Genomic DNA, 72,089 nt, shown 5'->3' with positions numbered 1-72,089 from the left:
TTTTTCCTTCATTTAAATATTTTTTTGCTTGGTTGCGGATTATTGCATTAAAAATAACATTATCTGAATGATGATTAGAAGATGTTTTTGTTGACAGTTTCAAATTTTGAAACATTGCTTCTTCTTTTTCCACATTAGACGTACGACCTGCAAACAATCTATACTGTAGTGGAGCATGGGATGTGATTGAGTGATAGTATGCACCAAAGAATTTTCGCTTGATATTTTTTAAATTTGCTTCTAAATGTTCTTTTATAATTATTGCATGTACAAATGTGGTATTTATTAAACGAAGAATACTGTGTGTTGATCTAGATTCTTCTGGCATATAAAGGATGTTTTGTATTTCGCACAGAGTTAGTAAAAATTTAAAAACAAAGTGATCAACCTTGTAATGTTCTAGGAACCAGTTAGTAACTATTAATAAACTTTTTCGATAGTTGGCAGCATTTTTTGCTTCAATACCATTGAAAGAGCTTTTAATTATATTTTCTACAATTTTTTTATCTTTTTTTTCTACTAAATATGGCAATTCATCAAATATATTTTTAATATGGTTTGAAATATCATGCATTGGTTCATTATTTAAAATTTCATAGTGTAAAAGATTTAGTTGCGTTAAAGAAAAACCTGGTTTTTTAAAAAGAAGGGCAGGCAATCCTTGCACTCCATGCATTTCATTTGCCAATAGCTCCTTTAATTTTTTGACAGATGTATTTAATGGAAATTGAATATTTCTTTCATAAAGCTCTTGTTCAGTCTGATCTTTTTTTAGAAATGAATATAATTTGGTTTTTCCTTGGTTTACTGCCAGCTGTGAGGTGTTACTTGCATTTATATGGTCTATACGATTTTGTAAGGAAGTGTATGGGAAGCTTAGTGATATAGATATATTATTAGAAAGATCTGCATGCATGTTGCATGCCCAACAAAAATAATTACCACCCTTCTGATGACCAGCTTCCAGTTGTGCTGCTGGATTGTCACCTTTGAATATTCGTGCAACATCTAAAATAGGTGTTCCCTTGAATTCTAAGGGATTGCTCAATTGCAAAATGTCATTAATCCTGTCATCGCTATACAAAAGTTGCTGGTCATTGGAAGGACATCTACCAAGTATGTATAAATAAGGCTTTTCGACCTCTGATTGAACATTTATGTCCTCTCCATACTTTTGTTTATATTCAAAGCTACTTAAAAATATGGCTGTATCATACATTACGCTAACAGTAACAAGAAAGTGAGTGTGATTAGATATACTGGAGCAATCATGCCAAAACATTAAATTCCTTGTTCTTTCATAAGTTTTAAGTATATTTATCAGCTCTTTTTTAGTTAAGGTGTCATATTCATCTTTATATTCCTTAATATTATCAAGAGCATCAACAATTTGCCTTTGAGAAAGTGCTTCTAGTTCATTATCGTTTTGAACTTTCATAAAAATCTCATGGTCTTTGAACATATTTAGTCTTATATCTTTCAAGGAAATTTTTCTGCCTTCAATATGAACCTCTTTTTTTGTAATTGTTTGCTTTTCAGATGATATAAATATTTTTTCATATCTTTGGGGTACAATCTTTTCCCCTGAATTATATGTTCCATCGTCTATTTTTTTTTTGAGTTGCTGCTTTATTTTTTTATTAGTTGGCTTGCATGGCAAAGATATATCTCTGATGTATGGCATGTTTAACCTATAAATGAGTTTAAACATGAATGATTAATAAAATTTGAAAAGTTTAACTTGTTAATGATAAGTGAAGGAAAGGTAATAAATACCTCCGTTTTTTTCTTCTATACTGTATATTATTAATATTAGTGCCATCAAAGTATGTATTATCTGACATTTTTCTTTTTAGATTTAGTCTTTTTAGATCGCAGTTCATAGATTCTAAAAGTCTTTTCAGTACTTGGCCTCCGTTTGCGGGTGTAATACCTAAAAATTATTTTGTTTAAAATTCTTGTTTTTTATTGGTACTTAAAATGGTTAAACTAATTTATTAGCATAATACATTTATTATTAGTTTATTATTTTTGTAAATATACTATATCGCAGACATTTAAAACTATTACCTTTTTTGTTTGTCACAGAAAATTTGCGTCCTAGTTCAGAAAAGTTTATTTTAAAACCATTAGGGTAGGATGAAATTTCATCCAAACACTCAACTTGTTTCCAAGAATATTTCTCAATAGAACCGACAGGGTTTTTTGCTTTTTTCTCTCCCTAAATTAGTGGTAGAAAAAAAAAACTTTGTATAAGCCTCACTATATGCACCTTTCAATCCTTAATCCTTCTCTGTAGTATGCTAGAAGGTATATAACATAACTACATAAGGAATGGCTAGTACTTCTCTGTACTTAGAACACATTTGTCATATGGATTGTTAAACGAGCCCTGTGAGTGTTTCCACATCTCGTAGGTTCCTTCTAGATGTGAATAGAGTTTTAAAGTATGTGTGTATGAATATATATATATATATATATATATATATATATATTTATATATATATATATTTATATATATATATATATATATATATATATATATATATATAAATATATATATATATATATTTATATATATATATATATATATATATATATATATAGTATTATTATAATATAATTAGTGTATATTGTCCAAATTATAAAAAATGCAAACATCATTTATAATTAATGATCGTTTGAGCTGGTAAGAACTATAATGGTGTAAGTTAAATTTTCCTCTATTTGATATTTATTAGGTTTTATTAGATTCTTTATTTGGTTTATGTAGAAAAATCCCTACATACTACTTCACCCAGGGGTCACTGGATGAACTAATGACTTATGCCAGTCCTAAATTTAACATAATGACGCATTGTAATTATAAATATTGACTTAACTCAAATCTGTTTTGAAGATAAACTATTCTTATTTTAACCAACTCATTTGTTTGCACTTGACTTACATTTTTTATAGCTGATAGTTTTAATATTCTTATTTTTTTCGCATTTTTTTGTGTTTCAAAACTATGGGTTAGGCGGAGCTTATCTCTATTGCTTAATGATACAGGAACACCAAATGCCCTAAAAAAGTTAATTTTTTATTATACTTTGTGTTATATACATATATTATATATGTAAAACAAAGTGAGAGAGAGAGAGTACATTCTCCCTCTCTCTCTCTCTAGCGCAGCAAGCACACACACACTTGTGTAGTATATACAGTATGTACAAACAATATTTAGTATGTATAGATCTAAATACTCAGGTGTTTATAAATACTTATCTGCTGAGCTTTCGTATATAAATACCTATCTGTTGAGGTTTCTTTCCATTGATTTTCAGTATCATTTTTTATTTTATTTGCATCATATCTTAGTTTTTTTATTTTATTTTGTGGATTAGGTATATTGATTTTCATAGCCTTTGTGAATGTGGTGGAAAATGTTTTATTAAAATGCTGATCTAGTTTGTTCAGTGCTTTATGAGTTGCGATTGAAAGTTTTTTCTGCCTATACATTCCTCTTTTTTCTGCTTTATATTTGAACCTTTTACATTTGACAGGAAATTTTTCTAACACTAATTTTAATCTTTTGTTAGCTATGCATCCTTGACAGTTAAAAAGGCTATGAAGCATTTTTGAGCTTCCTAAATTAATAAATCTTTCTTTGGAAAAGGTAAGCAAAACATCTTTCAAAGACAATTTTGACCTGGTCTTCCCTAAGTTTTTTAAATGTTTAACAATAACCGGGCCTTTTTTTTTTATTTGTTCATAACTAAAGTGAAATGTAGGATTTTTTTCAATATAAATTTTGTATTGATGATTTAGCACTCTTGATCTAAAAACTTTATAATTTTCATTTACTAAATGTTTGATTCTATGTTTTTCAGTTAAAGCTATATATACTGCAACTTTAGAGAAACCGCAAGTTAAAGGATCAGCAATAGACAGCTCTGACATAACAAAAAATTGAGTTAATTTTATTATAAATCTGTTGTTTACTTGTATTCTAAATTTGGTTAAGTAAATTTATATTCTGCCCGCTATTTTACATGTTTACATTAATCTAAGGTAATTTAAAGACCGGAATTTTAGTAAAATAGTTTTATGGCATTATAAAATAGGGGTGGTTCATATCACAGTAATGTTTAAATTTTGAGCTTAGACTTTTAAATAAACATTAAGAGGTTTAACTTTAAAAGTCTAACTGGTCGTATGTCAATTTGTGTGTTCTTCACACTCAAATTAATAAAAACTTTCATATAAAATGGAAAAAACAGATTTTAAACTTGAAATAACTAATTTTTTTCGACCTTTAATATGTTTGCAGACATATGACTGGTTAGAAATTAAACATATAACTTAAAACTTGTTTGAAAAAGTTGTTTTCTAAATTTAATGTTTTATCTTCATTGAGAGCAGCACCATTTTATACCAAAATATGGTTCATCAACTATAAAGCAAAATTTTATATCTAAACTTTAGTAATTTAAAAAAAAGTTAACTTTATTTGATTTTAGACAAATTAAAGCGCTCGGGGAAAAAAAAAAAATTAAAAAAAATTAATTATTTGGGCTAAAAAAATGCAGTCAAACATAACCTTTTTATAAAAACGCAAAATTCGTGTATTTTCCAGAACATGCATTAACGGCGTTGAGAACGAGTTTTGAAATGTAAAAGTTTTGAAAAAAATCGAAACGCATTTCCGAAAAACTTAGTTACAACTCGTATAAATGATATCCAAAATTTTAATCCAACATCAATTTACGAATGTCAGCCAACAAATCTTTTACTTTTTCTTTTTTTAATTAAAAGAAGATTCAATTAATTTAATTAAATGAGAACATTTTTTACATAAATACCTAATACATTCACCATCTTTTAAATAAAGCTTTCACAAACTGTTCCATTAAAACAAATTTTTTTTTTAATTTTATTTAGGTGCCCCAAGAAGTCCTTACGGTCTTATTACAGAGCACCGCGGATGAGCATTTAATTGGGAGTTTACGCCTCCTTCCAAACCAATGTCGCAAAACTTTCCCAGAGGTGGGGTTTGAACCTCGGATCCTCTGAAATTCCTGGACCATATCTGATCGGTCGAATGGCTGAAAGAAGATAATACATTTCTATTCTTTGAGTTATATCTATAAGAATGATTTCATTGTCCTCATTATCCAATTCCAAAAGATTTTTCTCTTTAACCTTTTTTAAGGTCTTTACCAAGATTTTTCTTGATCGCTAAGATTTATTTCATAATATGAGAAGTAAACTTTTTAACAAACTTTGTAATGATGTTTTTTTATTTACAAATTTAACTCATATATTGCAAAAATTGTAAAAAAGTATGCAGCGCCTGGTTTAGTTAAATAGGCAAAATGGAGATTCTAGAAAAAGACTGGAATCTGGTTAACGACAAGAAATTTAATCACGATATTCTTTGATTTTGCTAAAGCCTTTGACGTAACTTTAGCTTCTTCTTATTAAATTAACAATATAACTTTCATAATAGCTTATTTTCTAGTCTTCATCAAACTTGCAATCTTAGCTTAGTTTATACTAACAGATCAACAACAGGTTGGCAACCTGTGGAACCCTATTTATTTGAGGCGTTGTGCTTGGGTTTGTCCTCTTCATTATATTATAATTTATTTCCGGTATTTTACTTTAAAAGAGTTAAATCTGGGATGCAACTAGAAAGGCTTGGAGAAAAACTTTTAGGGATTGTGCACCATTATTTTGTTCAAAATTAAAAAGTAGTCTACCTGCTGCTACGCCATTAGTAAAAACAAAGCTTAGATCGCAAGTTTAATTAAGACCAGGAAATATTCCATTTGGAAAGTTGTATAGTCAAATTGATAAAGAAAATCTAACCCAAGCGCAATGCCTCGGAGGAATTGAGTCCCACAAGTTGCCAATTTGTTGTTATTCTATTAGTATAATTTAAATAAAATATCAGAAAAGCAATATTTTTATTACTATGAAATTATGTAGCATACTGATTGATCATTTCATTTTAAAGTTATTGAAAATTTTTTCTTGAATTCAAAATAAACATTTATAAAACATAAAACTAAATAATGCATAATATTATTTAAGTATATAGATTAAAAAGGGGAGGGAGTGCATGATATAACTAAGTATGTAGATCAAAAAAGGAAGAAGTAGGTGCATAATGTAATTAAAGTCCATAAATTTGAAAAGTAAAATAACATGTTTGTCCAGATATAAAAATAGATATAGAGCTGGAAAAACCGAGCATTGCTCAAAAAAGGTTTGATAAAACCAAAAATTTACAGGTAGCATGTATGGATCATATAAGCAACGTCTTTTGTATTCTAATTAGAAATCTCAATGTTTGGCGTAAAATACGTGTTAGACTAATCAAGTCTCTTCGTCTAATATCCGTAAAATCAGTTTTGAAATGCACATGGCTGGGAGCATTAGATACAGACGCTTTGACATTCAATTTTAAAACTTTCTTATTTAAAAGACTGAAAATTTAATATAATTTTTCATTTATCGCTTTTTTAAATTTGGTAGACTCGAAGTTTTTTACATCGGTTAAAACTTAATATTGCTCATACCAACCCAAGACGGTTAAAAATTAAATAATAATTTAATATTAAAAAAAATCTGGATTAAAATACTCTACCAAAAAATCTTAAAATTAGTAATAATAAAATCGTAAATAAATAATTAGTTGCAGAAGCACTAAGTAACTTTTTTATTAATTTAGGTTCAAATTTAGCATTTAAATTGGGAAATCTCAGAAGGGACGGGGGCCATCTCAGAAGAACTTTCATTCAAACCTTAGTACTTAGGACCATCTTAGAAAAACTTTCATTCATACTTTATACCTAATAAAACTGTTATGCTAAAACATGAACTAACAGAAGATGAGTTATTAAATTCAGTCTCTTTGCTAAAACTTAATAAAAATTCAGGTATTGATGATGTTACTAGTAATGTCATTATTAAATCAATAAGTTATTTAAAAGTACCACTTTTTTATGTATAAAACATGGAGTTTTTCCTGAAAACTTAAAAGTTGCAATAGTTACAACAATTTTTTAAACAGGTGATCCTTCTGATGTTTTAAATTACAGACCAATCTCAGCTTTCACTTATTTTTCCAAGATTTTGGAGCGTGTCATGTATAATAGAATATTCTTTCTAAAACATCAATAATGTTCTTTACAATAAACAATTTGGGTTTAAATCTGGTCATTTAATTTTAGGTCATTCAAACGATCATGCAATCACTCCTCTAGTCAATGAAATGTTTAAAGCCATTGATGATAAAAAATTTACCTAAGGCGTTTTTGTTGATCTAAGTAAAGCTTTTGACACGGTAGATTATAATATATTTCTATATAAACTTAAAAATTATGGTATTAAAAGTTTTAATTTAGTTTGGCTTAAAAGTTATTTAACAAACAGGAAACAGTACATCTCATTTTAATAATGGAAAAACGGATTTAGCGTCAATTACCTGTGGCGTCCCGTTGGGATCAATCCCATCCAATCCTCTCTTATTTCTCATTTATATGAAAAATAAGAGAGGTCCTAAATTTTACTTAAGTCAATTAAATGACTTAAGTTAATTTTTCAAATATCAATCCTTATCAATACTTATTTTATTCTAATAAAGAAATTAATATTTCATTTGAAACAGTAAACAAAGAGTTTACAAAATTAAATGAATGATATATAGCGAATAAAGGGACTTGGCAATAAGACCAAATTTGTCTTCTTCTTGCCCCAGCCACCTATTTATAAACTTGTATTGTTTAATTCTTGTAACTTTTTTTCTTTTTATTGGCTAAATAAATAATTAAAAAATAATTAAAATATTTCTTTTAAATGTTTTTAATTTTACAATTTACAATTTGTTTTTATTTTAACATTAATAAACATGTATAATAAAAAAAAAGTAATAATTTCTTAATCTGATTGTGTATATTATCGAACTTCTTATTGGGACTATATCATTACTAATAACATTTTTAATGATTTAATAATTGGATGATTGATAAAACTAAGACACAAAGATCCTGGTAAACTTTATTAAGGATAAATATTACACCACTCAAAGTATCGTTACTAGAACGGCCAAACATACCTTCATCCAATAACATACAATATACTTTTTTGTTCAGTGTGTTCCGTTTTTTGCCCAGTGAAAATTATTCCGTTTAATCATAACTGTAGAGATTTCGTTTGTAGAAAAAGTTTCACAATTTTACTTTTTGGAAAGCTTATGAAATTTTTTAGATCAATCCTTATTATGGCTGTGGTGGGGGAGCTCAACTTTTAATTCTATTTCTCTTTGCTTTTGTTTTGTTCTTTGATGCAACTTTTTGTTTTGTTGTGACAATTGTTATATATCTTCATTTACATTTTCAATAATGCAAAACTGGTAGTTTTTGTCGCACAAATCTTTTTGTAACTTCTAAAATTCAATACTAAACTTGGAAAAATAAAACAAAAGAAGAGAATTAGTCTGTTGCATTATTTATGCAATTTACATTTTTTAAATTTTCTGTTGTCAAAAGTGTATATATATTTGTATAAATGAACTATGCGTTTAAACTTAAAGGTGACTTTAAAAAAGCTAAATAATGAAAAAACGCTAAAGCTGAACAAGATAGTAAAACCAAGTAGACTTTTCAAAAAAATAGATAAGGTAGTCTTGAAAATAATCAAGAGCACAACTATGGAAAGGATTAACAAAGTGAACAAATGCTTCGAGCGGTTGAATTTGGTTTGATTGCTGTGAATAAACGGTATAGTTCTCTGTTTTGACAAATTTGAAAAAGAAGCTATACAAATATAACAAGTACTCTGACCAGAGACTAAGAAGAGCGCGCAAATATTAAAATGATGAACTGACCTTTATTGAGGCTTCAGACAACTGGGAGAGGTAAACAATAGTTGAGATCAATGTCATCATGTATCTATTTTTTGCTAAGCTTGAAAAACGAAGACAGACTTATGCTCTTGTTTTGGATTCTTGGTCCGTTTTTCACATATGAATAAAAAAACAGTTTATCTACTTAATAAGTTATTATATAGCCTAGATCAAAACAAAGCGTTCTTTATAAATGTCGTGCAGCCGTGGCGAAGTGGTTAGGGTTCTGGTTCAGAAAAAAGAGATCCAAGTTTTGATGCCGGCTCTAGCCCAATAAGGGTTATTTGTAAGGTAGAAGGCGTAAGCTTCTTAGTTAATTTTCTTCCACGTTGCTCTGTGATAGGACCGTAATGATTTCTGGGAGCAACCTAACAACCATGAGAAAAGGTGGGAGGAGGAATTGAGGGAAAGGCCAAAACTGTTTTTTTGCTGGGGGACCTCAGAGACTAAACACGGACCTGATCCTGATTTTCGATCAAAAGATTAATCATTGAAGTGATTAAAGTTGGATAAAACAGGGATTATTCACCAAACTCAACGGAATAAAGTAGAAGCATCCTATAAATTTTATAAAATAGCACAGAAAAAAAATCTCATACACTTGCTGAAGAAGTCTACTTCCATGTACTAAAAATTTTGTTAGATCATTATAATATTAATCTACCGATTTCTTTAGCAGATGGAAATACAACTTCCTGACCAATGTGTGAGATTTTTTTTCTGTATATAAAACCTTATAAGATGCTTCTACTATATCCCGTTGAGTTTAGTGAATATTCCTTTAGATTACTAAGGATTTAAAATCCTTAATCTTTTCTTTAATTTCTTCTATAATCTTCTTCTTTAATCTAATCTTTAAAGCTTCTGTTGTATTTTGTAAGGATAATCACAATGACAAATTCAATGAAGATTTTCGTTCTTTCTTTCCTTAAAACAGTAACAAAAGCAGCTGGTAACATTGAAATTTTCAAACAGTTTTTCAATGATAATTTTTTTTTTTTTAGGTGCCCCAAGAAGTCCTAGCGGTCTTATCACAGAGCACCGCGGAAGAGCATTTAATAGGAAGATCACGCCTCCTTCCTAACCGATGTTGCATTACTTGCCCAGAGGTGGGGTTTGATCCACGAATCTTATGTTTCTGAGGCAAGTGCGCTACCACTGCGCCACGGCTGCTATAGTTAATTACAATAGAAACATTTTTTAGTAAAAACTACTGAATACTGATGCTCCTGCCATGATGTTTTGTAAGCAGATTAGGGTGAAAAAAAGTTGCGCAAAATGTAATTTTAATGTGTATACTGTTTTATTCATAGACTGGCTTTTGCAACGAAAGCTTTATCAGGTTGTTTAAAAACTGTATTTAAGCAATTACTTAAATTGGTCTTAATAAATGGGAGGGTCGGAATTTTAAAAATGCTAAAAAAAACTCTAAAAACATGAAAACACTTGAAGAAAATCATTGAACTCAGAAGAACAGCCTAATTTTTTTTGAAAAAAAAATAATCCAAAACTGTACAATTTTGGTACTGAGATGTCAATTTTAAAACTTGTTAAACTTTCAACCAGCATCCTCATCATACCATTACGAGTAGGTCAGAGCCGACGACAACGGGGAGCACTTTAACCTCCTACTTATTTTCTTATGTATCTTTTCTTTTTTTTTTTGGTTGAGGAACTTTTGTCGGATCAGCAGTCAATTGTTCGATCATAAGCCTCTGTTCAAGCTCGCAAAATTTTTTTCAATGTCTTTTGTACCTTTGGCATTATGTGAACACTATAGTCATCCAGAGCATAAATACAGTAGTTCTTAGTCGTATAAAAATGGTGTCAAGTCGATTCAATGGCAAAGTTATTAATAAAAATTTTTCTAACAATCCATACATTTTAATATACTCGTAAATGCGCTCTTTCCTGTTTTCTTGTTTGATTTGAAATCGCTTTTTTGGTTTTCTTAAACTTACTTTGTATTCTTGCATCCAATGATTGATCCATTTATTCGACGTTGCTATACATACATGTATTTATCTGTAGAAGCGTTATATACTACTTCACATTTGTGCAAAATTTCGACTCTTAATCTTTAGTAACAAAAATAATAATGATTTTTGATCCAAAACAAACTTTTTTGGTCACAGTGCAGTGGTCACAGTGACCATTAAAAATTTGCGTTATTAAAGTTTTAAATGACATCTTTAAAGAGTTTACTAGATATATATTAGTTTATTGAGTAGAGATACGAGCGTATCTATACTACTTAGCAATATTTAATTTTAAAATCATTTGCTAATAAAAAGTTTAAGTATTTAAAAAAAAATTTTTTATATAAGTTAACGTTGTTAAAATTAAAATTTTATTATTTAAGTCGGTTATAAACTTGCTTGGGGTATTTTAGGGCAATAAATTTCTCGGCGTTACATTTCTATCTCATTAGTTCAGAACGTCATAACGTCAATACAATGAAAGTAACGGAAACAATATAAAAAAGCATTACTTTCGTTTAAGAAGTTACCCGTTCACGCTATTTTTGCATTTATACAACAGTTAAAAAATCAGCTTAAAGCGTCTTATATTAACTCAAGTAAACGATAGCTATTTATTGATTTGTTTGTTTGCTTTTTTGTGTTTTGTTTATGCTTCTTACTTTATTAAATAAGTTATTTACCTTTACTGGGGAAAAAAGTATATAATAATATCTTTACATATGCATATTTATGTTGTTTTACATATTTTTTTGTTGTTGTTACTTTTGTTTTGTAAAAACTTATGGTATGATTTTAAATTATTTTTTAATTTTATTTTGTTAAGAAGTTATTTAATAAATTATTAGGATATAAGTTTCTCGAGTTTTGACGAGAACCCCAAACCTTTGGACTGCTTGTTTCATCAATGGGACAGTTACAGAAAATTGAAACAGATAGCCTTGACAACAACTTTTGAGGAAAACTTGTCAGTTAGTTTATGTAGATATTTAAACAACTAAGTTAGCGAATTATGTATGTTTGGTTCAGCAATTCTAGTTACTTTAAATTTGATACATAGCAAGTAATATCTTTTAAAAGTGTTTTTTATTTGTTACTTACTTAGATACGTTTATTGGGTCAGTGTTTGTCAAAGGGGAGAAATATGCTATTGGCAATAACTGTGTCAAAATATAAATAGTGCGTTTTTGAGTTAACTAATTTTTGTAATTTTGTAAATTAAATATAGGGATCGTTTAAACGATCACTTTATTTAATCTTACTCTTCATGTACACCGTTCATAAATTTAGTAAATTTTAAAATTTATTAAAAATAAATTCGGTGTTTATTATAAAATGAAAGTAAATAACTTTATAGTTAAGACTTATAATACATGTTTGATTTTCTTTTGATGGTGTTCGGTTTTTTATTTTACTGTTCGGCGGAGGGAGGAAAAGTTCCTCAATAATCTTTAGATCATTAAGAGTGTAATTTATGACCTATTAAAGATCTAGTAAAAAAGATTTTTATTTATAATGTCGTTTTTTTGTGTGATTTAATGTAAATTTATATACTTAACTTTTAAATAAATTTATAAATACATTTTTATAAATTTATTTAAAACTCGAAGTATAATTCCCGATAACTCGAACCTTCAAGGAACCAAGGAAAATGGTTCGACTTAACGAATGTTTGACTTTAGCGGATTCCCGTTATGTCAAACTTTGGCTAATATGAGATATTAGTTCGAGTTAAGGCGATTTTTCTTTATTCAATGCTAAAGTATATACATTAAATTTACATCATTATACTAATGTTTCCAGCCCTGGCTGTAAGAAGGGGAGGTGTAGGATCATAAGAGGGAGGGGGGGGGGGACTTTGGCATTTATTTAGTTGGCAAATTTGATCCTTTCAGACAAGTTAGTCGGCAAATGTAGTTTTTTTTTTGAGAGGGAAAAAATGGTAATGACATTTAATGACAACATGGCATGTAATGACAACAAAAATTATAATGTATAGTCAAAAGATAACTTTCAAAAAAGTTTAGCGACTCAATAACTTTTTGTTTTGTAATAAAGTTACGTCTTTATTTTGAAATTCAGTAAAATACAAAAACTTTTTTTCTTTTTTTTTTACGGTTTTATAATAATTCATCTTTAAGCAATTTTATTATAGCATTATTTTACGTCTGACAATAATCTATTTTATTTAAACCTAAATGCAATAAAAAAATAAATAAATTATTGGGCCACAGTTATTTATATTTTATATGGAATGACTTCTTGTAAGCAAAAAATCTTAGTTCTAATACAAAAAGTTCGAGTTATTGAAAGAAATCTGCTGAAAGGGGACGAAAAAATGGTTCGGCGTAAAGAAGTTCGAGTTATCCGAGGTTCGACTTAAGCAGAGAATTTTAATATTAAATGGTGAGACTATTTCAAGGGACCGCATGAAATAATTCGACATAATAAAAGTTACAGTTTAACCAGTGTTCGGCTTAACGGGAGATAACTGTAATAGTAAAAAATTATCTTTGTTTTCTTATTTTAAATAACTTGTGTTTGCAAACAAGTAAATGACATAATAACATTAAATGTATATATATATATTTTTTTTTAGGTTACATTTGTTGTCGTAGTAAATAAATTACTTTCACAAATACAAACAAGGTTTCTGAAATAAGATCGTACTGATCTTATCATCAGAACCTTTTACAAACATGTGTATATAAACTACATCAAAACATAATCAACAAAATAAAACGTAATTAACAATAAAAGTTATAAAGAAAATATAAAATTACAATTAAAAAAACCTGACTGTGTCATCCGTTAAGATGATTAAAATTTTAAGTTTATATTTGAAAATGGGAAAAGTAAAATGTATGTCGAAATTGGACAAAACAATTTTATTCCAAAGATACGGTGCACGATATGCAATACAAAACTGATTAAACTTGGTTCGAAAAAAGGGCTCATGTATAAAATTATTGTTTTTAAGTATATATTTAATTATTGGATTCAAACAAAAGAGATCTTTAAAAACGGGTAAAGATATGTCATTTTCCCACATATACATAAAACACAAAACATTAAAAACATTAAGCTCATAAATATTGAGAACTTTCATTTCAATAAAAAGTGGTTTAGAATGCGTATATCGATCCGCAAAGTTTATTAAACGGATCGCATATTTCTGACGGCGATAAAGGCATTTTAACTTTTTTCAGTGCTTCCCCATGCAACATTAGCATGATTTAAATAACTATGAATTAAAGAGTAGTAAAGTTGAGTTAGACTTTTTTTACATAAATATGTTCTGGTTTTATATAAAATTCCAATATTTTTAAAAATTTTTGTGCTAATATAGTCGATATGCGTTTTCCATGTGATATTTTTATCAACAAAAATACCTAAGAACTTTGTTACATTATGTCTTTTTATTTCAACATCATCAATAAAAATTTTAGGCAAACTTTGGGGTAATAAATAAACTTTGGGGTATATGTTTATGTTGAACAATATTTACTCAAAATATTTATAACACTACCACAATATCAAAACTGAGCGACAAAGTTCAAATGCCAACCGTAAAATTTATTTTGATCGACATAGCTCCACTCATCTGCCAAATCGTCCAACAATATACAGGCACTCATAAGCCATCGCAACGCCAACCATGTTGCTTCGTTGGGCTAATGTAATTTTTACAGTTTAATACTAATTGTGTGCCAGTGCAGCGCCAACTAGTAAAACTTATATGATGCCAACGTTGGGTTGATGAGCAATTGCATCGTTGGTTTGATAAGAAGAAACTTTAACGTCTAAAACTTTACACCAACAGTGCGCCAATGTAAGGTAAACCTGGTTTAAAATGTGTTGTACAAACGCCTTTCCAACTGTAGCGCTTGGTTGGGCCAATTTTGCATCTAAAATTAAATACCAAGAGTATGCCAACGCATTGGCAATAACGTTGAGTATATACAATGCCAACGTAGGCTGGAAGGGCAGCCGACCATATGCTAATATGACGCCAACCGTAGCATTCGTTACGCCAACCTAGCACCTACAACCAACGTTGCGACAATGTAAGGTCAACCTGTTATAAAATGAGTTATACAAACGCTATGCTAACTACAGCACTTGATTTTGCCAACGTTGCACCTACAATTTTAGACCAAAGGCGGGCCAACGTATTACCAACAAAGCTAAGTATATATGATGATAACGTAGGCAAGATAGGCAGTCGATCATAATCCAACTCGACGCCAACTTACGACCTACTAGCACGCTTCATTGGATCAAAAATCACAACTACGTTGGGCCTATGTAAGGCCTACTAAGTTAGGCTGCTCGGGTATTAGGGCCTACCACATTTTTTTTTTTTTAAGGTGGTAAAAAAGGTTAGCGCAATTTTTACACATAACTTTATTTTCATTTGCTTTACATTTTCAGTATTTAATGTATAATATTCGATTAATTTTTAAAGACTACCGCCAGCGGTTTGTAAATCAAGACAATTTAATAATTTTAATTTTGAATTTTAGTTTAACTATAGGGAAATTAGTGTTGTCATAGAAATGTCACAGAAGGTTTTAAAAAAGGATTGAAGCTATGTTTGTATCATTAGAATAGTTAGCAAAGCTCCAATCAATTAGAGTTAATTGCTGTTTAAATTCAAGGTTATTATTTGAAAAAAATACTATTTTAAAAAATTCTTTTTTTTATTAGGTAATAATTTTTTTATCCATTCTTACAGAAGAAAAAAAAAAGAAAATGATCAGATATGTCATTTTTATTAACGCTCTTTTTAAAGGATTCGTTCAAAACATCAGTTGTTATTATACTATCAATTAAAGAGGCACTTCATTAAGTAATTTTTGTTGATTTGCTAATCGAGGAACCGCACCATGTTCAAATATCCCGTTATAAAACTTTTTAATGTTGTTGTTGACGTGGTATAGAAAACAATCTAAACTCATGTCACCTTATATAAGGTAAATTCAAATCATCTTAAATAAAATAAATTTATCTACTTATAAATAAGTAGATGAACTTATTTTCGTGGCTAATTTTTTTTTTTAATAACATCATTGTATAATAATGAATCAACATTTTTAATTTCTCCTGAAGGTGGGTGATAGCAACAACCTAAAGTTTTTAATTTCTCCTGAAGGTGGTGAAGGTGGGCGATAACAACACCTTAAAAAACTATTTTAACTACTATATACTAAAACTAAACACTAAAAAAATGTAACTGTAAAATATAAATAATAAATAAATATAAGTAATAAAAAAAATAATTAAAAAAATTTAGTATTTAAAAATAAGTTTACAAACGGATAGAAAAACTATGAGCATACGTTTTATTATTGAATGTTTTTTACAACATTATTTCTCATTCATTTATTGTTTATTTATTCATTTATTACAGATAAATGTCGTATATTAAGTATGTTATAACAAATCTATTGTACTAATAGATAAGATTCTCTGATCACTGAAAATAGAGTATTATATATTTGTCGCTTTTAGCAATCTAGACTCAATCTCGCCCATATTAAAGCTAATCGCCTTTTGCAATCTAGACTTAATCTTGCACATCCTAAAGCAATTGAATTGAGTTGCAAGTCTTAATGAATTGGTTTAGGTTTGAATTGCACATTCTAATGTAACTAGATTGGACTTGAAATGTACCAAATAATGTAGCTAAAATAGGCTTAGACTTAATCTTGGATATCCTTAATCTTAATCCTTTAGCTATAAATTTTTATTACTGTTTAGCTTTAAGGAAACTAATGGTCATTCATTTATAGACGCATGATCAATCAAAAGCGTAAGTTTTTGGAGTTTATTTATTGGGATGCTGAACGTTATTTTTATTCTAAGTATGATGATACTTGTCAAACACAACGTTTATAATGTTTTTAATTTCAACATATGCATTGCCAACAGAACCTAGTAAAGCAATTATAATTATTATAACAAAAAGAATTTCATTCCATAGCGGTAGTTTTCCATGAATCCGGGCATAAAACACTACTGGTAATATAATTCCAAGCAGAGCTGCGAAAGATCCACCTACAAATGACAAAACAGGTCCAAATGCGGGCACTACTACTGCTGTTGTCAAAATAGCGAACATCCAGAGTGTTCGGCTCAAAACACGTTGCCAGCAAAATGCTGTAAGAACAAATTTAAAACAATTCTAAAACCTAAAATAAAAAGTTGAATAAAAGTGATTAAATATTAAACTAAAAAGCGTACTTGTTGGTATCCCTATAACTCCTTCAAATTGTTGGTAAATAGGATTTATGTTCAAAACAAAAGCACATAATACGTGACCACATATGCAAGCCTGGGCAGCCATACAAAATGTCCTGAATAAATGTCTTGTATAAAATAAGTCTAAGTAAGTGAACGTTGTAAGAAGGTCTTCTTTAATTAAATCCCCGAGAACTATATATGCAGCTAGAGGAGTCCCAATGTATATAAAAGAGATTATTGAATAGCCAATTGTAATAGAATATACAAAGTTTTCTGGTTTTTTCATATCGTTTTGGATTGTTGGAAATATAGAAACTCCTCCAAAACCAAACAATACGGTACCAAAAGAATGAAGAAACCCATCTCCTGTTATTTTTATATTTTTGTCATTTTCCACAGGGAAACCAGAAATATAACCTAACATAAGACAAATAAGTAGTACAGCGATACCGCTTGTAACCATAGCAAGAAAGCCAATACCTTGGAAATCTTTAGGTGTACCTAGAAACGTAAACGGAAGCAAAAAAAACCCGCATGAACAAAACCAAATGCGCAATTGTGATCGGTACGACATATGATCCCAAGGTGAAGAAGGAAATAGTTCCAACAGAATCTCTCCTGCCAATAAAATAAAAACAATGCAGGTTAAAACTTGGTTAATTGCAAGTGAGACTGTGGTAATACCTTTACCAACATTGCCACTTGCTTCGTAACCCAAGCGAGGATAAGGATCTCTAAGTTGAGTGCGATCAATGTTTTTCATAATTTTTGAACAAGACTTAGCTAAAAGGATACCACAGTAGCACATAAGTGCTGAACAGAGCATAAACATTGGTACGCCATAATATCCTACTAACTTTAACGCATATGGTAAAGCAACCACACCTGCACCGACTACATCTCCAACAACAAAAAATGTAGACGTTACTGTTGACAGTCCTTCCTTTGAGTGTCCAGAGGCATGGCTTTCCTTGTCCTCCTCGTAATTAAGAGTATCGTATTTATCACAAATCTCTTTACCATGTTCTAAATGAGAAATAAGTATTTATCATTAGCATTTGTTACAAATCTCTTTAAATAATATGAGAAATAAGTATTTATCATTAGCATTTGTTACAAATCTCTTTATCATATTTTAAAAGATATAAGAAATAATGTAAATAACTATATTATAATAAACAATTATATGAAATTAGTTTTATTATTTGGATTTACAGGTTATTATTGTTATGTATGAAGAAAAACTTATAAACATGAAACTTATAACTTAAAACTTATAACCATGAAGAAAAACTTATAAAATTAGTTATTAAAAAGTGTAAATACATGGCTGTGGCAAGAAGAAGACAAATTCTGTCTTATCACCAAAATAACGTTACATTAAATTTTTTAATGAGGTAAAATTTGTTAAATAAAAATGAAATTCGATTACCTTTTTCACTATCCATCTTTATATTTAGTGCTCATACCTTTTTTATTGCAGGATATTCCTTGCTCTTTTAATGCGGTCAGCAGTTGGTACGCTTTCAACAATACGCGCCAACTTCCAACCTCACGCTTCATTACATTTCGTAAATACCAATGAATAATTAATAAGAAAAAAAACTAATTTAATGCCTATCTTCTTTATTATAATTTTTTTTTTTTTTTTTTTTTGAATATGTTATATTAGATATACTTCAATTTATAAATATTTGTATTATTATTGGATTGTTAAAAACATTCTTTACGGTGAAGCCAATTTAAAATTTAATATCAATAAAACTTAAAATATTTGCGTAAATATTAGCTTGCTAAATCTTTTTAAGACATTCTTTGATGGAGAAGCATTTCCTTTTTTTTTTTTTTTTTTTTAAATTTTAAAAAAAAATAATATGGTAAGGATTATAGATAAATTTCAAAATATTTGCTAAATTTTTGGGCGGAACATTTTTTGCAAACCGTGTTTTTTTTATTTATTTGTGATACTTTTAAATAGAATCGTTGGTTGAATGGTTTCTAAAGTTTTAGGAAGTTGGAGACAGAAAACATAAACATAAGTCATCTTCTCCCGATCATTTGACCAGATGACATATTTATGAACTTTACCTTTTTTATTTTTATTACATTTCTTTTCTAGTTGCAAACTGAAAACTTTTGCAGTCATTCAATGATTATGATAATACAAACGTACTGACATAAATATTATTGCTTAATGACTGACAGTTTTGTAAAAATTCAGAATTTTTAAAACATTCCTAACTTGACCCGTCATTTAATTACATATTTGGAATGAGATCAAATAGATAGATGGTAAAAACAATTATCTTCAAATGGTTCCACAAAAAAACTTTTGAATAATAGTAGACTAGTAAATAATGAGACAATAGCAGCTAGTCTTTCTGAATGTAATCTTTAATTTCAATTTTGCTCAATCCAGCAAAGTTTGCTTCTTATTTAAAAACTTTTAGAAATAGCTATAGGATTTAGTAAAATTAAAAAATTATAATATAATAGGAGATAAGGGGTAAACAGATTTTATCTGTTTTATTTAAGGGGTAAACCAATTTTATCTATTTTATTTAAGGGGTAAACAGATTTTGTCTGTTGACCAGCCTCGCACCCCTTCTTCATCAATTAGGCTGGTGCAGATGTATTTTTAATACATTGTTTCCAAATTAGGATGTTGAATGCTGCGTCTTCTTGACTCAATGCATTGGTTTTACGTGTGCCTCTGTTTTTATGACTAGGCAACTCATTCTATTATCGTCTAATGAGGGTACAGCTCTAAAAATCAGTTTTATGGTGCTGAGGCCGGATGGTAGTCAGGTTTCCCAAACTCTGTGGTAGCTCTCAGAGAGGCTGATTCCATCAACAGCTAAAAAATATCAAAGTATTAATAATTAAGTATTAAGTATGGATGGTGTCTCTGTTAGTACTTTTGGTGTGCATTGCGGAGGCCACACCTGGAGTCCTTTGTTACGGCTTAGGGTCTATTAATAGTTATGAGGCAATTGCTTGGGCTATTAAGCAGTGTTCTGAGGACTATCTATGCTTTGAGTTTGAATAAAGTACCAAAAACTATAAAACACAAAAAACCAAGTTTTTCAAATCACCAAGTTCTCCAAACCTATCATTCACTAATATTCTTGGTCTTCAAAGTAACTTTTCTTCAGTTGAGTCTTATCTTTTGCAAAGTTCACCAGACCTACTTGCTCTTTGTGAGACTAATTTGAGTTCAGCTGTCTCATCTTGCAATCTTAGTGTTGATGGTTATCTTCCTTTAATTCGTAAAGACTCTAATTGTCACATGCTTGGCCTGGGCATTTACATTCGTAAGAATTCAGCTATTTGTCGTGAAATTAGGTTTGAATCCATAGACTATTACTTTATATGCTTTCTTTTAGCACCACTTCACTCTATCGCCTTTCTCTTTGTTCTATATCTCTCTCGTTCATCTCAAAACTGCATTCTTTTTGATGTTATTTCTGATTATATTGACCAAGCCCTCTCTCTTTATCCATCAGCTAATATAGTTGTTGTCGGTGACTTTAATGCTCATTACTCTAAATTGCTTGGCTCTAGTGTCATTGATTCTGCAAGCATTAAAGCCCACAACTTTGCCTTTCTTGATCCCTAACTCAAATAGTCAACTTTCCTACTCGCTTTCCAGACAACCCGAATCATTTACCAGCTCTACTCGACTTAAGTCTTGTTTCTGATCCTAGTCAGTGCTCAGTTTCTCCACATTCACCCTTAGGTGCTTCTGATCATAGTTTGATCTCTCTAAAACTAATATCTCATTCTTCTTTATCAACTGAATCCCCCTATTATCGCACCTTTTACAACTACCTTAAAGCTGACTGGGATTCTTTCTGTGATTTTCTTCGTGATGGCCCTTGGGTAGAAATCTTTCGTCTTCCTGTCAACAAATGTGCTTCTTACATAACTTCGTGGATTCAGGCTAGCATGAAATCTTTTTTCCCCTCTCAACAATTCCAGAAATCTCGTATCTCATCTCAAAAGTTAGGCTCTTGTGACTTCTGGAGAATCTTTAATAGTATTAATAATAAGGACAAATCTTTAACTCCACCCCTCTTGTATGGTTCAGACTTTTTCACCTCATCTAAAGACAAAGCTGGATTGTTTGCTAAAAACTTTTCATCGATATTATCTCTTGATTCCACTAGTTGCGTTCTATCTAATATTGCCAACAAACAGGTTGATCCATTGCTTGACATTCGTGTCACTCCAGCTTCTGTATCTAAAGTGATTTCCTGCCTAGACTCTTCTACAGCTTGTGGCCCGGACAACATACCTGTTATTGTCTTGCAGAAGTGCTCTCCGAAGCTGTCGTCTATACTCTCAAAACTATTCAACAAGTGCTTATCAGAGTCTTGTTTTCCAGCCTTTTGGAAAGCGGCATTTGTTATATCTATCTTCAAAAATTCTGGAGAGCGATCTGATTCGTCTAACTACCGTCTCATTAGTCTTCTTCCTATCATAAGCAAGGTTTTTGAATCTTTAATTAACAAACACTCAATTTCTCATCTTGAATCTAATAACTTACTTTCTTACCATCAGTATGGATTTCGATCTTCTCGTTCTACAGCTGATTTGCTAACAGTAATAACAATAAGTTTTATCGTGCATTAGATAAGGGTGGAGAGGTTAAGGCCATCGCTCTTGACATTTCAAAAGCTTCTGATAAAGTTTGGCATGCTGGTCTTCTCCATAATCTTTCTTCTTATTGTGTATCTAGCAACATCTTTAAGATTATTGAATCATTCCTTTTCAATCATAGTATAAAAGTTGCCCTCGATGGACAGCACTCTTCTTCTTATTCTGTAATTTCAGGGGTTCCTCAAGGTTCTATCCTCGGCACTATACTCTTTTTAATTTACATTAACGATCTTCCAGATATTTTCACATCTAAGGTGGCTTTGTTTGCTAATGATACTACCATTTATTCTTGTCGTGATAAGAAACCAACTCTCTCTGATTGCTTGGAGGGGGCATTTGAGCTTAAAAAGGATCTCACTTCTGCTACAGCATGGGGCTCACAGAGGCTGGTGAACTTTAATTCAGATAAAACTCAATTTTTTTCAGCTAATCGTTATCGCAATATGGTTCTGGATATTGAGAAACTCAACACATTACAGATATTAATTTTTATGTATAAGTACAAAAACAATCTTATAACAAGCGTTTTTTCAGATAATCTACAACTATCACCTAGGGAAAATTATATCACAGCAGTTTTCTAATTACAAACCGTGGTCCATCAATATGGAATCATTTCCAAAATAAAAATATTAAAGACCTAAAAAGCATTTCGTCGTTTAAACGACAAACTAAAATGGATCTCCTTAATTCCTGACATATATTATAGTTTATATATTTGTTTTCAGATTTAAAAATTCTTTTTTTTTTATTCTTCTTATTTGTTTTAATATTTTTTGTTTTCAATTTTTTACACTAAAAAAAATATGAGTTTTGCTTTATTGAATTTTTGTTTTACTTTAATAATTAAAGTACTTTTTTTTAATAAGTGACTAAAGGGGCTCTATGGAAAGATTGTGATGATAAACGTATCATCCTAACCTTCTTTGAGTTCCTGACTGATTGTATATATATATATATATATATATATATATATATATATATATATATATATATATATATATATATATATATATATATATATATATATATATATATATATATATATATATATATATATATATATATATATATATATATATATATATATGCCCGTAGCCACCGAGTGGGCAGCAAAGGCATTTGCACCACCAATAATTTTTCAAATAAATAAATTTGAAGAAATTGACTGAAATATGACTAAAAAAAAGGTTTTTAAACAATTTCGGGGTAGTAATGCCCCTCCAATATATAGTTTTTGTTCTTACGGCCCTGATATATATATATATATATATATATATATATATATATATATATATATATATATATATATATATATATATATATATATATATATACACTATAAAAAAAAAATTAAAAACGTTTTTTGTCAAGGTTTTTTATGTTTACGATGTTATTTATTTTTTATATGGTTATATGAAAAATTGTAATATTGTTTAATCAGCGAAATAAAAGTTAATAATAAGATACAGTTTTTAAAATAGTAAAAGAATATTAACTTCTTAGTCTCACTTTAGTGTAGAAAAATTAAAAAAGTAATTTGGTTTATTAGGCTGTTACCGGTAAGTAGGCAGGTTTATATGAAACAGCTTCAATTTATTTGAATTAACATCACACATCAAAACTTGCACCACTGTGTATATTGCAACAACTTTTGTTAATTTAAAAGAACTTCAGTGCATTAAGTAATTATCTGTTCTTGATAAAAAAGTTTGATGCATCTTGTAAAATTTCCCTATTAGACAACTCTAGTTTTCAGGTCTAAATACTAAACTCTAGTTTTTAGGCCTAAATACTGAAGCGTATTTAACTGCATATTGTAAATTTCATTGTATACTCAAAAAATATTTATATTTGTCTTTGTAGCGCGGTTACATAGTTAATTAAGAATTTGCCTTAGCAACTTTTTCCCTACATTTTGTGTAAAAGATAGTATAAGGGAAGGGCTGGCCATAGACATAGACAAACTAGGCAGCCGCCTAGGGCATCCGATTGGTGGAGGGGATCTTAGTTGCACAAAGCATTGCGAGGTTTTAAAGATTTTCTAAAGTTTTTTTACAAAAAACTTTAGTATAATTTCCCTGGTCTTTCTACAGCCATACAATTCCATATCATTACACTACATCCATCAAATTTAACAGTAGGCACTAGACAGACTGGTCAAAATGTTTCACCAGGTCTTCTTCTTGCATTCATTACGTTAGGAGTTTCAAAAATCTGTAAAAAAAATCCAAAATATCAAGTTTTAGCGCTTATTTCTTGTTTATATAAATTTAGTTATAAGGATCTATTTATTTATCATTTCTGAAGAATTTAGTTAGTTTTACTCACCTCAAAGGTGAATTCATAAGACCAGATTACTTTACTCCATTCCGCAGATCTCCAATCTTTGTAATGTATCGCCCATTGTAGTCTTTTTTTCTTATTTTTTTCTGAGAGCCTAACTTTTTTTGTTGCCTTGCAGCCTCAGTCTACATTTTGTCAATCTTCCTCTATCAGTTCGTGCTGAAGTATTACGCTTTAGTTGCCTCTGCAAGGTCACGTGATAGCGGCAAAGACAATTTACAAAAATTTTCCAAAGCCATTTGTGGTATCATTTGGTCTCAAGCTGTAGTCATCTTTTTTCTTCCAGTTCGGTGTCTACTTTTAAGACTCCCGAAAGTTTTGTGTCGTTTTAAAGTTAACAATATGTATATTGTATATATATATATATACAAGTTAACAAGTCAAGATATCATCAAGAAATAAAGAATAAAAAATAAATATAAAAAATGCGGATACTCAAAGAAGACCATCAGGTCTTGTCATAGAGAAACCGCTATTGTAAAAATTAGAACGTTTTTTTTTTTAAATGGTTTTTTCCTTTTATTATTGTGTTTACGGCTTGCATCAATCAAATTACTGTGTCTTCCGAACAGCTGACTCATGCGAACAATAATGTCCATAATTTTCTTGATAAATCACTTGCGCACACTGAATCTAATTTGTTGAAAATAATCACTGAATCTCATTTATCGCTATATACCACTTATTCACTATATACCACTGAATATAATCAAAATAATCTTAATTCCAGACTGAATATAACACATTTCCAGATTGTTCAAAAGGGTCTAGGTAGCCATACGATGGTTATCGCTGTGTGCCAAAATACCAAATTTCCGTTTGCGTTTCTGACAAAAAAAAACGCTAAGCCACTGCCAAATATATAAATTAACGTTTACGCTTCTGAAGACAAAAATGCCAAGCCACTACCAAAGGATGGTTCATCTCCAAACGTAGCCTACATACATATATTCGCAGATACGCATACATCTATTCTTTTTTATTTTCCTTTTCTTATATATATGTATATATATATATATATATATATATATATATATATATATATATATATATATATATATATATATATATATATATATATATATATATATATATATATATAAATATATATATTTTTTTTAATTTTTTATAATTTTTTTTTTATTATTATTATTATTTTTTAACGTTTTTATTCTTGTTATTTATTTATTTTTGTTCAATTTTTTTTATTACAAAATTAAATTTAATAAAAGTCTATAAAGTTCGTCATATAATATTATAAATTAAAATAAAAATAAACATAAAATATTACTTAAAAACTATAACATGTTAAATAATTGCTTGTTGATAAAAAAAAAAAAAATAAATACATAAATAAATAAGAATATACATTAAATATATACAAATACTAATATAGATAAGGGATTTTCAAAAATTTAAAAGTAGATTAGTATATTTTCAGTTGAAAAAATGAGTTTTTAAAAATTTTGTTTAATAGAATCAAAATTACATTCTTGAAAAAAATCTTAGGAAGTATTTAGAACTTTACTATTCCATAAAAATGGTCCGCGAAATCAAATAAAAAATTTTCCAAAATTAGTTTGAGAAAATGGTTGTCAAATTAAATTATTGTTCCTTAAAATATATTTATTTCTATCTCTTTGTAAATACCAGTTACGAAAAGAATGATAGATGGGTTTTGCATTTATACATAAAACAAAGAATATTAAAAACATTTAACTCATATATATTGAGTGCTTTTATATAAAAGAGGCTTGGCGTGAGTAAACGGTCCTTGAAATTTATAAAGCGTGCTACATGCTTCTGTTGCCGATAGAGAGGTTTAAGTTTACTTTTATAAGTGCTACCCCAAGTAATGTTTGCATAGTTAATATGGCAATGAATGAGCGAATAATATAATTGAATTAAGGTATATTTATCAAGAACGTTTCTTATTTTGTATAAAATGCCTATACTCTTTGAAATTTTATTGCATAAGTTAGCAAAGTGGCTTTTCCATGTAAGATTTTCATCGATATATACACCTAAAAATCTTGTCACTAGAACTCTTTTAATAATTATGTTATCGATAAAAAGAAAGGGTAAGATGCTAGGCAGTTGGTGCTTTTTACCATATGAATGACAAAGAATCCATTTAGTTTTATCAATATTTAATGATAGTTTGTTAAATCTAAACCATTCGGAAATTTTGACTAGTTTAATGTTCATATAGCTAAAAAGTGTAAAAATGTTGTTATGAGAAAGAAACAAGTTAGAATAATCAGCGAACATAATTGTCATTAGGTTGGAAGCTTTTGGTAGATCATTAATATATATTAGAAATAGGAGGGGTCCTTATATGGATTCTTGAGGAACTCCACATGAAGTATTTAACAAATTAGATGATACGTTATCATTTGCATAAACATATTGTTTTCGATTATTTAGGTAACTTTTTAGCCAAATTAATATATTTCCAGTAATTCCTTATCACTCCAACTTTTTAAAAAGAATTTCGTGATCAATAGTATCAAAAGCTTTTGCCAAGTCAATGAAAACACCTAAAGTAAATTGAGAATTTTCAAACGAGTCAGATATATTTCTTGTAAATTGTGGAATGGCATATTCAGTGAAACTGTTTTTTTGGAATCCATATTGATTGCTGTATAATAAATTGTCTATTGTAAGATGATTATAAATTTTATTGTACAAAATTCTTTCTAAAACTTTAGAAAATACAGAAAGTAATGAAATTGGACGATAGTTACTTATATTCTCAATGTCACCATCTTTTAATATTGGTATGACTTTTGCTAATTTTAAAGTTTGTGGAAAAATTCCCTGTTTAATTGATATTGAAAAAGTCTTAAAGAGTATATATCTTAATAGTATAGTCAAAATAGACTGAAAATGGGGTCAACCTGGACAAAATTTGTAAAAAGCAGTGTTTGGTATCATTAGAAGCGTAATTTTATGTACTTTAAGCAGGAAAAAGTCCACCGAATAACTTTTTGGGGAAAAAAAGAAATGGCTATTTTACTTAGGGTCACTATTTTACATTTTTGATAATATTATAATTTAATGGAATTCCTAATTATGCTAAGTTTGATTATTATTGTTTATTTATTTAAATAAAATGTAAGTTTGCATAATTTGTTTTTTAATTCTTAGCAATATATAAAATGAATTTTATTTATTTATTTAATACAAGGGATCTGGTACCAAGTTTAACAAGCAATATAACAAGTTTTTGTTATATTGCTTTAGGCCTTTTTTTTTCTATTTAATGCCTAATATATGAAAATATGCCGAAAATAAAATGTCAAACTTTAAATTTTTTGTACAAAAACATTGAGCATTAATCATTTACTGACACATTAGTACTAATGCGAAAATATTTCTTTAGAAATAGGCATTTATATTATTTAAAATTACGAAAAAATGGATGACGATATTTGCATTATCTGTAAAGAAACAACTAATGCTACACTTGTTACTGTAGGAGAAAAAGGAACAAAAACTATATTTGAGTTTTCAAAACTTAGAACTGACTCCCAACTAACCAACTTTTTGAACGGAAAAACCAGCATCAAGGTTCATTCTGTTTGCAGAAAAGATTATACAAACAAGTGAAGGTTGTCAACCTCAGAAAATCCTCTAAAGAAGAAATGTAAGCTACGCTCAGAAGTAAGTTTTAATTGAAATTTCAATTCGCTTAATATACTAAAAAGTATAAAAATATATAAAAATTATATATAATATAAATGTACATTGCAAATGGTAAAAGAGTAAAAAAGACTTTTTGAATGAATTATCGGTAGGGTTAATAAAATAATATTTTTTTAGGAAAATTTTTTTTGGAAAAAAAACTGTTTCATTTATGGAAAACTAGCTATTGTGGATCCTAAACATCTAGATTGTGCCAATATAATCCATGTAGAAACAATATGTTGCAAAGAAAATCTTCTTAAATTGTGTGAAAAGAGAAATGATGATCGATCATCTAGTGTTGGCCACCGTTTGAATGAATGCATTGATTTGGTTGCTACTGAGATATCATTGTATCATATCATTGTATAGCTAAAAGTCTTATAACATTACACCCTGGAATTAAAGTTAATAATGAAACAATTCATGCGAACCCAACTGTTCTCTTTCAAAAACTTATCATGTTAGCTGAACAATCAGAAGACATTACAAGTTGCTTTAAGTATGAGTTAACATCTGAACCAACATCGCTTTTTAAAGATGGTCTTATGAGGAAATCCAATAAAGCATTAGAGGAGATGGGGGCCCCTTGATCCTTTTCAGGGTTTATGGTTGATTACTTGAAAACCATTGCAGACAACACTACTATTTTAAATATTTTAAAAAGAATATTCATTTCTTTATTCAAATCAACAAGCTAATTTTGGTACAAATAATATTTAGTAAGCTAAAACTCAACTTTATAACATCACCTACAAAGGATCACGGTGCCCCGTATATGGGGCACCTTGATCTGCACTATGGGGCACTTTGATCCTATAAACAGTTTTTTACAAAATCAATAAAATGTTGGCAATAAAGCATAATTAAAAACATAGTTCTGCACATTTCTGCTGAGAGGTTCACATTTAAAGTTTAGTGCAACAGTTTTTTCATCAAAAATCTTAAAAAATGTTTGCAAAAACTGAAAAATCAAAGTCGAAAATCGAATGTCGACCGACACGAGCCGTGCCACCATGCTGCATTGGATCGGGAAGCTTGCAGACGATATCATCTCTGATAAACTCGTATAATTGCTCACTGACAGAGATGAATTTATATGATTTTAAATTTTCTCTTTTCAAATATTTGAGCATTCGCACATTTTCTTCTTCACAGATTTGTCCAACATAATGAATCGTTTTCATCACATTCAATGCATCAAAGTCAAAGTTTAGGTCTGATGATTCAACTATCTGTTGAGAAGGTATCACGTCAAGATCATTTTCACTGTCATCACTTTCAAGCGGTGGTAGGTTATCAATATTATCAAAATCATCGGAAAGTTCCATTGGCTCATCGTCTTCAACGGCTGCACTTGTAGCTTTTTTTTTCTTGATACGTTTTATCTTTCGAAGTCTCAACTCTTCCTCAAACTCATCATCGGATTCAAACTGAATTCGGATTCTTCAACTCATCATCGGATTCTTCAAACTCATCATCGGATTCTTCAAACTCATCATCGGATTCTTCAAACTCATCATCGGATTCTTCAAACTCATCATCGGATTCTTCAAACTCATCATCGGATTCTTTAAACTCATCATCGGATTCTTCAAACTCATCATCGGGTTCTTCAAACTCATCATCGGATTCTTCAAACTCATCAGTGGATTCTTCAAACTCATCATCGGATTCTTCAAACTGAAGTCTTGTAAGAGCACTTTTTGTTTTAGGTTTTGTTGTGGTCTTTTTTAAATTTTTCTGAACAGTTAAAACTTTTTTTTTGGTCGGTTTTTTTGTTTTATTTTTTCTTTTGCTAAACAAATCTCATTTCGAACAGGAGTGTCTGTCAAAATTCTTGTTTTTTGTTGCCTACTTTTAAATTGTTTTTTTCTGGCTGGAGCCTTCGGAAAGGGTCTCAGAACTTCAGGTGTTATGACATTCCGGATTGCTGTTACGGCAACAGATAATCCTGCTTCGGCAACAGATGGTCCTGCTAATTCAGAAGAGTCTCGCTCATCCAAGCTAGCCATTTCCTGCTGATTTTCATCGGGGTTCGATACAATAGTTTCTGCAATATCTGCAATGATTTCTGGATGCTCAACAGAAGGAGGAGTAGGTTCTGGACGATCGATCACTGATGCTGCCAGAAATTCGTCATCTGTGAAAATGTCCGGGTTTTCCGGCAACTTTAAATCCTGACTCAATGTTTGATTTTGTAAAGGCTTTACCATATGCTTCACACACAATCGGAACAATGTCATAAATAGTCATCGGTCTCGGACTGCTGACTAGCCAATTGCCACATGCCGCATTGTAATACCTCTTCAGAGACCCATACACAGATCTGTCCAACGGTTGCAGCTTGTGACTACAGTGTGGTGGAAAACTAAGCATAAGTATTCCGTTTTCTCTCGCCAAATCGAGGGCTGCCACAGATATATGACTCTCGTGGTTGTCTAACACAAGAAGAACTTTGGACTCTTTCGAACAGTGCGAATGTTTGATGAAATGTTTTAACCATTCGACAAAGATCTCTGATGTCATCCAACTAGATGGATTAGCAAATCCTACGCATCCAGATGGGCCATCTTTGATCATAAAATCCCGAAACTTCACCTTCAGAAAAACGAACAGTGGTGGTATCGAATTGCTGATCGCATTTACAGCACAGCAAGCTGTCACGAGAGTTCCTCTTTCTTCCGATGTTATACTACCTACTTGTTTGACACCTTTACTAGCAATAACTTTGACAGATTTTTGTACGGTTGTTAGTCCCGTTTCTTCTACATTGTAAATGCTTTCTGGACCAAACTGATGACGTTTCCGCACTTATCGGAGATTCCGAAAAAATTCACTAACAGTGATTCTGTTGAATGCTGTCGCTTTTGCAAAGCTGGTGGCTTCTGGTGCTCGTAGAGATAATTCTGGTTTTCTTTTCATATATAAGCTCTGTAACCAATCGATGCCTGCCAATTTGTTCTTGATCCATGAATCCGGACAAACTTTATTATTAGCAACAGCCATTTCATATGCTAATTGGCGAGTTATTTTTGTTGAAAGGTCATAGTTCATCTTCGACGCTTGAAGCAAATAATTTATCTTCCTCTTCTTCTGTAAAGACCTGTCGTGTATTAAATCTCGGTTTAAATGTAATATCCGGATTAGGCCGTTGCTTTTTAACATATCTTTTCAATGTCATACGATCAACACCAAACTCTCGAGCAACTTGGTTGTTAGGTCTGTTTTTCAATAAAACTTCATTTACAGCGGCTCTCATTGTTTCTGGAGGTATCATTCCTCTATCTGTCTTTCGAATTCTACTTCTTACCATACTCAGTCAATACCAAATCTAAAATATTGAAAACAAATTCAAAAACATTTTTAGGATTTGATGCAATATGATACAAATTAATGTCTATCAAAAATTCAACAAATTTAAATCGAGTATTATTACTATATCTTTATAGAATAATTTTACCTTTTTATCTAAATATTATTAATTTTATTTATCTAGCAAATAAAAATATTAGTTCTTTGTGCAATGAATGCATTTCAATAGTTATTTTAATGTAATCAAATACACAAAAACCAGACCAAATTAAACATGTGTTATTATAATTTTAGTATGAGGCACCTTGATCCTCAGATCAACCAGCCCCATGTTAGAGAGATCAAGGAACCCCTATAGGTATACGGCTGTATCTCGCCGATAAATAACATGCGACGCCAAAAACATACCATAAAATATAGGTCAATAAAACACATAGGGACTACAGTTGATATTTTACAAATATTTAACATAGTAACAAAAATATATAAATAATTATCATGTTCATCGAATTTACTTTTTATCGCGAAAATCAAACTTTTATTTCTTAAAATTCGTAAAATTATTTTTTTTGCAAAACAACAACGAAAATAAATAGCCGAAAGTCTACGCGGTAAGCAACTCATGACGTCACGCAGATATAATTATAAATAGATGATGTAGCGGAAAAAGATCAAGCTGTTCTTTGGAAAATTCCTTCTACATTTGGTGATATAGTTCAACAGTATTGCAATTATATTGACCAAAAATATGGAAAAAAAATACAACTGTGGTTTCTGATGGCTACAAACTTTCGACGAAAGATCATGAGCACCAAAGACGAGTAAAAGTAAAATTTCCAGATCTTGCTCTACATCATCAAACGGAAATTAACTGCAAGCAAGCCGATTTTTTATCAAGCAAAAACAACAAAACTAATTTAATTACCTACTTATCAAGTGCATTGATATTATATGATCATGATTGCACTAGATGTGAAAATGACGCTGATAAAACTATAGTTTTGAAAAGTCTTGAAAATGCAATCGAAGGAAATCATACTACCGTTGTTTTGATGATACAGACATACTTGTTTTACTTTTCAACATGTGGCAGCCATCAATGAGCGATATTTTCATTTGCCATGAAGCTTGTAAAGGCATCAAAAAAGACATGGAATTGATCAGTGTGCAAGAAACTATCTCACTATTGCCAACTCATGTAAGAAGCAATCTACTATTTATTCATGCTTGGGGCGGATGTGATACTACATCTTCATGTTTTAAGCAAGGCAAAACTGCTGCCATGAAGCTAAAAAGTTTTTTGGAGGAGGGAGGGGGGGAGCCCCACCCCCTGGCCTACCCGGTGTTGATGGGGATGTATTATATTTTTTTTAAATTGCTTATTGTATATTATATATTTATCATTTTTTGATGACATATTCATAAATAGAAAAACCATTTAGACATTTAGTGTTTTTTTAATGAAAGTGTGAAAAAATGACGTTATTACACAAAAAGTTATTGCAACAAAAAATAGTGTAAATAATTTTGCCCAAGAGGTTATTTGGTGGACTTTTTCCTGCAAAATGTACATAAAATTGCGGTTCTAACGGTACCAAACACTGCTTTTTACAAATTTTGTCCAGGTTGACCCTCAAGTTGACTACACTATAAAACATCAAATGAACTTATAATAATGTTGACGTTAATACCATCAGGGCCTACTGCTTTGTTAGATTTTAACATTTTAAAGGCAATTTCAAACTCTTCAAAAGATAATTCAAAAGAGTTCAAGTAAGAGTTTAAAGGGAAACATAGATCATTCATTAAACTGTTAGTTATGGGAATTTTTTTTGCAAGATTTGGTCCTACAAACACAAAATATTTATTAAACTCTTTCGTAATTTGTCTTTTATCATGTAAAAATTCATTATTATGTTTAACCGTGTTTGGCTAAGAGTGAGGTGTACATTTTTTGCGGTCAGTAATTTCTCTTATTATAAACCAAGTGCGTTTAAAATTTAATTTATACTCATCTACTTAATTTAAATAATACCTTTTTTTTTTTGATTTTTCTTGAGGCTTTCAAAAATTTTAGCGAAATTTTTATATATAATTTCATTTTCATTTGGTTTACATTTTAAGTAATTAATGTATAATTTTTGTTTAATTTTTGAAGACTTCCGCAAACCCTTTGTAATCCAAGGCGATTTAATACTTTTAGCTTTGAGATTTAAGTTAACTTCAGGGAAATTAGTGTCGTAAATATCATAGAAAGTTTTAAATAAGGAGTTATAAACTAAGTTTGTATTATCAGAGGTGTTAATAATGCTCCAATTAATTAGAGATAATTGTTCTTTAAAAGATTCAAGGTTTTCATTTGTAAAAATGCACTTTTTGAAAACTCGTTTTTTATTAGGAAGTAATTTATTTATACTTATAGAGAAGAAAATCGGAAAATGATCAGATATGTCATTTTTAATTATGCCCTTTTTTAAGGATTAGTTAAAAACATCAGTGGTTAAAATATTATCAATTAAAGAAGCACTTGATTGAGTAATTCTTGTCAGTTTGCTAATCAAAGGAATCGCACCATTTTCAAAAATGCCATTATAAAACTTTTTAATGTTATTAGTGACGTGGTATTGAAAACAATCTAAATTCAGATCACCCAATAAGTAGATAAATTTATTTTCGTGGTTACTTTTTTTAATAACGTCATTACATGTCATGTCATGCCAGGTAAAATATCAAAGCTATTTTTAACATAAATAAGAAGCCTCCGCCACGCTTATTTGTTTTCCGTGCCAATAAAATTACGTTAAAACCCGGCAGTTCAAAATTGGTAAAAGAATTCACGTCATCTGAACTGCACCATGTTTCTGTTAAGCAAATTATATTAAAAAGATTACAAGTTTCTTCAATAAAATTACTAAAGAAAATTTTTTTCAAACTTATATTAATATATTATTAATATATTAATGCGAATTGTGTTAATATTATTTTGATCAAGAAATCCTTTAATTTCATGGGTATAAAAGTAGTTGCATTTATTTTGCAAAGCACTAGAATTAGTACAATAATTAAGATCAGGATCAGATTCATGGTCTAATAAGAAATCATTAGTTAAAAAAAATTATAAAAACTAGACACACACAAAAATATATATATATAATATATTATATATATATATTATATATATATATATATATATATATATATATATATATATATATATATATATATATATATACATATATATATATATATATATATATATTTATATATAATATATATATATATATATATATATATATATATATATATATATATATATATATATATATATATATATATTGGTCTATATTGTGATGACGGCCAATATATATATATATATATATATATATATATATATATATATATATATATATATATATATATATATTGGTCTATATTGTGATGACGGCCAATATATATATATATATATATATATATATATATATATATATATATATATATATATATATATATATATATATATATATATATATATATATATATATATTGGTCTATATTGTGATGACGGCCAATATATATATATATATATATATATATATATATATATATATATATATATATATATATATATATATATATATATATATATATATATATATATATATATATATATATATATATATATATATATTGGTCTATATTGTGATGACGGGCTAGCGATATTTAAGAACAAAAATGGCCAGTAAATGTAGAAAATCAAAAAACGATCTTCTTATTTTCATCCAATGCAATATAATAATAGTTAACTATCTCAACGTGACATTTGATCTCAATAACAATTCTTTTTAACCATACCGTAAATGCGACAATAAGCTGAATTATGTTCACTCTGATTCAAAGCACCCACCTAGTATTATCAAAAGACTCCCTCGCACTGTTGAATTGAGATTATCTATCACATCAGAAATTCAATCAAAGTTAGTTATAGCTGTATGCAAAACGTAAAATCTATAATTAGTTCATACAACCGCAAGATGTTACACAGTGATGCAAATTTGAATGCAAGAACTAGCAACTGCGTTACAAAGACCGCTTGCCCATTTGACAATCAGTATTTATTAAGTTTGATGAAAATCCTTGTCCTAAAGAAAAAGAAAAAGTATGTTTCGGTATGAGTGAGACACCATTCAAGCTTAAATACGCAAATCTTTTAAAATCTTTTAACGTCATGAAATACAGAAATGATACCGATCTTTCTAAGGAGATTTGGAGTTTAAAAGAAAAAAACATGAAACACACAATAAAGTGGAAAATTATAAAACGCTGTAAACCTATCAAAACAACATCCAAAACTTGTAGCCTCTGCCTTCATGAGGAATTCATAATTTTATATCACAAAGAAAACAACCTGCTTAATAAAAAAGACGAAATATTATCTAAGTGTCGACATTCCAACAAATTTTTACTGTCCTCTTTTGATACCGGAGACTAAATAGTACGTACTTCCTTTTGAGGAAATTTTTGCATTTCAATTAACTACCCCTTGAAATGTGGGACATTGGTGTTAAAACTAAACTTTGAAAAATATTAGCCTGATTGGATTACTATTGTGCCTCCCCAGACCCCTTTTAATTAAAAAGTTATGGCAGAATATGCCTATGGCATATTCTGCCATAATTTTAGTTATGGCAGAATATGCCAACTTTTGCAATTTTATTGTGTTAAATAGTGTTAAAAATCGCAACAAAAAAAAGAATTATTTTGACGCGAATTATAAGTATAATTAAATAATACAGTTAAATTTTTTTAAGGATGAAGATTTATCTTTAATTAACTATTAATTATTTGTAATAATATAAAAGTTTGTTAAAATAAATTTGTTTGATTAACATCATTTTTAAATCATTTTTTCCATTGTAGAAAGTGAGTTAATTAATTTTTACTTAGACAAATTTGATGACTTCTTTCCCGGCCTTTTTGTAGCAAATCTAGCTTTATAAACAGTAAGCATTTCTGAATTTCTTCTTCTTTATTATATCTGTGAACAAACTGTTACATCATTCCTACTGCTCTTTCAGCAGGATCATTTACAACAACTAGAGATTAAGCAAAATCTTTGAAGATTCTAAAACTTGATTGTGCGCACCAATACTGAGTCTGGTTTGGCACAAATCTCTTTGTATAAATGCATTTTACTTATTGATAAAATATCTAGATATGGTGCCTGGATAGCCTTATCAGATTGCAAATACCATTTTGCATAAAAATATGCTATGAATTCCGCCATGATATTTATTTCTTCTAAAAGTAGTTTATCTTCGTGAACAAATTTAATTTGATTCGAAATAATATGCCATTTTAGATAATATCCTGGTTTCCTAATTTTTATACCTTCAGATGAAAAATAAGCAAAAAACTAGCTCAACTTTTTCTTTTCTTTCGTCTCTTAAAAAATTTTCATTTTTAATTCTTCGCAAAAATTTAGAGACACAATTGCAGCACATTCGATAACAGTTCCTTTTATTTTATTCCAAAGAAATCTTGTAACATTAGTATCATAATTAAATCCAGGAGTTTCAAATATGCCTTTAAGAACTTTAAATAAAAGATTCTCTGGTCCAGATGTCTTTCTTTGAGTCACAACATTACAAATGTGAACAATTTTCAGCTCTAATATGTGGTGTCTACAAGCAAGAAATAATGGATAGATACCTAGATTGTTTGCTATTCTAAAAAGGAAACCCTTTTTAGTTCCAGTATTACTGGGAGTTGTATCATAGCATAGCCCTCCGATGTTTCCTTTGGTTTAATATTCATCACACCTTTATACTGCTTATACTGGAGAATCATCACACCTTTATACTGATCCTTCCCTAAAGAAGATGCTTGATAAGGTACTCCAAGAAGATAAATATCTCTTTCAATATTTAAAAGAACTGCTAATCTGTCATTTTTAAATTGCTTGACTTTTTTTAATTCAAATGTTTTACCATCGAAATAAATGATAGGTGGATATTTCGAGGCTTTTAATGCAGCTTTAATGTCATTTCTGGCTAGTCTACTTATTAATTAAGTTTCCTTTTTTCATATGTGACGAGGCTGCTGAAATGCTGCAATGTAGTTTACTTACATCCACACCAGCTTTATGAACAACAGAAGTGACAACTTTCTGGAGAACTGCAGGAGATATATCATCGATTGATGCTGCAAGTGCAACACTTCCACTGCAAATATCTTTAGGAATTGTGCACTTAATTGTTTTTTCATTTATTTATTTTTTTCTCCTTATCCAGTCTCCAGGTTCAAAGTCTAAACCATTCAACATTTCTGTAAAATTTCAATTTCAAGAATAAACTTTCTATGGCTTTCTTGATCATCTAAAAACTTCAAATGTCCGGCTTTGTCTTTATCTAATCTTTTCTTGTCATGGTATGTCTAAGATTTGGTGTACCAATCCAGAACACTTTATTCATCTTTTGTGTAAAATCATTTTGTTTTTTTAAATCCGAAATTGATCCTCTCTTTTTATGCTTTTTTAATTTGTAATATTCTTTTTCTAGATTACTTAGATGCTTTCTAAGGGTTTTGTCAGAAACTGTTGGAAATCCAGCTTTATTCCGAGGAGCTTTAATCAAAGATAATATGCACTTGCATTTACCATTTTTGCACTGACTCTCTTTCATCTTATTAGCCATGCAATAAAGTATTGATGACTTTTTTGCATTTGTTGATTTTATGTAGTAAAAGTTTTTTAGTATTTCCATTCCAGTTAGGGAAGTTGAACACCTTAATAATATAAAAAAGTATTTATTGATATGTATAATATTAATACTTCAATACTTGATTATTTATTATAAAAGTAATTTTTTTTAGAAAAGATAATATTTTAAGCAATAACGTTATCATTCTTTATACACGTGAATGCATTAAATTATGCATAAAAAGTATAATTTGAGTGCAAAATAAAGAGTGTATAATCATTAATCGAAATAATATCACCTGATATAGCTGGATTAAAAAAAAAAAATTTCTTGACCTATGCTCTCTTTATTTAGTTTTTATTTTCTTTAATATCATAAAACCTAAAATACAGTCATAAAAATGTATAAAAAGATAGTGCTGTCAAAAATAAATACTAATGTATTTTCACAAAAAAAAATTAGAAAGAAAAACAATGAGTTCAAATATACCTGTAAATTCAAGAAAACTACAAATTCATAAATGTATCTATTTTCATAAAATTCTCTCTATATATGCAACAAAACTTCGATATGGTAATCAGTATTATATTTTATTTATTGTAATCTAAACGAGTAAAATTGTTATCGCCATACAAATATAATAAAATAATAATAAAAAAAAAGAATAGTCAATCAAAAATTATATAAAAGTGTATAACAAAGTATTTCATCATTCTTACAATTCGCGTCAAAATAATAATTTTTTTTTTTGGGATTTTTAACACTATTTAACACAATACAACAGCAAAAGTAGGCATATTCTACCTTAACTACCCTTATTTATTTGAAAATGTACATCAATACCTGTCTTATCAAATAAATCAGTTCAAAATTTTGATATTATTACCTCCTCAAATCTTTCGAATATAGTCATTTTTGGACCATTTTTTTTTAATTAAAAGGGGTCTGGGGAAGCACAATAGTAGTTCAATCAGGCTAATTTTTTTCCAAAGTTAGTTTTAACACCAATGTTCCACATTTCAAGGGGTAGTTAATTGAAATTCAAAAATTTCTTTAAAAGCAAGTACTACTAAATAGTTACATCTATTATTACGTCAGAAGTCGTTCTACCGTAATTTTTAATTCGTTTGTTTTCAAATGTTTTATTACGTATTTAATAGCTGATAATTGCTAATAAGTACTATTCAATCGAATATATACTCTGAAAAAAAATTTCATGGATATTTAAAAATAGTAATTTTACTAATCTTAGGTAAACACCAAAAATACAGATCTTCATATATATAATTAATAATAATTATAAAATAGTAATGATAATAATAAAAATAGTATTTAGAGTAATAATATAGATAAACATAAAAATTAATATAGATAAACATAATTTAATATAGATAAACATAAAAACTGCAATAATAATAAAACAGCAAAAACAATAACAATAATAATAGTAATAATAATAATAACAATAATAATAAAAATAAAAAGTCACTTGTTTTTATAAGCACAATAGCTAACTATACGAAGTAACATTTAACTAAATATTTTTATTACATAATATCAATGCAACATTAAACTAAATAAGGCGACATTAAACTAAATAAAAAGTACATACCAATGCAAACTACGCACTAAAACATATAACAATATGAACTATTCACTACAATGCCTAAGGTCTTCATTGTTCACTTCAGATGAAATCGGAGGAGAGATATCAAGATTTGATCAGTCGATCATTTCTAAATGTGAGAGAAACCTTGTGCATAGAGAAAACACGTACCCCAGCAGTGTTATCTTCTCTTCTACACGCAACAATTTTCTTTGCTGCATCAGCCGCTTTTTTTTTGTCTTCATCTTTGATGGCTAACAACAAAACACTTTCAAGATGAGCAAAATAACTGTTTCTGTGCAATATTTTCTAGGCGATTGCTATTGTACAAGGATGATTAAGACTACAAATGCATAAAATGAAGGAGCGCGGAATTTTTTCATAATCATGCAAAAATTCCGTGCTCCTTCAACGCATTTCTAATTTTTCTTGATTAAAAACCAATAGAAACAGTAAACTTTGATGATGTAATCAACAATTTTATCAGACTTATCATGGGTTTTACGGTCGACATTATAACTGAAGCAAGCGATTGGCAAATGTGAGCAACCTGGCATGATTGAGATTTCCGGGAGGAGTATTTGTGAAATACTTCGTCGTTTCTACAACCAGTATTTCTGATATTTACGAGATTATACAAAACTATTAATATATCAATATAAACGAATGATCCTTTTTTTCCAGCCCGTGTTTACATTAGTTCCATCACAAACAACACTTTGTAAAATCAAAAGAGAATTTCTGTCATTTAAAACTGAAACAATTTCTTTCGCAACACCAACTGCTTTACCACTTTTTGGACAAATATGATCAAAGTAGACGCTGTTGGGATATGAGCAAATAATGTAATGATCTTCCTTGATGGTAGTGGTCCTGCTAACTTTACCATCGTCTTGCTCCACTAACCTTAAGGTTTTGTCTATACGGTCATCAATTCTGCATGTTCTTCGACATTTCTTTGTCGCCACAGCTCTCATTGTCTTCTTAATTTTGCTGGATCTAATATGTATTGTGGTGAATCAAATAATGTATCTTTTAAGCAAGCGTTAACGATTTTGTATGCATCTCGGTTGTTAACTTCTGTTTGCTCCATTATTTGACAGAGTTCTTTGTACTAAAATACATTGCAATATTTTGGATCATGTCCACTATGTGAGTTGTCTTCTGAATCAGTAGCTTAGTCATATTCCTCATTATCACCACAACTGCTTTCTTTATCGCTCTTGCAGGAAAGAGTAATTGTCGATGACAAAGCTCGGCATGTTTCTGCATTCTTTTTTCCAAACTGAATTTCAAATACTGAGTGTTCTGTGTCACTTCTGGTTATGATAAACTTTTTCTTCAAGTTCATTATGCAATCTAAAAAGAATAAGAACCAAAAATCATTCGTAATCCACATTTACAAAGAATAAATTAAAAAAGAAACGTTCTCTTGCGAACGTAAATATCAAGTGCCAACAAATCAATTCACAAGCATTCAAAAAAATTATACAATGCGTTAAACTTTAAAGTTAACAATCAAAACATTTAAAGTTTGCATATTTCAATGTTAATATTGCAATAAGCATTCAGAACACTCACAATATTGTGAGTGTTGCATTATCGCGATTATATATTAAAAAACGATCTGATCGTTATTGATTCTATCACGTTCATTACATAAAATCTTATATTTATATACAAATTAAAACTCCCATGACAATTCTTCAACTACAATAATTATTTAAGTAATCCTCGAACGTAATCATAAATAATACGTGAATTTTAACACGATTCTTTACGTGACGTGTTAACGTACGGTTATAATTCACTAGTCTTAAACAAGAGAACAGTGAGAGATAAAGTAAAAATGAAATTAAAAATAGGGTTAATGTCAAATATGGGTATAGTTAATTAAATAAAATACGAAATATTCCATTTGAACTATTGGTGAATTCGAACTACGTAGAAAAGCGTTATTTAAAAAGTTTTAACAAAAGTTGCCCCCTAAGATGTTGAAGGAAGGTTGAATTTTCATTGTTTTCTTATTAATTTCATACTATAGCAACTTTTTGTAGTAGTGACAATAAATTAAAAAATATGATTCACCCTAATAACTAGGCAACTTAATCACAAGTCTCAATACTGTTTTAATAATATTGTGACATAACTTATTGTAAAAACAAAAAAGTAGAAAATAAAATATAGCTAAAACATTAGCTAAAATATATAACTTTTTTTGTACTAAAAAACGGATTTTTAATTTAAATTTATTAGTTCAGTAAACTAAAGTTTGACAGGTCTGTTTCTAAATAAATCTTGTGCAGACCTGTCAATTTTTAGTTTACTGAACTATTAAATTCAAATTGAAAAATTTATTTTCCGCTTTTTAGTAGCAAAAAAGATTTAAAATTATTTTTTTACAAATGTTTTTGCTATATTTTTTCACTAAGTCTAGCTCGAGGCTTGCTGACCATGGAGGTTCTTTGCCTTTCAGTCAACCTCCAGGGTCAGCAAGCCTATGCTCACTCTGGTTACGCTACTGGCTAAGACTTACGCAACGAGGACTATAGTTGTAAATAAGTTAAATAACTTCAGTTTTAAATATAACAGTGGAAATAAATAATAGGAAACAACAACAAAAAAATAATCAAATTTATTAGTAAAAATCAACATTCCTAAATTAACCGTTTTTCTATAACAAAATTCAATTTTTCATTTTTCAATTACAATTACAATCAAGATCATTTTTATCAATCTCTATGTATAAATATGAGAAATAAATTTAATCAACGCCAGCCTAAAAATCGTATTACCAGGCTGAAAATATAACAACAACCGTATAAAAAGAACACAATTTCATTCAAAAAACTATGTCTTATATTATAACTGTATATAAAAAAAAACAACCAAACGTAAACAATTTTCTAAAAATTTTCTAATTATCAATTTTATAAATAATCAAAAAAATTTAAGAAAAATATATATTTTTTTGAAATTAATAAAAATTCTAAAAAAATGTTTCATAACAAACTTTCAATTTTAAGCAGTTAAAACTTATTCTATAGTTTAAAGAATGTATGAAAACAATGAAAATATTTACAAAACATTCGTGATTTTTTTAATAACAATATAGTATTAGACATAATATTTAACCAAATAACCGCAAAATAAATAGTATAAATAAAAACATGTTAAATCTCTAAAATTTCAAAAAAATGTTCCTGAATAAATAAAAAAATATATCTTTTTCTATATTTCAGTGTTAACTAGTGATTTGAGAATTATCTGGGAAAGAATACTTCTAGTAAAAACGACTTTTTATTTAATAAAAACAACAACATATTACTATCAAAACTTTAATTGAAAAAACATTAAAATTTGTAATTTATGAGAAATTACTTTAAATTTAAAAAGTCCTAAAGTTCTAGGAATACATTAATCCCACAATTCCTTAACAAACTGTCACTAAGTACAGATTACACATTGTCACTAAGTAACAAATTAAACATGTTCCCAAATTTTTTTCGTGTATTTGTTACAGATACAAATATACAGATTTTTGCAAATATCCGCTAATTTCAGCTAAAAAAAACTTTAACCTTTTTTTAATTCCTTTTTTTTCCAGAACAAACTTTAATTATTAATAATTATGACTTCTAATTAACATTAACTTTACTTTAAACAGAGTAAAATTTAGTATTTAATTTAAAAGAAGAATTTAAAAATAGAATTTTTACCAGAGGTTTTGCAATCTCAGTAACTTGTATTTTCGTAAGTAAAATTTAATTTTGTTATCAAATTCAAAACTGTTAATAAAGTCTAATGAAAATTTTATATTGAAACAACAAAATCAAGAAAATAAGTGCTATTTTGTTATTGCACATTTAATGGTACTTTAATGTTTATGTCGTTAAAAACATAAATATGATAATTTATGTATTTACTACTTACTAACTTATTACTTATTTTGCGGAAGACCATAAATATAAATAGCAACTATTACTAATATCGAACCTGCAACAAACTCCAAGCTCAATACAAAGTTAAATGCATAAATAGATACTATACATGAAACTATAATGGCGAATGAAGTTGCAAAACCCTTTAATATATTATCTGCATATTTCACTACGACAGCCACTAATAAACCACCAAAAGCCTGCATAAAAATTACAAACCAAACAATTGCAGAGTAACCAAAAAGTAATCCATTTTGCTTTATTTTGGTACCATCATTTGCAATCATTCCAACAGCACCAATTAAAGCACCAAAAATGCCAAGTTGAATATTTCTTAACCATATCGAGACATTTCCAGATCCTTTTAAAATCTTTTCAAAATATACTCCAGCAAATCCTGAGCACAAACTTGAAACAACCACTGCAGTAAGACCAACAATAGGATTTTGTGAGGTAAGGGAATTATTAACTTGATTTGGTTGAAACTGTACTAGCGCTACTCCAACAAATAACAACAATAATGAAAACCATTGACCTTTTGATAAAGATTTATTTAACATAAGAACTGAAAATAAAGCTGTTGTCAAAATCTTTAGTTGGTATGTTACTTGAAATGTAGCAGCATCAAGATTCGATATAGCAATAAATTGCAAATTATTTTGCACAACATAAATAAATGAAGGTATTGCAACTTTAAAAGTTGATAACGGATCTGCAAGTATATTGTTGTAAAGGTATCTCATCCAAGAGCCAAAACTTTTGACTTCTGTAAAAGTTAACACCAAACAAGCCAACAGCTTGAGAATCTGTAATAAATCCAATATACATATATATATGTGTATATATATATATATGTATATGTGTTTTTGTATGTATGTATGTATGTATATATACATACATACACAAACACACATGCACATATACATATATATACATACACATATATATACATATATATACATACATATATATATATACATACATATATATATATATATATATATATATATATATATATATATATATATATATATATATATATATATATATATATATATATATATATATATATATATATATATATATATATTAATGCAGCAATGCTTGTCTTTTTATGCACACAGATGTCATTAAAAAAACAAGAAGTTGCGGGGGCTTCAGTACATACATTGACTTTCAAATAGCCTGACCCGCAACAGAATGCTGCTATATTGACTGAGGTTTTGGCATGGGGAAGCGATCTTTTCTTTCATTATTCTTCGTTTTTTTTTTCTTTTCCTAAAAAATTAAAGCACACTTTTTTACCTTAAGAGCGTAAAAATGATATAGAATATACATATTTTTTTAGCTATATTATTTAAAAATATAAATTAAAAATCGTTATAAAAAATACAGGTTAAAAGTTGCAACGGTATCTGTTGTAAAATTTATGTGATCTGTTATTTGCTAACTGTCCGTATCAAAGTGAGATTAGTTTCCACATGTAGACCAATAATATGTAAACAACTTAAAAGATTGCAAATTATATGAATCAGGAAAACAAGATGAAGTGAGTGAATTTAAAAGAACTGATGTTTGAGGGAAAAAAACTAGAAAGAACTTTTGGAGCTCATAGGAACACTTACAGTAAAAAGATGAGACTTCATGGAAGGACAAGTAACATGAGAATGAACTTCAATCTTTCTTAGAAACAATATGTCGAATCCATTGGATAATTTGCATCTGTGAAGGTTGCATTTCTTAATCGTGCTTGCCAATTTCTTAATCCAGATTCTATTTTTTAACTCTATAAATCTCAAATCTGTCCTTTTATGAAATACTGTTGCCATGTCTTCAAATGCTTTTTCTTAGACAATGTGCAAAAACACTAACCTTCAAGTATTGTCACATCATTGTAATGCTGCTTCTCTTTCTTTTTTCTATAAATACTATAATGGTCACAGCGCTAAAAAGCTAGCGTTTCTTGTGCGATCTACTAAAATCAATTCTTGTGTTACTCTTCATTCAATTCTCATCTTTTTACAGTGACTGTAAGTTTTTTTTTGTTTTTAAGTGCTCCAAAAAATCTAATCTAGTTTTTTTCTTTGAACATCAGTTCTTTGGAATTTATCTCGTTATCCTGATTCATATAATTTACAATCTTTTAAGTCACCTGTTAATCATAATCTTGCTTTATAAACTTCATCTTTTCTCTTCCTGTAACTTCTAACTCTAATAGTGATTGCTTGCAGCCTTGTTGGAAGTGATGATGTTTAGAAAGAAAAAAAAACTTCGCCGTTATATGACCACATAAATAATATTTTATTTTAACGATTTGACAACAGTTATTTGTTTTAAAAATTTGAACATTTCCAAAATGTGCTGAAGAACTATCTAGAGACTTAACTAAAAAAAAAACTTTATTTAAAAAAAGAAAAGAAATATTAACAAAAGAGAAAATATAAAGAACTTAATGAAAACTAAAACACAAAAAATAAAAATATAACTCAAATAAAATAAAATTTAAAAAACTAAAACACTAAAATTATTTTAATCAAGTTTTTAATTATGTTAGAATAATAAACTTCAGATTTTATCTTTAATAATATTTTTTCAATATTATGGAAATAATATTGAAAAAATATTTAAATAAAGTAACAACTTACTTCTAATGATTGTTTAATAAATACGCACATTTAATTTAAAATGTATTGTTTTTTTTACTAATTTTAAAACAGTAAGTTTCTATATAAATACATTCAAGTAAACAATCACGCATTTAAAAATTTGCTCTATGTGTGGTCATATAATAGCATGCGATTGTATGCCTTCCTAACTATATATACACACACACATTTTTATGCCAACCTTTAACAGATTAAGGTCAATAAAATATTGCCGAACTTATTTTTCCTGATTTCGAGGGCTGATATTTAATCAGCCCTCGGAATTAGGAAAAATCGAGCCTCATATTTAACTGTCTTGGTCTCAGTCTTGGTTTTGAAGCAAGAAATCTTGAAGTCTCAAAGACCTGACTTTGAAGTCCTGGTCTTTAAGACCTGAAGTACTGGTCTTGGATCTTTACCACCCTAAACGTTCTTGATCCATACAAAAAATATCACAATGGATAGATTAGTATTAGATAATAAATGGTTGATAACCACAACTTTCCACTCTCATGAAAATTTGTACCTAGAAAGATGTGTACTAAATTTCTTTACACATTTCAAGTCTTCCCGGGAAGCGTGTACAGTCGCACATCTTGTTTGTCCATGTTTTAAGTAATTTTTTTAGACTAACTGACCACAGCAGTTCACATCTTATAAAGCGTTTCAATATTTCGCAGCAAAAAGCTAAATTTATTGACTAAGAAAAAAAAATCTTAAAAAAAGGAAACAAAATTATTCAAAAATATTTAAAAATGTAAATAAAAAAAATTTTTATTAATAAAATTTTTATACAACTTTTGTATAAACGTTATCTTTTATAACGATTTAACAACAATGGAAAGTTTTGATATGCAATTTATTCACGATTTTTATCAGCCCATATAGTTAAGAAACCAATTTGCTATGTACGCTGAAACAATGAGAAATTTTTTTTTTATGTTTATTCGTTTTGTATGTCTTTTTGCTTTTAAAAATGTTTTTTGCTATATTTGTTTTTTTCTTAATACTTATATAATAGAAAAAAAAAAAAGAGAACAAATTTTTTTAGTCCCTGTGTAATAAGTATATAATAAATAATATTTTATAACTAATATACTATGGTTAATGCAAAAGAATTCAAAGACGCTCTGGATGCTCTGGAGAGTAAACTGAGAACTGAATATGAATCAAAAATTAATAATGCTGTAGCAGATTTGAATAATAATATTGATAGAATCATTAGAATCTTGAATAAAGATAGAACCATTAGTAATAACAGTTGCTGATTTAACTAAAAAAAATGAAGATTTAAACAAAAAAGTTGTAAATGCTATTGTTCCTGCCCCGAATGAAGCTTGGAATATTGCAACTGATAGAAAATTGAATAAAACTCAATCTCAGATTGATGTTATTAATACGGTTTCAAATGAAAATAAAAAAATTGTAAAAAAAGAGAAGAACGTTATTATTTTTGGTTTAGAAGAATCAAATAAAACTGATGACGCAGATATAAAGAAAGATGACGAAAGTAAAGTTTCAGATTTAATGGATCAAGTATCGATAGTTAGACATTATTTAATTTGTGTGTTTAGATTAAAATCTAAAAAGGGTATTGCACCAGTAATTGTCGAGTTAAGAAATAAAGAAACAAGAAATGACTTTATAAAAAAATCATACCATAAGTTTAAGGATATTTATGCAAATCCTGATTTAACTGATGCCCAGAGAAACTTGGATAAACAACTCAGAGATAAATGTAGAGAATTAAATAAACCACTAAACCTGAAAGTCGATTGGGATAAAGTTAAAAGCTTTCACCTAGTTAGAAATAAACAAGTGGTGTTGATAAACAAATATCAATCGTTGTTCAAGTCTTCACAGAGTAACACTGACACAAATAATTATAGACATTCTATACATATTCCTTGTCAATATTTATATAACCAATATAACCAATTAAGTGACCCTGATACAGTCACTGGAGGAGGAAAGCATTTGGATTCAAGGTTTAAAAACAAAAAAAATTGATTATTTAACAGGTTGGTAAACAAATGCAACCTCTTTAAATAATAAATTTGATAGATTCATTGATGATATATCCAGATCTAAGGCTCAAGTTATATTTGTCTGCAAGACTTGGTGGTCAGTAATGTTTACAACTAATATTGATAATATCACCACAATCAAAAAGGAAGAAAAAAATTTTACGGAAAAAGGGAAACTATGAAGTGCTAAATTTGTGTTTTAGTAACATAAACTGGGTACAAGAATTTGAAGGGCTTGGTGTTAATAAATGTTACAAAAAATGGCTTAGAAAATATGAAATAGGGTGTGAAAAATATATTCCAACAATGAATTTAGATAAAAACTCTTTTCAACACAAAAACAACTCACTGTGGATGACAAATGAGCTTAAAAGTATTTGTAGAGAAAAACAAAAAAGTTGGTTTAGAAACAGAAATTCAGGTTTTAAAAGTATTTTAGAAGTCAATAAGTATAAAAAATTAAATAAAGATATATAAAACCTTTTCAAAAAAAGTATTCGCAATTTTGAAAGAAACTTGGCACTTAATTCAAAAAACAATCCTAAAAGTGTCTATGCATATATAAATAACAAAACAAGATTTAAAGACTCTATCAAAGCAATAAAGTTACATGATTGTATTATAACTACTGATAATCAAGAGATAGTAAACACTCTTAATGAATTTTTTGCATCTGTTTTTATACAAGATGATTTATCAGAAGAAGTTTTAGGCAACAATTTTTTAAAAAAAAATATCCTGATCTATATTTTAGTATTCCTATAATTCAGAAACATTTAAGTAATTTAAGCATGTACAAATCAGTAGATCCTGATAATGTTCACCCAAAAGTTTTAAGGGAATGTTCAGAATTTTTGTCGAGTTGTTTAGCATTAATATTTCATAAATCTTTTAGTACAGGAACTATTCCAAAGTTATGGTCATGTGCAAACGTTGTTCTATTATTCAAAAAGGGTAATAAACTAGATCCAACAAATTATAGACCAGTTTCATTAACATCAATTGTTGGTAAAATTATGGAGCAAATTATTAGAGATTGTATGATGGTGTTTCTCATTGAAAACAATTTAATTTCTAAAGAGCAACATGGTTTTGTTAACAACAAAAGTTTTATAACAAACCTGTTGGAAACATTAGCTTTAATCATGCAAGCGTATGAAGAGGACATTTCAGTTGATGATTTCAAAAAAACATTTGATTCAGTCTCTCACAGGAAATTACTGAAAAAATTATTTAGACTTGGATTTGGGTCATCTTCATTAAATTGGTGTAAATCATTTTTGTCAGATTGAACTCAGAGAGTGGTGATATATTTCAAGTTGGAAGATGGTTACTAGTGGAGTACCGCAAGGTTCAGTACTCGAACCTCTTTTATTTGTTATCTTCATTAATGACCTATGTAGAGGGATTATTTAAGTCACTAAATTATATGCAGACAATACCAAAGTTACTTCAATCAATCATTGTTATGATGATAATAAATTATTACAAGAGGACATTAACATGTTAGTAAAATGGTCTGAAGATTAGTTAATTAAATTTAATGAATTAAAATGTAAAGTCATGTATATTGGTAAAAAGAATCCTAGATATGAATATAAATTGAACAACTCTGTTTTAACAGAAACAACAATAGAAAAAAATCTTGGGATTTTCATTTCAAATAATCTAGAGTGGAAATATCATACTAATTCAGCTATAGGCAAAGCAAACAGAATGTTTTCAGAATTTTCATTAAAGTTACTATACAAATCGTTAGTACGTCCTCATTTGGAATACGGAGCAGCAGTTTGGAGTCCATTTTGGAAGAAGGACATTGACAATCTTGAACTCATGCAATAAGGGCTACAAGAATCAAATCTTCAAGGGGGAAATCATATGAAGAAAGATTAAAGATACTTGAACTGCCAACTTTGCATGATAGAAGAAGAAGAGGTGATCTGGTTCAAATATATAAGATTTCAAAAGGAAAAGATATTGTTAATTTTCACCACCCTCCATTAAATTTTGAGCTGGAATGATCAAGTAAAAGTAACAATTGTAGAATACGCAGACAATTTACCAATTCAAGAATTCGTCACCATTTCTTCACAAACAGAGTTACAAACAATTGGATGTCTCTTCCTCAATAGATAATAGATAAAGATAACTTAAACCTTTCTAAAAACAGCATTGATAAATATTATGGTTTCTGAACAATATATTTTGCAATCGGCTGTCATAGTCTTAATTCTACGTAATTAAGACTCAACACACCTCAAGTGTGTACAGCATCTTTTCTATTCTATTCTATTCTAAATTGTTATTTATTTGTAAAATATGTTATTTGATTAATAAATTTTGTAATGACAGAATAAGTTAAATAAAAGAACAGCATGGCTTCTTTAATAAATGTATTTACTGAATTTGATATGTCTGAATTTGTTTCTTTTATATTGTTTAATTTCCAATGCTAATACCAGACAACACCAGAGAAAGGTGGGGAGGGGGGCACATAGCAGGGGCACAGGCTTGTGCCCCATCCACATTCGAAACGCATGTTGTTGGCCCTGAATATGAATTACTAGAGATAATGAGCATAATGATTGCTCTGTTAAGAAAAATGCATTTAAAAACTTAAAAAAAAGTTTTAAATAAGTTTTAAATATTTTGTTAAAAACGTTCAGTAAATTAACAAGGCACTAGCCCACAAGCTTTTGGAGCATCGTCAATAACAATAGTTCATCAGGAAATAAAATATCGGGTTTAAATGCACAATTTGGATAATCCTACCAAAGTGCAGATTATTTCAATAGGGGTATTGAAAACAACAAAATATTTTATATTTAAATATTAGCATTGACAACTTCTTAGTTTTTACATGAAAAACTTGTTAAAAGAAATATTTTTTTTAACAAATAAATAGCAACTAGTTTTCTTGCTTTTCTGCGCATTAATAAAAACAGTAAAGTTTAGCAGAAATATTAAAAAAAAAAAATTAAAAACTGTACATGTTTCTAGCGCAAACTAAAAAGCATTTCCTTATTATACTGACTAAAAATAGTCACAAAATAATTGCATATCAAAAAATATTTTTATTTTTGCTATATTCTTATCTACTTTTTCCCTTGACTTGTATCAATTTTGGTAGTGGAAAATAACAAACACCCTAAAAATAAGGAGACAAAAACAATGTTGAGGTATATTATTTTTTTGACAACAAATATCTTTACTTAATATTCCAATTTTTTTTGGCTTATTTTATTTAGATTTTCTATTTTGTATAGCTTTCGGTTCTTTTCTTTGAATATTGCTGTTTTATTCTCTTTAGTTTCTTATAGCTTTATTTTGCCACAAACTCTTAAAACGCTTACTATATAAAAACGTCTATAAAGTTATAATAAATTTTATAAAATAGTAAAAGATTGTTTGATAAAATATCAAAACAATTTACAGTCTAAAGAAGTCTAATATCTACAAAATAAACCAGGTGATTTAAATTCTTGAGCAGAGCAAGATTCAAGTCAACATAATAAGGACCTTCAAATTTGTTATGAAAACCAAGTTCTGATTTCCTTTAAAATAAGAAAGAAATGTTTCTAATCTAATAATAAAGATTCCACAGAGGATCTGAATAAGAAAAAAAGGAAAGCCAGCGCATTACAAATTAGGGAGATTTCAACAATCTAAATAAATAAGTTGAAAGAATGCTTCAAACCTTCAATTCAAAATACTCTGTTTCTAAAAAGGTTGACACTGTTTGAGTTTGAGTCCCAAATGTCAACAGTGGTTGTAAAAATGGGAGAAATGTTATGACATTTGTTCTTAAAATAACAGACCAAGTATTATAAATTAGACGCAAAACATGGTAAGGAACTAAAATAATATACATAGTGAAATGTTTATTTATGGCAATAAAATTTCTCAGACAATGATTTCACTAATAGGAAATACAAGAATGTCATCGAAGACTGGGGGCCAAGGCTATAGTTGACGTGAATGTAAATGTGGCTGTGAACTGACAAGTATAAGTGCTTTAAATAAAAAGCTTTATCTAACTGGAAATGTTACCAAATTGGAAGCTGCTCTAATATATATATATATATATATATATATATATATATATATATATATATATATATATATATATATATATATATATATATATATATTTATTTATTTATATATATATATATATTTATATATATATATATATATATATATATATATATATATATATATATATATATATATATATATATATATATATATATATATATATATATATATATATATATATATATATATATAATCAATGACTTTTATTTGAACATAAATAAAAGTTTTTGAAAATTATAAAATTTTATTACCTCAGCCAAAAATACTGCTGTACTAGAAATGTACATATCACCTTTAAGTGTTCTGGAATATCGTATGGTAAGAATTAATCCAGCATTTTGAAAAATTAACACTGCTAAGCTAATATATTTTAAATTCGAAGGTTCGCTTGTTATTTTCATTTCTTTTTCTTTTTCTATAGATATTGTTGTATCCGATTTCATCATTTTACCTGAATTAAAATTACAAACGTAACAAAATATATTTTAGCTTTTTCTATGTTTACATACGCAAAAATTCTTGTTATCTCCGAAAGTAACCTTGGTAAGTAAATACTTTTAAAAAAACACTGGTAATGGAAAAGAGAGTAACTGCGTACACTTTGACTGCAGTCTTGTTTTTTATGTAAGAAAACTCAGTTTCTATCTAAAATTAAGAAAAATAGCTTTGCTTAAGTAAAAATGACGCTTGCTGAAATTACCTATATAAGTAAAGTAATTGGAGAGTGGGACGAATGGCATCAGATTAGCATTAGTCATGGCAACAATCGGATTTGCTTTTTATATAGCAATAACTAGTCATAACAAAAACTTCTCCCACTTAGCCGTTAAATATATTTGTTATACATTTCGTCCAGTATTATCTTGCTCTATCTACAAATGTAATGAATAAAATGTTATACTAATATGTAAAACAAATACAAAAAAATATATATATAAATAAATACAATGTTCTATGTAATATAATATAATATATTATATCAGGTAGAACATTGTATTTATTTATATATATATATAGTTTTTGTATTTGTTTTATATATTAGATAGAACATTTTATTTATTACATTTGTAGATAGAACAAAATAATACTGAGGGGACGTTCAATTTATGCTACTAAGGACTTGCCATAAAATGACGATAGGCAAAACAATCCATTAACTTTTAGGAAAAAAATTTAGGTAGTTGATATTAAACCAACATGAAAATGAACTGGGTTTAATTGATTGTTAAATTAATCGTAGGCCCAAACAACTTTTTTAGTTTTCTGTCGTTTTTACGTCACCTTCCTCCACCCACCTTTGTGATCTCTTCAGGACGTCCCTGATTATAATTGCATATATTTTGTAATCATTAGTATAAATAATGAAGAAAAAAAAGAGTTTTATTCAAATAAAGTAAACGAGAGAATGAATTAAAAGATATAATAAAATGGTTATGTATTTTGCTCTTAATTAGTTATTGAATAAACTTTTTGCAATATTTTTTCACCAGATTGTAAAGAATTCATTTCTGAATACGATGATTTGAAATTTTAGTAATAGATATTTTAAATGGTTTTAAAAAGTTAATGCTGCTATTATTAAATTAAACCTATCGTTTTACGCAAGTCAAAAATCTTTTTCAAGCTTTTCTTGGAATGATCACGCAAAGATTGATAGCAAAAGCTCAAATTAGGCGTGTAAGACAAAATCATAATCAAAATAACTTAAGAGCACCTTTCTGTACTTTACTAGATTTAGATTTATAATTAAAACAAAATATACATTATTAAATGCTTTAGATAAAAATATGAAATTAAATGATAAAACTATGAAATGAACAAAAAACCAACTTTTGTATACTTTTGAAGCATGGCATTTAGACAAGTCACCTGCCTATTGTATATATTTTATTATTTTTTAGGTTTCATCTAGATAATGCATAAAAATGACATAATTTGGTCAATAATTCTGAAATATTTGTCAAACTTTGAAGTCCAATATCTAAAGACCAAAAAAAAAATTTTTTTTAATATTTTAGAATTGATCTTCTAGCATGAAAAGCAACAACATATTTAAAAAATAACAATTTTAAAGAGAGTTACTAATGAGCTTTGCCTAATTCTTGCAGATATCGGTGTTGAGCCAATTAAATGCAAATTATTGTTTTAATTAAAACGTTATCAAGTACTAATTGGGAAAACTATTAAAGTTCCCTTTGGGGATATCTATTATAGATGTCGTTATTATGAGTCTCGTTTTCATGCAGCCAGATATCAACCATATCAGACAACAAGAGAGCGAGCGTGGAATTAAATTATTAATCGATTACTTTAATTTATTTACTCCGTGGTTTCCGTTGTTGTTTTACGTAAGAGTGTAATTTTAAAACATAAAATTAAGATACAAGATAATTTAAACACAAAGAGAAATTGCATTTTCAATCAGATTTTGTTGATATCTGACTAATATTGCAATCAAATATCAATGGACTTGAGCGCTCTACTCTATTAGTTCTAAATAAATCTTCTTTGTGTTTAAATTATCTTGTATTTTAATTATATATTATAAATAAACTCGATTTATAATTACACTCTTACGTAAAACTACATAGAGACCACGGAGAGAATTAGTTAAAGTCTACAATTCAAAATCAAGATAAATAAAGAATAAGGGGCTCAATAAACCAGCTTAACAAATTTGTTGTTTATTAGATATATAGAACTGTACCTTGTGAGCCTCTTCTGCGTATACTTGGAGCATTAAATATATATAAAATTAACTTACACCAAGTTTTAATGTTCATGTATAAAACAAATATAGGACTATCTCCTGAAATATTTCAATCCTATTTTGACAAAATAGTTCATAAATATCCAACAAAATTTTCAAATAACAACTTTGTTGTCCCAAAATATAATTCAAAACTAACTTCATATTCAGTTCTTTATCGTGGACCTTACTTGTGGAAAATGTTTCGCAAGATTTTAAATACACATAAAACTAGTATAGAGCAATTTAAAGATGAATCAAAACAGGCATTCTTACTTATGGATTTTAATATATCTGATTTTAAATGTTTTTTAAAATTAAAACTCAAATACAAAAAAATAATTAATACAAAAAGTGTATCAATATTTTTTTTTCATTACCTTAATTATGGTATTACCTTTATGGCGTTTGCTAATTTATTTACGTTATTTCTATAAAGTATACTAATTTATTTATGTTATTTCTATGGTGTATATTAATTTATTTACTTTTTATTTTTAAATCTTAGTTTAAATTTTCAAGTTTTAAGAAAATGCTTATTCAGTTAATCTTACTCTTTCCTTAAATTTTGATTCTTAAAATTTTTCTTTAAACGACAACGAATTGTTATCTATTTTACTTTTATATATTTTTTAATAAATAGTTTAACTATAGATATTTGAATATTACGGTTTTTGTAAATACGTGAGAATGGGGCTCGGTGATAAGCATAAAAAAGTCTTCTTCTTGCCCCGTCAATATTTATTTTTGTTTATATGCTTCGAAACTGTATACATTATTAAACGGCAAAATAAACACCAATAAACAAATAAATTTTTTTTTTAGATTCAATTTAAAATTTAATTAAAATTACGCTGCAACTGATCGTTTGTCAATTAACTACATAATATTGTTCCTAATCTATCATAGCGTTTTTAAAATAACTACATTTTCTTCATTTTGAACGAACTTTAACAATTTTTATTCGTATTAATAACTTAAAATTAAGTAAGACTTTGATTTTAGAGGCTAGATAAGTGCAAGTTGTCAGAAGTGCGAAGCAGTAGGAAAAATTTTTGGCAAAAAAAGTTAGTATAAGTGTGAACTAGCATATATGTGATTTGGCATAAGTGCGCCAAAAAGATTGGCAAACATTGGCATAAGTGCGAACTGGCATAAGTGCAGATTAAGCTATAGAATTTGTTACAAATAACCTGGTAAGTAAGTTATCTAGAAATTATTTTTAATGCAAATAAGTATAACCTAAGTAAGTAGGTATAACCCAATAGAAAACATTTGTCTAAAAAACAAACACATGTAATTTGATTACTACAATTAGATTTGTTTAATAAATTATCACAGGGTTATTCATTTTTATATGCGCGTCCATTCGTTTTTATGTGTTTATTCATTCTTAAATGCGCGTTTATTCATTCTTATATGCGCAATTATTCATTCTTATATGTGTGTTTATTCATTCTTATATGCGTGTTTATTCATTCTTATATGCGCGTTTATTCATTCTTATATGCGCGTTTATTCATTCTTATATGCAAGTCAACTACCCATAAAAGCTCTAACATAATTTATATAAACAATAAATAGGCTTTTATATTTTTATATAGATATATTTAAGATATAAATTAGGTTGCTGCCACTGCTATTTATTTATAAAATGGTTGCCGAGCCAGCGCTGGAATCGTGTAACTACGCATATGATTGAAAAATGGAATTAAGTTAAACTCTGCAGTATCCATAATATTTTCAGGTTTCCTGATTACCCCATCCGTATTTCGAGGCCTTTCTCACTGTTTGTAAGTATGCTTTAAAGAAGAAAAAAAGTTCTTCTACTGGATTAATCTGTGGCGTGTATGCTGGCAGATATTTAGTAGCTACGGCACGAAAGGCTAGTTTTTGCCTAGCAGAAAGACTCCAGTGGAATATACGGTGTTTGTTATGGACTATTGTCCATAACAAACACCGTTGCTTCCACTTCGGCATTCCTAATTGCTGGTGCCAACATTGTAGTAATGAAAGTTCAAAATGAAACTGCATTCCAGCCTCCAGTTTTTATTTCATAAGCCAGCACTCCCATTGTTAAAACAGAACAAATCAAACCGAATAAAAATATGTGCTGTTAGTATGCACATTTAATACAAGTTTCATCCAAATAAATAAGTTTTTCATTTGAACTTCCGTTAAATTCGCTTGCAAACGCATAGTGTGCATCAATAAATCGTGCTTCTGGCACATGCACAACACGCTTTCTTGATAAATCCGAGCGTTTGAGTTTTCTTGAAATAGTAGGCAATATTGAAACCTGCTGCAGAAAGATTTTCTTATATTGCTTCTCGCATACAAAGATTGTTTTCTTTTACGCGTAACCCAATAATACTTTTTATTTGCGTTTATAGGTCTTTTGCCTCGTTTTTTATCAGAAAACGACTTGAATGCAGTCATGTCGTCAAAATCTCCTCTGTTTAACCTAACGACAAGATTTTGAACTATGTGCACAGATAAATTAAGAGAAGTGGAAATGCTTGTTGTAGATTCATTTCTTTCAAATAAATGCTTAAGCATTTTAATGTACTCTTTTGTAACATTTTTCCTTGTTTTACAATTGGCACTGCTTTTTTCTCTTCCATCCATAGGGATGGAAGAGAAAAAAGCAGTGCTAATCCTAAGTGACTTTTTACATTCGGTGATAACCATCATCGAATGTAAAAAGTCTTCGTCTAAAGTATTTTTAACCTCGTTTACCAAGAAACAAGAACAATTTGTTTTGAAAAACTGTAAACGAGGTTAAAAATATTTAGGACGAAGACTTTTTACATTTGATGAGTTTATTTAATTTAGTATTAGGTCTTTGTTTAATTTTATTATTAAAATTATTGATTGATTAAATTATTATTTATCTAAATATTCATTTATCTGGATTTAAATTTAATTATTTATAATTATTACATAAATCCAGCGCTGGCTCGTCAACCATTTTTTAGATAAATAACAGTGGCAACAACCTATTTTATATTTTAAATATATCTATATAAAAACATGAAAGCCTGTTTATTGTTTATATAAAATTATATTAGAGATTTATAGGTGGTTGACTCGCATATAAAAGCGCGCATATAAGTAGAGATGTTCGGACTGATTGACGTTTTTCTGTTCGCCCGTGTTCGTACGGTCCGAACCACCGAACCGGTCGAACACGAGCAACAATAATTTTGTCAAACAACCCGGACACCCCAAACACCAGAAAAACTAATGTCGAACCGAACACCGATCGATCACCGAACAGTCATTGAGCTAAAAATCTCGAACGCGATCGGACGTCGAACATGCAAAAAAATGAAAAATAAAAAATGACACAAGAATCGGACAACTTTTTGTTGCTGTTGTAATTCTTCATATTTATTGGTATTTCATATTTACAGGTTCGTAGTAATTTCTAATACAGATTTAAGTGAAGTATAACTTCAGTTCTACTATATTGTTCTATTTCATTATTCTCAAGCTGTTGAGTCAATAAAGGAAGAAAGTGAAGGCAAAATGTGGTTAGAAAAAGGCTTGGTAGAGGAGTGCTGCTTTTTCTGAGGGGGAGAATTGGTCGGTGATGAGTTTGTCTTTTCAAAATTACAATATTGTATAAGACGTCGCAGGTTTTCCTTTGTTTCTATAAGCTTGGCAGAAGCATTTTGTCCGAAGACTTTAAAAGACTTACAAAAAGGAATAAGAAACAAACCAATGCAATGAATATGATTTATTTTGAATTTATCAGACAAAATGTCAGTTGCGAAACTTGACAAGTACGTAATAATATCTCTTTGGTTTTCATAGTCCTGTGTGAAAACCTGAGAATCATATTGAGTTTCAAAGTCAGAATCATTAACCCAACGCAAGAAGTTTTCAACTGGAAGAGTGTTTGCCAAGTCAGTGTCATCATCAATTACGTAAGACTCAGGATTGTCTGATTCAGGAGTAATGTTCAAAGGAATCTGTGCAAAAGATGAGGAGAAAGACTTGAAGTAATCTTGCATACTAAAATTTAACAAAATTGTCATATAAATTGTTGGATAGGTTAACCCTTCCAAATCATCACTTGCAGCTTTGAAAACTTTTAAAATTTAACCAAAACCTCCTACTGATTTTTATCGATTGCCTCAATTGCTACCAATATATTAGTTCCTCGTAAATGAATCAACAATTCATCATACATTAGAAGGACTCCTTTAAAGAGTGCCAGATGTGAATTCCAACGTGTAGCCACATATTTTTTTAGAGTCCAGCTTAATTTTGCATTCACATTTCCACTCTTCACGAATGTAACAACTTGATAACAGTTGTGAAGAAGATCATGCAAAGATAAGCAGTGAATTTTCAGTTCAGATGCTTTCAAAGCCACTATCTTTGAAAGCACTCAAAATATTAGAACCTTGATCAGTAGTGAAAATTATTCGTCTCAGTCCGCCAGCAGTATAAGCATCTACCTTTTTAAAATTGTCAATGAGATATCGAGAGACAACAGTGGCAGTTTTTGAAATAGGAGGTAACACCGAAAAAGCCATTGCCGCCTCCAGTGTTTGATTATTTTCAATCCAATGCAGCGTCATCGATAGATATGAGTTTCTTTGAAAATCATCAGTCCAAATGTCAGTAGTTATGCCTACACCACTTCTTTCTAGTTTTGCTTTGAGTATTCGGCTGGTTGTGATTCTAGACTTTGAAACACTAGTTTTCATGGCTTCAGCAACTTTGTGTTTGGAAGGAAGAATGTCTTTAGCAGTAATATGTCCCCGATAAGTAGCACCAAGATGAATAGCAGTGTTTATGACAGATTCAAATCCTTCTCCATAAATTGTTACAAATGGACGAAGATCAGTACTAAATAACGCAAGACAACTATTCAAAATCGCATTCTTGTGGTTTTTATGAACTTGCACAGATGTTTTGAAGGTAGAATTTTCCTTTTTTATTACTGGCAAAATAGACTGTGAAGGATCTTGAGCTGTTGGGGCATGTGTTTTTAAATGTCTGATCAAAGTAGTAGTGCTACTTAGCTTTGGTGAACAGCTTTTTTACAAATGTTACAAACTGCAATATTTTTGACAGGTTTGGTGGCATGTAATTTGAAGAGCAAAGAAAAATTCATCGAAACTTCTGACTTGCCTACACCAGTAGTTTTCGCTTTCAAAAGAAACTGAACCACTGGAAATTTGTTCATTTAAAATTGCATTAAGTTCAATGACTTCATCTGAAGTCTCATAGATATCTTTTATAACATGCACCATTTTGTATTTTTGTGTAATAAGTTCTCGAAAATGTGTAACTAATATTCACCAATATCCTGTAGTCCAAGGAGAATGAAACTTTTAAAAGTCTTGAAATAATTTAAAGCTGTGGTGAATAATCGAAAATAAAACCACAAACAAAAAAAATGTGAAGTTTTTTTTGTTTGTAAATAATTTGGATTAAAATGAAATAAATTGAAGAGAGATAATAATGCTGAACAAGTCGTACAACCGAACAGTCCAACACTTTCGGAAAAGTCAATCAATTTTAATCGATTTGGCCCAGAAATGCCGGCCCGGTCGGACGCCGAACATAGCGGCCATAAAAAAGTCGGACAATGGCGGACATCGGACAAAACATTCTTCAATCAGAACCAAACATTTCGATCAAAGACACCGTTGAAAATTTTTCAATTCAAACCGATCAATCATCTTGTAAAATTTTTTTGACTCGGTTGCACATCGGACACAATTTGGCCCATGTCCGACCATCTCTACATATAAGAATAAATAAATGCGCATATAAGAATGAATAAATGCGCATATAAGAATTAATAAAAAAGCATATAAAAATGAATAGAAACGTGCCTATAAAAATAAATAACCCTGTAAAAAAATTACCCAAGATTTGTTAATGGCGGTATCATACTTCCCAGTGAACTACTTCTCAAATCTATCCTACCGGGAAGGATTTTGTGCATTATATTGCATCTATCCCTATGGAGATGATCCATATATAGCATTCACTTACAGTATTGATGCATTTGCTAATTGCATAATTTTTTTTTCATAATAGCTCACTAACCTCAATGGCTTTAATAGCATTACTTTAGCAAACTGAACGTCACTTTTCTTGATCACTAGAAAATACAGTTTCATCAAAATCCACAAGTGGCATAAAGAGTTTTTATTAATGCCTATTTTATTAAACTTGCGTGACGGTGTGTTGAAATACTTTTCTACTATTTCCTGCGTTCAAGAAGAGGCTCTGAGTGATGAAACATTTCCAATAGCTTTCATGCTTAATTATGACTTCACTGATACACAACCACACATATACAGGTTTTGTAATTAATAATAAGAAACAACTTAATGGGTTTTGCTGATATTAAAATTCGTTCTATTATGTTTAAGTTATTTTGAAAACTCTTAAATTTTACAATACTCGTTTGAGTACATGGTCAGTAAAATTTAATCAAAAACTTCCCTTTTGTAAAAAGCTGATTTTCAAGCAAACATCCTATAGCGGAATTTTAGTGGACCTATCTAGGTAATTTGAGCGGTTCACTGTAGTTTTGCTCTATTAGTCTATTTTGAACAATTAGTGGCAGCCGCCAATATTGGCTAGCCGATGAATAGCCATTATTAAAATATCGGAAAGTTATCGGCTGGCCATTTATAGCGGCTGCCACTAATGGTCCACTAAGTAACTGATGAGCAAAACTTCAACGAACCACTCAAAATGCCTATATAGGTCCATTGCAAGTGCACTAAAACAATATTTGCTGGGTTGTCTTATTTATGTTAAACAATTGTTAACTCAACAAGTTGCAATAAAAATCATTAAAATATTTATAAAAATATTTAAAATATTTATAAAAATATTTAAAATATTTATAAAAATATTTAAAATATTTATAAAAATATTTAAAGCATATAAACAAATACGTATTACGATTAAAATACTTTTGTCATTACTAAAATATTTCCAGTGAAACTAAGATTTTAATACATATGAATTAAAAATTATTATTTTTGTTAATTATAAGTAAGCTTGTAAGTATATGTCATCAGAAACATGGGCGTCCGCAGGTTTTTTAAAGTTTCAGATACGACACAATCAGACGTTGCTCAAACTTCAAGATTTAGAATATTAATGTCTATGTCAAATGAGGTTTTTTACAAAAATTGCTGTGATGGAAACCTGGAAACAAAAAAACCCAAAAATATTTGACCTCCCCCTGCCCAATTGTGAGGGCAGTGAGTTACTAAAATTTTCAATTCTACTAAGTTTAAATAATTATCTTCTGCTTCATTTTCTTCTTCAATTTCAATTCATCAAAAGGTTTTGAATTTTATTCTAAAATCTTTCTAAAAGTTTTCTAAAAGTTTATTAGTACAAAGTTTAATAATAAATAGCACTTATTAATACATAGAATTTTATAAAATCAAGTTAAACGCGATGTTTTCGAAACTGAAAACACGAAGTTTTTGAAACTAGAAACGCGATGTTTTCGAAATTGGAAACGCGGAGTTTTAAAGGAAAAGTAGTCATCCTATTAAATCAAAGTCAACTGAAAAGTACAATGCAAGTACAAAAATACAAAAAACGTAGGGTACACTTAAAAAAACGTATTTTTTGGTTGTAAATAAATATTACAAAATATGGAATCGAAGCCTTTCGCCATTTGTTTTTGTTAACTTCTCTTAAAACTATAAGTATAATAACTTGAAAAGCAAAAGTAGTATTAATAAACATTTAGCATACGTGATATGACCATAGTTTTCAATGGATTAGTTTTTAATCACGTCCGCGGCAATAGAAAATTTATGCAACTCATTAATGTCGAATGTTGTTTTTATAAATTAAGTAATCTAAAACTTAAAAATTTACGTTCTAATTGCAAGCCATCATAATTGTTTTTTATATTCGAATCGCAAACAAATACAAAGGTTTTATTAACATAAAATACTAAAATAAAAATATTAGTTCTTTGTATATTAAGAGTAAATGACAATAAAGTGACGATAGAGATATACAAAATATACAATCATTGAATAAATGCACAAATATTGAATGAGGTTTTTGGTTAGACAGGCTTTTATAGATTTATAAAAGGCTTGTAAACTACTTAGGAGTATACATAAGTACAAATACAATAAATTAATCCTAACTAACCTATGTCCAAAAATGCCTTTAATACGGTGTGACGTAAAGTAAATGTTGTTGACCGATTCAGATCAAATTGGGCATTATGGATTCTTTAAAAATATTGTTAAGAATCCATAGTGGTTGCCATACAATCTTAATTTGCTGAACACGGAGTTAAAAAAACTTTTTTTTTATAATTTTTTTGTTTTGTTTTGGCGAATGAATAAAATTTAAAATTTTAACGTTGATGGTTTATATGTGAGCTGCCCATGAAACGTTTTTGTCAATAACAACACCATATTATAGTGTAATCAAAAACTTGTGTTAATAGTGTAATCAAATACGTTAGAAGAATCACATTTTTTTGTTTCTATGAAATTGAAAAACAATTTGTTATATAGAGTTTAATTATAATGATTTGCACTGAATTATGTTTTAAGTTCTTGTAACTTAAGGTTATCTCGATGATCAAATCTCTATTGATGATCAAACTGATCTTTGATAGAGGTTGATAAATAAAACAAATTTGTATCATTTGCAATCAACAATTGTTAAAGTTTTAGGAAGGTTGGTAATCTAATTAAGGAATTGTTATGATGTGCAAAAAACTTAGTCTGTGTATACACATTGTAAAGTTAATTTGATGTAGATTTTCTTGACTGACTTTCAAATCTGTTTTTACCAGATGTAAATAGCTCGATAAGAAAATTTTTGTTATTTTAGTTTAAAATGTGCGTAGGCTGGTAAGCGTGGACATCTGCATTAAAATTTCAAAATAAAAACGTGCTTTACTTATTATTACGCATATTATGCTTATTGCTACTCATATCTCATACTCACAGTACACAAGCAAACATCTAAAGGCTTTCCAATCCAAGGAAGAGTTCAGTAACAAAAAAACCGCTAATAATTTTTTAATACAAATTTATATAAAATTTAAAGTTATCGTGCCTAAGTGTAAGGGATCGTCCATAAAGTACATATGCTCGGATTGAGAAGAGGGGGTCTGCAAGTGAGTTGAAGGGCAAAAAGTCAATTATAAAAGTAAGGAAACACTGAATTTAAAAAAATATCATAAAATGTTGGTATGTAGGTTAACAGCGTAGGTTCTATTAGGGAGGTGGAGCGTACTCAAAAAAGCGTATAGCAAAATGCAAAGGGGGGGGGGGGGTTCAAAAAAAGCGTACGTATTTTATGGATAACCCCTAACTAAAACAACATAAACTTACCACATATTTCAATGCTTTTCTGCTTAATTATTTTTTGTATGTGCTGTTGATGTAAGTAATGGATTATGTGGAATCACTATGGAAACCAAAGAAACATCTGTATACTTATCAAACAAACGTAAATAACAATTTGTAGCGTAGGTTCTTGATTCATACCTAATAACAGAGGCGATTTTAGGGTGTGTGTGTGGAGGAGGGTATACCTATTTCATCCTCCCAAAGAAGATGATTTTTAAGTTATAGTCGGTTTTTTGACGAGTATAGTCGGGTATTTGACAAAATTCAATCGGGTGAATTTTAGTTTTGGCGATCTTTTCTTTTTTATTGTTAGAAATCAGATGCTTATTTTTAAAGATTTATTCACCCCCCCCCTAACTCATTTTTTTTGTATAATCGCCTCTGCATAATAATTCTGATGTCTGACAAACGGAAATAACAATATTAGGAACTCCAAATTTGTTTTTTTTATACAATCCTGCAAATTTAATGCAAATATCAAACAGATAAACTGCGGTACCCGCAACATACCACTATCAACCTAGGAGTGGTTGGGTAGTGATAAAATAAATTTTACGTTTTAATTATTTTTAGATTTTTTTTTTTTCTTAGTAGCATTATGTTGTTATAGATAAAATAAAACTTATTTCACTAAATATTCTGAGTAATGGAATATGTTTAAATTACTTCCATAATTTAGAAAATAGGTTTCCAAAAAACTTTTTTAACAGGCATACTCCCTTAAACTTATTGTTTATCTTTTTGTAATGTAGAATTAAAACTGTCAGCATTTTTTCATTAAACAATTTTCTCACTTCTAATATTTTGTTTTAATAGCAAAAACGATGGTTATAGTAAGTTGGTTTATCAAGGTAATTAAGAACGTTGAAATAACTGGAATCTATTAAGATTTTTTCAAAAAGGTTTATATATAAGAGAAATTAGTTTATTAATTGTATTCTATTGTTTTTATTCAAAATTTTAAATTTTTTGTTTTAAATTTTGAATTTTTAAGTTTTTTTTCTTTTTAATCATTGCAAATTAGGTTATATATTAAATAAAACTGTCAACAAAGTAAAATTATACTAAATCTAAATATTCTATTATACAAAACAAGGCTCAAGTAAAGCTGCAGAATATTATCATTATTTAAAAAACTTGTGAAACTAGCAGAAGACTAATGGTTTTGTCATCAAGAGACTACTTCACGTTACTAGTGGCTTTTTTTTTATATACTGTCTCTGCAACAGCATCTTTATAATTATAAAAAGCATCATGCCTTTTTTTTACACAGAGTTTAGATAAAAGTAAAAAGAAGCCTCGTGCCAATGTTAAATCAATGTGGCATCGGGCCAAATATGGTCAACTATGCGTAGCCAATTGGCTACACATTAGTATGTTAGTACATTGTTTGCTGTATTAAAGATATACTCGTTCATCTACGTATCAATAAACTTAATATTTATTAACAGTATATTTATATTTTTAGACCTGATTTTTTTCTAATTTTTATATCTTTTGTTTGAAGTTTTTATAGTTTTAGTTAATTTTATTTTTTGGATTAATAAAAGTTGGAAATGTGGTGCAGAAATTACAATTAGATGTGTGAAAGCCATGGTATTAGATTTACATGGTTTAGCAATAAACCATGTAAATCTGGTACGAAAACTTTGTTCCAATTTATTCCGAGATTGACTCCTAACCATCATACTTTAGCTGCAAACTATGATATTTTATCTGGTCTTAGTACAGACAAATGTATACTTTACGAATATTGGTATATTTAACGTCTTTATCCCCCAAAAATATTTAATGAAAAAATCTGCCCCTGTTTACCATGGCAGATGGCTTATTTTAGTTTTATGAATCATAAAGTTTGTGCAAGAGTAAAGATCCCTACAGATGAATTATCTTCAATTACAAAGTATATTGTTCAGGTTTACTGCTCTATGCAATTTTCATAAAAGGTCTTGTCTTGATAAATATGCTCCTAGACTTATTTATAAGAGAATAAACAATTAATAATAGATTATTTTCGTGGAAAGCAAATGTTAACCTTAATATTTATTGGGTTAACGTTTTCTTGATTTTACTTGAATCATAAAATCCTACACAAGTCTTCTACCATATTTTTATTTCTTCATTATTGAAATAACCTTGACAAAGTATATTAATTTTTCGCACATTAAACAAAAGTAACAGAGGAAAAAGCTGATTTTAAGTAAAGCAAATTAAAAAAAAAAGACCAAACCATTTAATGGCTGGGGTAACAAACTATTTTTTTATTCCAATCTCATTTACCCTTAAAGCTTTAAAGCTAAAATAGAAAAACGGTATCCACAACTAACACTACACCCTTTAATAAACATATTCGAGAAATTTTGAAATAGAATTTATTTTCAAACATATTCGAGAAATTTTTGTGGTTAAGTGCAAAGGTTTACCCAGCACTTTTAAATTTATTTACAGAACAACCTTCAAAGATATCCAATGCATTTTAAGAAAAAAGTTTTATTATTGGCTTTCGTAAATTTACGGTTCTCATAAGTTTTTGTTTTATTTCAAGATTTCTTCAAAAACTTAAGGTAAGCTTCAAAATCTATATTGCAACAAATTTATTAATATTAAACACTCTTGTATTTATGATGTTATATAGTAAACAATAACTTTTTAGAATGTATCGTAATATAGTAAATAAACTTGTAATTTTTATACACTTATATTATAAAATGATTGTTTTATAAAATTTTCATACGCTTATATTATAAAATGATAAAGATGAAAAGATGAAAAAGGAGGAAAGAGGGAGTTTTGATTTTGTTGTTAAATGCTAATTCTGGTTTATTCATTAATAAATAGTATAAAAATAACTTTGTTTAGTTGGTTTCAAACTTTGTTGGATGTGAAATATAAAACAAAGCTTGGAGGTGGTTAAAAAAAGACAACAACTTCACTGCAATTAGTTAATCGAAAGCTATAAAAATACGAAATGCTCATATGGGGGTGTTGATTTATGCTTTAGGCGTCATGTAAAGCTAAACAACGTACAATAAAATACATATATTTTACTATTGCATAAGTATACTATACATAAGTACGTTGTATTTATATTATAAGTAACAGCTGGTTACTCTCTTGATGACACATGAAACAGAAAAATTTAAACAGAAAAAATCAGCTCTCTTTAGCTCAATATTTTATTACTAACTGGTAATAGTCTTTTATATCATGTAACAAGTATCGAGTATACAGTTATTAAACTAGCAACAAAAATTTATATTTGGTCATGTTGTGCTTAGGTCAATCTAAAGCCAAGATATCAAATAAACTGTAAAATATACTTATTCAATTAATTTTTAAGTTAATAGCTTCATAGTTATAAATCTAATAAACTATTATTGTTATTTTTTTTAATGTATTAATTAAGACTCTTAATAAATCAAAGGTTAACAGTCAGTGTTTTTCTGATACAACAATATAAAATAACCTTGGAAGTTTTATTATTTTAAAATTTTTTTTTGAGTTATTTACATGTTTACCTTATAAAAAAATATTACTTTTTGGTGTAATAGGTGTAATATGAGATTAAACTCAAATATTTAAGACATTCGCATATTAATCCTTAAACTCATAGTTTTACTTTGTAACGCATTTTATTTCAGTTTAGTCCTTAGATAATAATATAGAGAAGATAATTAAAAAAAAGGGCACAAAAGAAATAATACTAGCAATTTTAAAATACTTATGTAATATATTCCAATAAATAAAAGTGAAACAAAAAGTTTTCAAAGATCTAGTTCTATAAAATCATGAACAGATCTGTAAACAAAATTTGAATTAAGTTATTAAAAATATAATATGAATTAAGAAATTAAAAAAAACATACAATATGTAAATATAAAAATAAAAACTTTTATAAAAATAAAAAAATAAAAAAAACAGTTCGTTAAGAACTAAAATTCAAAAATAAATAGATTACAAAATCATTACTCACATAGCAAATGATTTTTTAAGGATAACAAAATCTCCCAGTAAATAATATTAATTGAAGAGAAGCATCATAAATTAAGAACAAGAAAGGATGATCAGCTTTAAAAGTTGGTTTTGTGCAGCTTGCTTCAATTAAAACTGCTGTGACAGCCGCTGCTTCAGTTCCTTCTTCTTCTACATCTATAAATGCCTTGTGAAAAATATTCGAAACAAACAAATCATTTGAGCTGCTTATTCCACTTAAATTTGAAACTGACTCGGAAAACAAATCTTTTATTCCTAGTGCCACTAAACAACTTTTCATGTTTCTACTTGTCGAGAATTTAAATTTAGGTATGTAAACGTCAATGTTACCCTCGCAAGACGTTCTCCACATTTGAAGTTTGTTCCAAAACTTTTCCGCCGGAAGCAACTTCTTTTCCAGAGCACGTAATCCATCAATTTTGTTGGGCAAGATAATCATCATTTCTAGAGAATCATCCTTATAAGGTAGAGTCAAAATATGTGAATCAAACTCTTTATCATTACACAATTTGTAATTATTTTGTTGATACATCATTGGTACGTTTACAGAAGACTTCTTCGAAATGTGAAAAGATGAACGCCTTGTATTTTGATTTTTAAAAGCATGTTTCCATAATGCCTTAAAATACACTGCATTAGTAACAACCATTCGAGTATCAACAGAAATGTCCTGATTTGTTATAACGCTTTTTATTTTCCCGTGAGTTTTCAAATCTACCCACTGGTTAATAACATAAACAGCATGTTGAGGATTACTAACAAAATCAACATTTTTTATTTCTGCGTCATAAAACGTGCTTAATATTTTGCAGAACTCATTTTCAATAGTAAAATTGTTGCTAACCCAGATACGATTATCTACATCTACTATGACACCATTGTTATGGTTATTTGCAATTTTTTCAAAAATCTGAGGAAAAAAATAAAAATAAACTAAAATTTTTTGAAAAGATTAATAGAAGATAGACAAACGTCAAAAATTGCATTGCGTATTAGTACCATTTTAAATTCAGAATGAACATCGACACTTTCTGGATCACCAACACATTTCATTACCGATTTCATCTGATCAGCTGTATTCTTACGAGAGCCACAATAAACAATGGACAATGCAGCATATATACTGAAAGGTGAAAAAAACAGGTTCTCTGTAGCATTCATGTTTTTGACTATCTGATCATATAATTCCCATGTAAATTGATTTATTGACACATGCGTCATTTTTATAAAAATAATATTTTTTTAGCTATAAACATAAAAAATTGCCACTATTTTATATAAACAGTTATTTCAGCAGACTTGTTATATAACCATCATGTTTATTTGCACTTAAAATTAAATCGAATGATTATTAGTTTCTTCTTTGTAAATATTACAGAATCTATACGCAAATACATGTTTACTTCATTACAAAATCAATTTAAAAAAATATAATTTAAGGAAATCAATTAATTAATATTGTTTTAAATAGTACATAGACTAAATAAAGGGTGTGGTTAACAAAAAGAAAACCTTGCTTAGCCATGATTTAATCCACATAAACGTTTACTTATCTTAAAAGTGAAAGTGAAGTTTAATGAAAACAACGACAATATAGTATGACTGTTATGAAAAACAAATAAAAACAAACAATAAACTTAACATACCCTTACTTCCAAAGATATTAACTACTTTTTGCATAAGTCAAGTCTTGTTGCTGTGTACACTATTGCAATGAATTTTAATAACTAACACAACCCGAAAGAAGTACGTTAGCCATGGTTGAGCGAGGCCAAGTTTTTAAACGTCACTTAGTACTAATGCTCGTCTGCGCATGTTGTTACCGGTAGAGTCCGTGCAATAAATAGACCATAACAAACAGCTGGATAGAAATCTATGCTTGTTAACAAATCAATAAGTTGCATACTATAATTAACTTCTTGTGATTGTTTATGTGCGCGCCAAAAATCAAACCAACTCATTGCCTCGAGGTCTTAATTATCAATATCGTACCTACGACTGACGGCAGGCATGCTGCTTCTGAATTCAGCACAAGTAAGACGTGTGATAATTACAGGTTGAAGTCTGAACAGCTAGAAATAGTGATTTCTGCCTTCAGAGAAGCGGCTCATTAATGATATGATGAAATCAAAGTACAGCACAAGTATCGTCTAAAATAGTCTTCTGGATGCAGCTCTTTACTTTTTTCGTTTGAGCTACCAATTTGCTATGAAATACTGCTTGCAATGATTAAGTAACGGGTTATAATAAATGAGTAGGTTGAGATAACCGTAAGACATACAAAAGTTGGTAAAGTACAAGAACGCAGTAACTGGTGGGCATTTTAGCACTTTAAACAAAAGTTGTGTTTTACCACTGTCGTTTTTTGGCAAATTTTGTAATTGATTGCAAACTACCTCAAATTTTTCGCCAAAAATACAAAAAATTTTATACTTTGCAAACCATCGGGTTTCATACAACAATGCCACATTAGATAATAATGATATCCTCTTTGTATTTTATCAAAAAAAAGTTAATAATAGCTTTGATTGTACCGTTTTCATTGCACACCCGCACAACTAAATTAAGATCATTAACGACTAGATCGAAATGATGCTCAGATTAGTGAACAAAGACTGCGTTAAGAAAAATATTGCGTCATGTTAACCAATAATTTTGTCAGCTCTTCGAGTGTGTTGTTAAAACCGATGTTACTTGTTTTGACTTAACAAGATGAATGAGTACAGTACAGTAAAGTAGACTTAGAACAACATAAAGCCCAATGCCATGCTATTAAGCGAAATTCTTATTTTGTGAAGTTATGCTTCAAGTCTAATAGAAGTACACTATTATTTTATCATTAAATACGAATTCAACTATGCATTATATATATTTTGTTAAATTACATTGGTGATTAGGTTATGGATTTATTTAGTTTTAATTTTATTTAAAAAAATAACCGTAAAAACCTAGTTTCGGATACAAAGATGAGTAAAAGGAATAACTATCCCCCCCCCCCTCCCTAAAAATTGTTATACATCATAAAACTCTTGATAAAATTTTTATAGATATAAAGCATATTTATTAGCATAATAACCACGATATGATTTTTATACATATAAAGAATATTTATTAGCAAACTATTTTATTACGACTTCAAAACGTTAAAATTTTAAGAATGTAACAAAATCTTTCATTAAAGTAATCGATCTTAAATTCATTCCTAATATTTTAACGTTATTGAGAAAAATCGAAGGTTTCAACATTTCGAAGGTTTCTTAACATTTCGAAGGTTTCTTAACATTTCGAAGGTTTCTTAACATTTTAATATTACTCATAAAAGTAATAAAAGTAAATTTTCTTATAGAGCTAAAGAACAGTAGAAGAGAACAATAGCATTTTTTTTTTGTAAATTAATTCAGCTCTCAGGTTCTTTCAGCTCACATATTATCATGCCAAAATCAGGAGCACGAAAATGAAAAAAAACAACTACAGATTGAGAAAATGGTTTCTGCAAAGAAATGCAAATTAATCACATAATTTTTGTCAGTACAACCACAATGTCAAGGAGATTTGAGTCAAATTTAAAGAGACGTAATCAATAATACAAGCACAAAATGGTGGAGATATTGAGCCTAACTTGCAGAGTACATCAGCAATATTGATGTACTCTTGCGACAGTACTGGTAAAAGAATATTTGATCTCTTAAATGGAATACTACAGCGGCTTGGTTTTGATTTACAATTTTGTCTATTAGACAGCACTGATGGTGCTTCGAGCTATCATGGTTAGTTATCATGGTTATCATGGTATAATGGACTACAATTAAACTGAA

At 28.8% G+C, this 72,089-nt stretch overlaps 3 protein-coding genes across 4 annotated transcripts; all 3 read right to left on the bottom strand.

Moving 5' to 3' along the window:
• Positions 1 to 16,203: 16,203 nt before the first annotated feature.
• Positions 16,204 to 18,696, bottom strand: LOC100209557 (uncharacterized). 2 transcript variants are annotated; one of them, XM_065793389.1, is made up of 3 exons: positions 18,588 to 18,696; positions 17,119 to 18,144; positions 16,204 to 17,034 (listed from the first exon to the last, which is right to left on the bottom strand). In XM_065793389.1, the coding sequence occupies exons 1-3, from the start codon at positions 18,679 to 18,681 to the stop codon at positions 16,736 to 16,738; spliced, it is 1,419 nt and encodes a 472-aa protein (XP_065649461.1). In that variant the 5' UTR covers positions 18,682 to 18,696; the 3' UTR covers positions 16,204 to 16,735. The 2 variants fall into 2 exon arrangements, with proteins under 2 accessions (XP_065649461.1, XP_065649462.1); XM_065793390.1 differs by having other exon boundaries at positions 18,551 to 18,686.
• A 23,355-nt stretch (positions 18,697 to 42,051) lies between these two features.
• LOC136078194 (UDP-galactose translocator-like) lies at positions 42,052 to 52,853 on the bottom strand. Its single transcript, XM_065793388.1, has 3 exons — positions 52,742 to 52,853; positions 52,395 to 52,594; positions 42,052 to 44,179 (listed from the first exon to the last, which is right to left on the bottom strand). Exons 2-3 carry the CDS (start codon positions 52,587 to 52,589, stop codon positions 43,373 to 43,375), a joined length of 1,002 nt encoding a protein of 333 aa, XP_065649460.1. The 5' UTR covers positions 52,590 to 52,594; positions 52,742 to 52,853; the 3' UTR covers positions 42,052 to 43,372.
• A 15,138-nt stretch (positions 52,854 to 67,991) lies between these two features.
• LOC136078193 (ovalbumin-related protein X-like) lies at positions 67,992 to 69,553 on the bottom strand. Its single transcript, XM_065793387.1, has 2 exons — positions 69,274 to 69,553; positions 67,992 to 69,184 (listed from the first exon to the last, which is right to left on the bottom strand). Exons 1-2 carry the CDS (start codon positions 69,493 to 69,495, stop codon positions 68,270 to 68,272), a joined length of 1,137 nt encoding a protein of 378 aa, XP_065649459.1. The 5' UTR covers positions 69,496 to 69,553; the 3' UTR covers positions 67,992 to 68,269.
• Between the last annotated feature and the right edge of the window lie 2,536 nt (positions 69,554 to 72,089).

The sequence above is a fragment of the Hydra vulgaris genome, chromosome 03 (genome assembly GCF_038396675.1).
Source record: "Hydra vulgaris chromosome 03, alternate assembly HydraT2T_AEP".
In the NCBI taxonomy this organism is placed as follows: Eukaryota; Metazoa; Cnidaria; class Hydrozoa; order Anthoathecata; family Hydridae; genus Hydra; species Hydra vulgaris.
The sequence above is the reverse complement of the archived record's forward strand: the minus strand, read 5'-3'. Positions and strand labels throughout refer to the sequence as shown.

Coding starts and splice junctions, on each gene's coding strand:
- LOC100209557 (XM_065793389.1), bottom strand. CDS start 18,681: ATGAAGCGTGAGGTTGGAAGTTGGCGCGTATTGTTGAAAGCGTACCAA. Junction 18,145..18,587: donor AATATCCTGCAATAAAAAAG/GTATGAGCACTA, acceptor TTTCTCATTTAG/AACATGGTAAAGAGATTTGT. Junction 17,035..17,118: donor AGTTATAGGGATACCAACAA/GTACGCTTTTTA, acceptor TTGTTCTTACAG/CATTTTGCTGGCAACGTGTT.
- LOC136078194 (XM_065793388.1), bottom strand. CDS start 52,589: ATGATGAAATCGGATACAACAATATCTATAGAAAAAGAAAAAGAAATG. Junction 44,180..52,394: donor CAGCAGTATTTTTGGCTGAG/GTAATAAAATTT, acceptor GATTTATTACAG/ATTCTCAAGCTGTTGGCTTG.
- LOC136078193 (XM_065793387.1), bottom strand. CDS start 69,495: ATGACGCATGTGTCAATAAATCAATTTACATGGGAATTATATGATCAG. Junction 69,185..69,273: donor TTCATTCTGAATTTAAAATG/GTACTAATACGC, acceptor TTTTTTCCTCAG/ATTTTTGAAAAAATTGCAAA.